At 37.2% G+C, this 54,303-nt stretch overlaps 2 protein-coding genes across 3 annotated transcripts; both read left to right on the top strand.

Moving 5' to 3' along the window:
• Window positions 1–451: 451 nt before the first annotated feature.
• Window positions 452–15,333, top strand: LOC121952270 (adapter molecule crk-like). The gene is made up of 3 exons (XM_042498841.2): window positions 452–2,104; window positions 4,990–5,594; window positions 9,246–15,333. Exons 1-3 carry the CDS (start codon window positions 1,885–1,887, stop codon window positions 9,378–9,380), a joined length of 960 nt encoding a protein of 319 aa, XP_042354775.1. The 5' UTR covers window positions 452–1,884; the 3' UTR covers window positions 9,381–15,333.
• Window positions 15,334–17,117: 1,784 nt separating this feature from the next.
• Window positions 17,118–37,003, top strand: LOC121952304 (14-3-3 protein epsilon). Of its 2 annotated transcripts, XM_042498886.2 has the most exons (7): window positions 17,118–17,342; window positions 24,184–24,383; window positions 26,715–26,821; window positions 28,780–28,986; window positions 29,773–29,909; window positions 30,280–30,331; window positions 35,856–37,003. In XM_042498886.2, exons 1-6 carry the CDS (start codon window positions 17,279–17,281, stop codon window positions 30,285–30,287), a joined length of 723 nt encoding a protein of 240 aa, XP_042354820.1. In that variant the 5' UTR covers window positions 17,118–17,278; the 3' UTR covers window positions 30,288–30,331; window positions 35,856–37,003. The 2 variants fall into 2 exon arrangements, with proteins under 2 accessions (XP_042354820.1, XP_042354819.1); XM_042498885.2 differs by lacking the exon at window positions 30,280–30,331 and having other exon boundaries at window positions 17,120–17,342.
• Window positions 37,004–54,303: the final 17,300 nt, after the last annotated feature.

Below are 54,303 nucleotides of genomic sequence, written 5' to 3'. Positions count from 1 at the left end.
GATACGTTACTGTTTTTATAAGGGGGCCACATGCATATTTTACATATTTAGGGATACATTTATGCATATTCCTCAAAATTGTATCAAACTACTGTACTTTTTTCCAGGTAAATAATGAAATGTAATGTTCTGTAAAGTTACACCCCAAACTGGAAATGTCTCTCTTCATGAAAGAAATGCGGAATGAGAGATATTAACATGTTTTTGCAATGATCATCCATAATCAAACCATAACCTGTCAGTTAAGTTTTATCAAATATCCAGGGGCCCACATTAAAAACACACTCTAATGGAGAAGCCATGATGAAAATCTTGAAAGGACTGATTTTATTTGTTTTTTCTTTTTTACGTTTTTGGTCATAATGGCAAAAAAAAATGTTCGGAAAAATGTAGGATTTCCTGTAGATTGTGTCAGAAATAGCTTTATTATATGGAACCTCTTTCTTTATAACACTGTCAGTGCCATCTACTGGTAGAACAAATATAGTGCAGGCTACTGACAGAAGTAAAAATATTATTAGGGGGAAACATTTCAGGTGCAAATCTTTCAGTATTACATAGCAGTAGTGTTTTTTTAAACTGTGCGTTTCACAATCTCTCTTCTCTTCTTTGAGTTCAAAACCTCGTGCATTTTTGATTTTGTTTGTGACGTTGCAATGTATGATTTGCTATAAAGCAAAAAAAAAAATGCTTTATACTCATAAAATGCATTTGTTAGCTGTTTAAAAAAGCTAATCAAGAGCAAAATCTGCAGAATAGCTTAATTGTGACGCGTTTAGGGCTTCCAATAGTTAACCCTTTGAAACCTGGAGCGACATCGTTTAAGCTGCTTTCAGATGCCATCGGTGTGGTTTCTTTCAAAAACAACGGGAGAAAAGTCAACGAGCAAATTTGGAAAGTAGTAGATTTAGAAAGTTTAAAAGGGAAAGGGAAAAAAGAAAAAAAGCTAGAAAAAAACAAAAACGATCATAATTACATATTTAAAATTATGTGACAAAATATTATCTAAGCACTTCTCCCCAACTTTGCATGTTTTTTTTTTTTTAATCTTTTGGTTTCTTTGTTTGTTTTGTGTTTATTGTTGTATTTCCTCTGTGTTTATTGTTTGCATATTTCATTATTTGTGTCAGTGTATTTCGTAAAGCACTTTTACTTCTGTAAAAGGTGCTATATCAAATAGTTGCATTAATAACAATAATAATAATAATATTAACAACAACAACAATAATACATTTCAGGTAATCTTCTTGTACTTTTAACTAATTTCTGGCTATTTTTTGGGTCATTTCTTGAATCGTTGCTCAGTGTCTTCCTCCCATGTTTTTGAAAGAAATCAAGCCAATTTGCTCAGGTTTCAAGGGGTTAAAACATTACCTGCGAACAATTCAAATGGCTGCATTGAGCTACCACGTTGTTCTGAGTCATTCCGTGCCTTTGCGATATTTGCTGTTTGTAAACTAAATAAATAAAAGCAGCTGCAGTGTAAAGTCCCGTAATCTATAAGAAGTCTTTGAGTCGTATCTATAATGTTTTTAAAGGGGCGTGAATGCAGCGCTTCCCATTGACCAGGCATCCCTTCCGGTAGATGAGGTCAACTTTTCCCTAGATCCGCCATTTCAGTCCCGGAGTTTCTTGTTGCACATTAGTTTTGAATTTTATTTTTTGTCATTTTAACATTTTAGCAGTTGAGTATTGAGTATAGCGGTGCGACAGAAGTTTCCCCAACTTAAACACATTAACAATACTCGTGGAAGTTGCCGAAATTGTGGTATTAAACGGGTTTTTTTTCGGGGGAAGCGTTAGTCTACCAAAGTTTTTGTATGAGTTGCGGATAGGGAGAGGCGAAGGGGAAAGGCCTCAAGCCTCGGACGGGATTTCACAGCCATGGCCGGTAATTTTGATGCCGAAGACCGCTCTAGCTGGTACTGGGGCAAGTTAAGCCGCCAGGAAGCAGTTTCTTTTTTACAGGGACAGAGACATGGCGTTTTCCTGGTGAGAGACTCAATAACCAGCCCTGGTGACTACGTGCTGTCCGTCTCAGAGAACTCCAAAGTGTCCCATTATATAATCAACAGCATCAGCAACAACCGGCAATCTGGCACAGGTAATGTTTCATTATTTATCACCTAGCTAGATATTTGACTCACCCTGATATGCACGTCCATCCTGTGTTAATATTGCAATGTGTATTTTCATTTTAGTAGTGAATTGCTTTGATTTAGCCCCGTTACGCGCCACTCTCTCGTCAAGCCACGCCAAACCCCCACTAATAATTGTCCAATTTTAAAATTTAATAGTAAAGCTGAGGGTATACTTGAAAATAATCATAGGTTTGTATATATGTGCTATGTTTTCCGGAGGCACTCTCAAATTCGGCATATATGTGGTACAAAAATATTCACTCTTTTGAACAAAAATGAAACTTTTACATGTGGTTTACTCTGCTCGCTGCCGCCCACCGCGGTGTATTTTGGACCGTGTAGCTAACTGCTAAGCTACATGGGTAGAGCAGAAGAGTGAAGTGTTAAAACTTTTGACTGATATTATAAGTGATTTATGGGATTAGCCCTCGTTTATCACATGTCAAAGTTTAACCTTGATAATTCAAAAGGAACCACAGGTGACGCAAATGTTGTTCACATTATAAATAAGCAGCGTGAAGTTAAGTTGGTTACTTTTCAAATGGAGTTTGGTGTTACTTTACGACTAGCAAGCTAGTTAGCTCTGAACAACCAACCAGATTTTACTGATATTATTTATCACTTTTTCTTGACTGAGAGTTGAGCATAGGGGTATTGGGGGTTGAGGTGGTGTTTTGCCCTCGTGTAGGCAGCTGGACGGTAGCTCAGTGGCCAGCGGTGGTGAGGTGGGCTGGGCTGCTGCAGGGCTTGAATGGAACTGGGCAGGCTGGGCTGTCACAACTGGAGATGACTGGTCAGATTGGCGTTTCTGGAATGTCTGTGATCCTGCCCTGTTGCTCATACATAGCCCTGCTTCCAGGTCTGCTGCTGTGCTTGTACCTCTTTATGGCTGGTGCTGAAATCTTGTCCTTTCCGGGCATCCCTGGTGTTGGGGTCATTTTTTATCTCTGTCACCCTGTGGTAAATCATCTATTGTGAGTGGAAAGTTGGGGCTGTGCTTGAAGCTGAGGAAAATATGGTGCCACATTTAGACCGAAACAAGCATGATGTGATGTGCACACCACTGACATTGAGTTAACTTTTTGAAGAGAGTACGAGTGTAAGTGTCTTTCATATCAAATTTGACTCATTGGACATCCTGGCTAAAAGTATCACCTCAAAAAATGTAAAATGCATCTCAAAATGATGTAGGCCAGTGACACTCAACCTGCTTTGCTTTGGGGGACACTTTTGCAAAATGACAGGAGGCCAGAGGGTGTTTCTAGGATTTTAGGGCATTTCTCAGATTTGAGAACATTTCTAGGATTTTTGGAAATTATTTGGATTTTAGGACATTTCTCGGATTTTTGGATGTTTCTAGGATTTAAGGACGTTACCACAATTTTAGGACATTTCTCAGACTTTAGGATGAACAAGCTCTATTGTGATTCTTTTTTTAATCACTCTTGCACCTTGTGTATACTAAATTTACAAAAACAGTTCCCAGTGTAAATCATTTTATTTTTATTGTGAATTAGAAAATGGTTGAGGTTCCACCCTGCACCCTATTGGGGGCCAGATTTGGCCCGAGGGCCATAAGTTGAGCACCATCCATGTAGGCTAATGTCACCCAATTTTCTTACATATTTCATAAAGCTACGTGGTGGATTTGTCAACCTGCAGATAATTTGTTATGTTGTCTCTACCGAGATTTCACAGTCACATTTTCCAGACCTGAAAAAGTCATGGAACTATTTCTAACAAATCATTGAAAGTTTTGGAAAAGTTGTGGAATTTGTTTTGTTAAATAACATTTCTACAGTATTTTTTGTAGATAACCCTCCATGCAATGTAACATACCAGAAATGTTATTTTCTGTAGCTGTCGATGTGATGTTGCTCTCAAACGCATCGATGTGTGACAACATTTTGTTTACCATCACATACGTTTCTATGTTCTCCTCATGCATCTCATCTCTAACTTAATGTATTCCAGACAGCCAAAATTATATTTGGCTATAGTTTAAATCTGATATGTTTGAAAAAACACAGAAGGAATGGGGCAAGACTTTTTAGAATATATTTTTTTCAGAATATATTTGCATCATGTTATTAATCATGCACTTAAACCTCTGAATTACCCACAGCCAGACACTGAGGTTATTGTTGTTGTTTTTTAAATAAATGCATCGTTTCAATTACCTGGAACATTTACTATAAAGTGCTAGAAAATTACATTAGTCCCATCTGGGACTATATTCTGCAGGCTAATCATTCCCATGATCTCATAGTCTCTCCAAACACAGACTTTTGAGGGAATATTTCATTTTCTTGCTTACGGTGTGAATACAAAGTCAGAGCAAGCTGGTCCGTGCTGCCAGTAATATTGGCTCCTGTCGAGAAATGTTGGTATTTATCACAGGAAGGAGGAAAAATTGATACAGCATATTATAGCGATATATTTGCATGGGAATATTTTATCAATACAGGGACACCAAGTATCAATGTTTTTTAAATAAAAGATAATGAAATAAAATGAATTGCTTTTTCAGTCCACTATTTACATTTTGCTGCAATAAAAATGGTTGAATTGAGATGAACAGATGGAAAACAGATGGTGACAGTTTTCCTTTAGGGACATCATTTGCAGTTGAAAAAAAGGTAATAAATGACAATATATGTTGTTGCAATACTCAGTGTATCACAAAATGTTTAAAATTGCGATATTATTGAATCACGACTTAAGTATTGTGATAACATTGAATTGTTGGGCCTCTGGTAATTCCCACCCTGAGTATATATTTGATTTTTGACGTATTTGTTTCCGTTTTACCTTCAACAAACTAACAAAGTCACCTTTCTTCTGCCAGGTTTGGCTCCGCCTCGGTTTCGGATCGGGGATCAGGAGTTTGAGGCGCTGCCGTCCCTGCTGGAGTTTTATAAAATCCACTACCTGGACACCACCACCCTCATAGAGCCCATAAACAAAGCCAGGCACGCAGGATTGATCAGCTCCTCCTCTGTCGGCGCCCCGCAGCAGCCCGAGGAGGCCGAGTTTGTACGAGCGCTATTTGACTTCCCTGGCAACGATGAGGAGGACCTCCCCTTCCGCAAGGGCGACATCCTGCGGGTCCTGGAGAAGCCCGAGGAGCAGTGGTGGAACGCTGCCAACCAAGATGGCCGAGCCGGGATGATCCCTGTACCCTACGTGGAGAAGTACCGGCCTGCCTCGCCCACTGCTGCCGGCCTGGGTCCCCCTGCTGCGGGGACTGGACAGGGGGGGCAAGTTGGAGGGGTAGTGGGCAGCACAGACGGAACAGGGGCCCCTCAGGCGAACCCTCCGGGGGACCCAGGCCAGTACGCTCAGCCTGTGGTCAATGCTCAGCTTCCTAACCTACAAAACGGGCCCGTGTATGCCCGAGCCATTCAGAAGAGGGTGCCCAACGCCTACGACAAGACAGCGCTCGCTCTGGAGGTAACAGCTCCATCTAGGGATGCACAGTATTACATTTCTGTAAATGTTGGATTTGCATGTGTTTTCTGATAAAGATAAATACACATTTGTTTTTCCAGCTAACTGCAGAAAACATCGAGTCTCTCCTGTAGTGGCATTAACATATTATTACGCCTACTCTTCGCGTGAGTTCCTGCTGGTGGCAAATGCAGACATAAAATACGATGCTTTTTAAAAATGTACAAATCCACTGGGCAAAACAAGAAAGTTACTTTTATCAATCTTATATGTAAAACATGCCAGATTTATTCTTGCATAACACATTTTAAACAAAACTGTAAAATTCATTCAAGATTTAAGATTCAAGAGGGTTTATTGTCATTCCAAAACATGAGGTTCATTGAAAGGGAACGAAACTGAGTACTGACGTCCCGGAAAGCAGCAAAAAATAGGACACTAAAATCTACAACCAGCAGACACAACAGATGAATACAACAAAATAAAACAATAGTCTAAGATTAATAAAACCACAGTGCAAAAATAAAAAAAAACAGTACAAATTTTAAAGTGCAAATGCATTAATAAATATAAGTATAAATATTCAAGTATTATCCGAGCGGGCTTTTATGACGCTCTCACAGAGACAAACTGGACAACAGCCAAAACCACGGTGAATGTGACCTATTTCAACTAACTGAAGTTGCGTAATTAAAGCTTCAGCATATCTACCTGTCATATCAGCAGAAATGTAAATTACAGACCCATGCAGATATTTCGTTTTAAAGTCATGATCTGCTGATACTGACGACGTGATGATATTATCGTACGTCCCAAACTCCATCCACCACTCAGTTTCTCCAAGGCTGTCCCTCTATTCACTGCTAACCTCTTACGGCTCTCTGTTTTCTGTTTGTGGCTCTCAGCTGAGGCAGTGTAGATTGTCCTGATTGTTAATGGCTTACTCATGCATGTGTGCATACACACAAAGTATCTTTACAAATGCTGGCTGACAGCGCGCATGAAGACATTCACGGTGGAGATGGCACTATAGAAAAGACAGACACAGATCCTTTACAGTCGCCTGTCTTTATGTACACATGGTGGCCCAGCGGATTCATGTGAGTGTTACAGTGGATGTTCATCATCACTGCAGGCATGCTGTGGTTAGTTATTTTTGTTTTTACAACAAATAAGTAAACATCATTTGCTCAGATTAGTAAACAAAATGCAAACAATAATGGAGGTTAACAAAGACAATTTATCCAGTTGTCCTCCATGGTGATCTGAGCTCTGTGTCTCCACCTCACACACACACACACTACTGACTGTTTTAAATCAAAAATATATTAGTCCATCTCCATCAACTCCATCAATTACAGCTGCTGAAGAAGAATTTTCATGCATCCTGAATGGCTCGTCATTAACCGCCATGTTTAAGTAATCTCAGCGGGTGAACTTCTGCTGACACGCTGGCTAGCTGGTAATGGGTCTGACACAGGGCGCCGTGGGAAAATTTGGTTACATCGGTGGTGGTGTTTCCATAAAGTGGGTCTGTGTTAAACTCGGTGAGAGCTGCAGAAGAGCAGATTAAAAAAAAACTGAATTCAGTAAACTAATTTGACTGCCACAACAAATGTAATCAGTCTACATACACACTACCAACTTTAAACACAGCCAACTCTTAAATTCCTCAGCTGTTTATCTGAGCCTTCTCAAGAAACACAGACGGCACCATTTTGTTTGAAATAACAAGAGAGGAAGACGCCTTGTGCTTCTGTGTGAGCCAGAGCAGACTGGATGACATTAAACTGTGTTTACGAACCTCGTCTGCTGTTAAAATAGGTCACAATGTGTTTGTGCAGCCTGTCGAAGTCTAGACCATTTGTCGGAAACACTGAGAGAAGTCGAGATGCATCACAGTGCTGTGCACCATACTCTCACTGTAGATAAGGACCAGCAATTATTCAGTAATTTACAACAGACTGTGTTATTTGGAAATTAAATCCTATTTAAAGTGCGCTGTCTGCAAAACAGTTTGTAACCGGGAATTACAACGTCCTGTGATTTTCATCTACTTGCTGTAATTGACTTCTTCTGAGGGTCTAACTCACCTTTTTTTTAGTTTCTAACATAAAAAATCATAATTAAACCACCACATCAGACAGACCACCAACCGATGTAAAAATGGGCACTTAAATTAGGACTGGACGGAAGAAGTTTAAAAGCAAATAAACAGCTGTAGCCTCCAGACGTCTGAATTAACAGCCAGATCTCTGACTTGTTCAGCAATTCAGACAATTGATATAGTGATATTGTGCTCATTATTAGTGCTCCTACATACCAACATTACTCAGCTACAAACATGAGAAATAGTGATAAAAAGTGGTGACCAAAGTCTGCAAAATTCCCTTTTTTGTCAACCGGCCAAATCGCTAGTGAACGCTCAAATGTATCCTGACGCTCAGTAAGAGTGGGAATCACAAGAAACCAATCAAATGATCACAATTGTTTTTTTTGTAAAAATATAGCATTATTGTGATATCCAGCAGGCGATTTGAGATGGGCTGCCATTCCTCTTGTTAGCAAAATGATCAAAATGCATCCCCTTTGTTAACCTGCCAAAATAAACCTGTACTGACCTCACCGCGCTCAGCTGCTACAGTTACATAATTCGAGGTAAAGTTGCACCATCAAAACTATGGTGTGTTTTGAAAGATAAGCATTACTAATCAGATGCTGTGGACACGCTGCTGCTGCAGAGCTGAATCAGCTGCTGGCGCTGCACAGAGCAGATCCATCCAGACAGGAAGTCACGAAAGAGTGCCGGTCAATTTCAAAATAAAACAACTAAAACAGACAAGAAAAGGAAACCATTTAACTACATGCATAGCACACTTACTCATGATAGAAGCACAAAAATCAAGGAAACGACCAAATCGACTAAATCTCCACAGGTCAACGAAATCGTGCTGGATAACTGGATAAAACGGAATTGAAGAATTAGTAATGTCACAGTAATGTTAAAGGTGTCCTAAAATCTTATGTCACTGTCGTAGTGCACTGATCTCTCGCTCGGTATCTCTCCCGTCCTGTTTGCAGTAGCGTCGCGCCATTTCAAGTGCTAGATTTATACACAGCTGTACAGGTTGTTGTAAGTCATTTAACAATTAATTTATCGGCATGTTTCTTTGACTGTGATGGAAAAAAATCGCCTCACTTCCTCAAACAGAAAGTGGCTGCCGTGAACAAACACACTGTCAGGCTGAATGAATGAAGTGGAGCAAAATGTAATTCAGTGTGATTATCAGGCTAAAGCGGCTGATGTGAAAGTAAACGTGAAGAACTGAACTTTTGGCAAGCTTGAAAACTACAGTTGCTGCATCATTCAAACAAGAAAATAAGTCTGCAAACTAGTTGTGTCACATTGTTTCTGTGTAGCGCTTTAACGAGGATTACTGTATGTGGTTTTGCTGCAGTTGCACAGATGAAGATGCGTCAGTCAGTGTTGTATCAGCTCTGTTCGTTCTGCAGGATTGATAGAAATTGAGTCAGATTGAGCTCGTATTGATACGTCCGACTCGCATAAACTGATCTTTCCTTTTAGTACGAAGCAGAGAGAGAATGTGTGTACTGTGCCTCTGCATTTATTTATCTATTTTTGTCATGTCACAGGTGGGAGACATGGTAAAAGTGACCAAGATCAACGTGAACGGCCAGTGGGAGGGTGAGTGCAAGGGCAAACGAGGCCACTTTCCCTTCACCCATGTTCGACTTTTGGAACAACACCATCCTGATGACGAGAGCTGAGAAACACACGCGCTCCGCATCACCTCGACAGTGTCCAGCACATCCCTTCTCTTTGGTCATTTCGCTACGCTCGGAATAAAAAAAGATTTATACAAGCACACAAGTACATGAACCTTTGAGCTCAGCCAATCGGGCGCTCCCGACTCTGCCAACACCAGACGTGTCGGGTCATCTTCAAGAGTTTACACTAAGGTCAGACTGATATCGGTTCGCCCATATTAGCTTTTTTTAAAGTCAGCATTACACACATTCCTCCTTGACTACTTCTCCAAAGGCTGCGATATTTCTCGTATTCAGATAGATAGCAGCATTTATTTGTTAACTATTTATTAATGTTACATTTTTATAAAAAAGCACACGTGTTTTGTTTCATGCAGAACTTCATGGGAAGCTCAGTTATCGCAGATATCACAGATTTAGGTAAATTTATCCTTGCTTAGCTCCACGACTGAAAGCAGAGGTTTAACACAAACCTTTAGGAACGCAGCTGGGCTTTGGAGCTGATTTGGCAAAACGGCCAAACAGTGTTTTAACAATTTCAGGAGCCGCCAAAAAAAAAGATGTTTACTTACATTGTGAAAATGACGTTTGTAAATCAGCTAAGATTTTTTTGTTGTTGAGATACATCAACTTCCCAACATGAACCTATAAATAGCCCTTATTTGAATCCTGTCATATAAGTTTTAAAATTCAGTAATAGCCAAATGAAGAGTAATTATCAGCCGTTTTTCATTTGAGCAAGCCCGACACCGAGCGATTGGTAGGCGGGGCCAAAGGAAACACGAGTGTGTGTGCGCTCTATGGTCAGATAGATGTTGAGGATTCAAGTAATTTTGAACTTCTGTCGGCTTTATACGCCACTGAGCAGCTTTCATAGGAATGAACAGCGCCCCGCCTCCAGCGGCGTCTCCAGTTCTCTTTATATGTTCGTTGATAAACTAGCTGAGTCATGAAAAAAAATTGGACACAAACTCCAAAGCCGTTTTATGTATTTTTTGTACTATTTAGCAGGTTTAAAAGTGAGACACTGTTTTTTTTCAGGGGCTTTCACATCTAACCTGTTTGGTTTAAACAAACTGGCAAGCAAAAGCTGTTTATTGAACTCTGACATTAGGGTTGCAGTGACATACAGGTTTCAAGGTTTACTGAGGTATGAAAACTGACATATATCACACCGTGTGCATGGAGAATCTCACATTTTTGGTTATTTTCAAAAGGGAGACTTTTTACACATACTGTTTTTAAAAAACAGTTTCAGTTCTAGTAATAAAATGTTTAACCACAAAAGCCCTTCTGTTTTCATCCCTGTGAGGGTCATTATAACTGATGCTAATATTAATTCTGCAATACCATGGTATTTTCTGAGCTGGTATTGTACCATGAAAATCTAATAGCGCTGCAACCCTACTTACAAGAGACTCCTTAGGTTATGATTTCTGTCCTACTTTGAGTATTTTATCATTTCTTCATTAAAAAGTGAGTGAAACGTATGGACCACACAGTAACCATTCTGACTAATGTTAAAGCACAAGATGCATTTTTGTCCTGTTTTCTACATATTAGGTATTATTTATATAACACACAAAGTCCTAATAGTAATGCTTACAACCATGAGCTGCTGTTAGTTGTTGACATTTCCCTTTGTGGGTCCATGTAGCGCTGCTGACTCAGGTCAACAGTCACCAAACGATACAGTCAGTGAGCCTCCTGTCAGTCTACAACACTTCCTGTTTACAGCTTTTTGCTTGTTTGCAGGAAGTCAATGTCAACAGGAAGTTAGGCGTTGATCAACAACCAGTGGACGCTGTGACTCGATGTAGCATCTCAATAAAAGCTGCTAACACTAAAATAATTTAGTTCTGAATGGAATAAAAAAGCATTAGGAGACATTCAATGAATATTAATGGAAACTGGTTTTCGTTTGAATTGTGGCAGAATGTCTGTTTCGATCATTTTAAATCAAAATCACAACCGATATCAGTCGAACCCTAGTTTACACACCTCCAGTCCAGTTTTGAAGTCTGCAGAGTCATCCCCCTCTTCCCTTCCTGTGTCAGCTGTGTGTCCCACCCACTGCATTTCATTCACACACTGAAGGGAAAAAATCGATTGCACACAGGAGACAAAACACTCTGCTTCTCTGGCAGAATCATGAATCAGTGAGTTTTTGTAGTGCCAGACTGTGAACCTCAGAGCGAAACGAGCAAAGACTTTTCCCGATGACTCTGTCGTATGGAGAAGACGACTGCACCAACTCATTACATCCCACACTACAAACCAAGTCCTCTTTTTTGTGCTAAAAGTGGAAAATATTATGATAGAATTGACTATATATATACACACACACACACACCTTACATGCTAAATACTGTAAACATTTGTTTTCCTTATATTTGATTTTCTTTTACTTTTTTGTTACCAGAGACTTTACACTTATTATTGTACGTTCCTCTTTTGAAACACTATTCAGCGCCAACATGGATGACTTCAAACGCAGCTGTGTGAAAGAACAAAATAAGCACCCTTTCAAGGAGGAAGGAAAGCTCCCCTGAGGCTGTTTTAGAAGATGAGAGGAAAAAGGTTGAGGGATTTTATTTTTGTCTTCCAGCAGGGTTTTTATGACATTGTTATTCAAAGATGCTTTTAAGATAAAATTCACTTCAAAACACTAAATGCTACTGCATTTTTATGTATAACTGGTAAAACAAATGCCACTTTATGTCATTTGCTGCACCATGATTGACACTTGCTGTAGGTTTATGGTTGTTCATCAGCTTTTTCCATGTTGGATACACTATATTATTACACATAAAGCTTTTTTTTGTAACACATAGGCCTACTGAGCATCACGTCAGTATGAAAATAAACCCTGAAATGTTTTGTACTTCAGGATTTTTTCTCTCCTTTGCTAAATTTAATATTCCAACATCCGGTTTCAGAATATGCCGTAAGACCTTTTCCTCAAAAGCAGGCAGAGCAAACACCAGCTCAGGATGTCCCCTTAACACTACTCGTGTTGTTACTTTGGGTAACCTAGTAAACACAAACAAGTAAATGCAAATTGTGCTGTAAACAGCGATGAGACTGTTTCAACGCTGTCAACAGTGACGATAACGCTGTTTTTTTGAAAGGTACACTATGCAGGATTGATGGTTACTGTTTGTAAACACGCCCATGAAAGTGAAAAGACAAGCAGCCAACCCCAGATTTACTCTTATTTCACCTTGCCATGTTGGCGTTAATCGGTGTGGTGTCTGCTGCGTGTAATCTGACACCTGGTCGCCGTCCTTGTTTATAAAGCCCCGACCTCACCTGGGTAATGTGGGGATACGTGTCCAGAAATAATCCAGAGTACAGAAAATAAAAAAATACAGGCAGAGAACAGAGACTCTGCAGAGAAGTGATGATTAAGTGGGATTGCTTCTGTACAAATCTAAAGTATTTTTCTCTGTCTTTTTTTTAAAATCCTGCAAAGTATACCTTTAACAAAAAAGTAAACATCCTGTGGTCATAGTCTTATTACTTATGTATTATAGCAAACTCAGATTGGGCTGTACCTTTATCGTATCAGCTTTCCCATGATGCTTAACTGCAACGAATGCTTCTTGGTAATGGTAAACTCAAGTAGGAACATGGTGAAACCTCAGCTGTTGTTTTTGTCAGTCACCAGGGAGGATCTGCAGAGTCCTCTCTCCCTTGTGTTTTGTATCAGAAAAGATGAGTTTTGAGCAGGAATTTACTGGCCTGAAGCCTCTACGGCTCGATCAGTCAGTCAGTGTTGTTTTTATTATGTTAAAATGAGCAAGATACTTTCCAAAGCTCTCAATAAATACATTTTTTCCACATAGCTCATTCAACAAAGCCCTGGGGTCAGATGTATAAACCATGCCTATGCACAAAAAACATTCACCGGTCGACAAAAAAGTGAATTTTGCAGACTTTGGTCACCACTTTTTATCACTACTTCTCATGTGTCACTTGCTAAACATAACTGTAGTTGAGACTTCATGCTAACAGGGTGTGTGTATGTATATTGATGCATATATGTATATACAGCATATGCACGGTTTTGTTTTTTTTACAGACACTGAGTGTGACAGCAGAAATGTATCATAAGCTGAGAGACAGAATCTAATGTGCAGCACAATTTTAGGTTAGAAACTAGTTTCACATTGTGTGAATGACTTTTGCAGTCTAAACACCTGCTGTATCTGTATAATATATGCAAGCAAATGCACATTTAATCATTTATGATGTGCTCCATGTGCTGTACGTTGCCCCAAATGTATTTTGGAGATCTTTTTTAAAGCTATTAATATTTGGTTATTTTGCTGTTCCTTTTCAGTGTCTGTGGAGGAGAAAATAGATGTGTTGATTCGTGAACTGTTGAAGGTGCAGCTGTGTCAAGTTTTAGCAAAATGAGAGAAGAAATCAGGCTATAAAACAGATGTAAGAAGAGTGCAGATGCATATTTCTGCATTTGTATGAGCACAAAATTTTTCCCTCCGAAATCTTATGCATCTGACCCCAGATATCCTGAAATGCAGTCAGAGTTTACAGCGTGTTTATAAATTGTGAAAATGTCCCTCCATTTCTTGTTATTGAGACTCAAATTTAAGGAAATTATTTTTTGTATACTACGTTAATGCCATATTTTTGTTATCATGACATGTTTATTAAAAATTTTGAGCCACAGTTGTGGATCATTTACAGCCCTGTCTACTTTAATAAACACATGCATTTTTAAGGCCCTACATCCCACATTTTGTTTTTTTTGTTTGTTAAGGTGAGGCAAAAATGCTGAATCTAAAGACTTTCAGTGATTGATGTGCTGATAAAAAGTCGGCTATGTGTAATGACATTATTCACTCCTAGCAAGGAGTGCCTGTGAGGAGAGTGCAAGGGTATATTAGGTGACCGATTAACACTAAATTACTTTTTGTGTCAACAATCCAATAATTATGAAATGTGCTGCTGCAGTTTTGGTGTGTTAGTGATTTTGGGGGAAGAGTTGGTGTGAGATGTATCCCATTACACAGCATCAGGTCACATTTTGTTTTAGGAAATTAAAATTATGTTGTGTCATTTGTATGGATAAACTTTTGTTTAAAAAAAATGCCTAAATTGAAAATGCAAAATGTGATTTCATTTGCCAAGTGGAGTTACTTTTTGTATCATTTTACATCAATCGGATATAAAAAGAAGTGCTTTAATGGAGATTGTCATCACATTTCCCCGCGTGGTGTCATCTCCTGATTGAATGGAAAGAAGTGATTGTGTTTCGCTGACTGGCCTGTCAGTTATGCAGTGGTACCAATTGTGTTTATGTTTTTTTTTAAAAATCCTTTTCTCTATTTGCTGTAATGCCTTAATGCAAAGTCTTATCGGGTATTGCATTTAGATGCATGGAACTGAAGTCTGCCTTTGAGAGAAATCTCGTTCATAATCATGACGTTTATTGTAACTCAGCTGTGACCCAGCAGTTAATCAGAGATCAATGGATTCTTACAAAACCTTTTTTTTTATTTAAAGAAGATACCACTGATGGCCCTACGATGTGCACCTTATCTCCTCTACAGCTCAAGAAAAAAACACATCAAGTCTCATCATGATAATAATGTTTAATTGCGCTTTTTGTTTTCTTTTTTACCATGATCGTATATTTTTACTGTTGTGCCACTTCACCTTGCCTTTAAAGAGGACTGCAACAAGCAAAAATAGGATTTTTTAAAAGAGATGTACAATGTGTCAAAGTGTTACGAAAATACGTTATTTGAAGTTAAAATTTACTTCTTTTTTTATTTTCTGTAGCATGTAATGTGTTAATATATCTAGTCAATAAAATATGCCAAATTGTCAGTTGGGGCTTAATATTACTGTCTCCAAATAGTTTTCCACAAAATTAAAAACAACATTGTAGTTAAAGGCAGAAATAAAGATGTCTTCGGGTCAACATTGTGGTTGAATACTTCTGCTTTCCAGTGTGATTGTATACTGAACACCATTTCCAGATGACTCATATTATCTACACGACTTAGGGACTGGTCATTATTTATTTATGATGGGGGGATGTTTTTTATTTTGGCTTTGGGTAGGGGCATACACATTTAAATGGTTGTATTTTTTTATTGTCTGCCTTTAAAAACATTTTTTGAAAAGAAAACATGTCTTGCAAACCTGTATAGGGCATGTTTTCTTTAATATATCTATCAAAGTCAAAAACTGTAAAAACACAAATTATAGGAGTTTCACATTTTTGTAGATCCGTGAACATATGTGCAACAAATGCCTGTCAAAACATAAATAACAAAAAAATAACCAAGTATCCACATCTAGCCCTAAAATGCTGTTATTTGGAAAGAGGTTCGTGTATTTTCCACCAGCACAGGGGAGGCTCAAGGAAAAATATTTGTAGACTTGGGGTGGGTAAAAAAAAATGTACAAAAAACGAAGACACATCCTAGCCACCCCTGTCCTCTAAAAAGTTAAGAACAGCTCCTTATTAGATATAGTTAAAAAAAAATTGTTTTTTTTAACTCCAGGATTTTGTATTCAGGTTTTTACTTATAACCCTATGAAATGTGGGGCGACATCACTTTCCATGTGCTGCTTTCAGGTGCCATTCACAAGTATTTAAACATTTAAACCCTGAGCATAGGCTACTGGTTTCATTTCTTTCAGAAACATGGGGGAAAGGCAGCAAGCAACTTGATATAAATGTTTCACAAATTATAAGAAATTTGTAGAATTAGACATTTATTTTTAAAAAAAAAAGCTAAAATGTCAAGGGAAAAAGAGAAAAAAGCTAGGGGAAAACTACAATTAGCGTAATTACATGTTTAAAATTATGTAACAAGAGGATTACATGATTATGCATTTTATATACTCTGTTTTTATGCATATTTTTTCAATAATGTCAGCAGGCTATATTTTATTTATTTAGTTTTTATGTTATGCATTCTGTGCACTAAATTTTTATCCTTATTTTATCTTACATTTACTAGTATCATCAAGTGGATTTATCCATTTGAAGATGCATTCTATGTATTCTATTATGATTTTATTTTATTTTTACGTGCAGGTTTTATTATGCCTTTTTGTCTCTTAGTTATGATGTGAAGCACTTGGTGCATTTAATTTCTTTCTTGCAAAGCACACTGGGCTGCAATTCTTGTATGACAGGTGCTATACAAATAAAGTTTATTATTATTATTATGAGCATTTTTTTTAAAACGTGCATGTCTTTTTTATACAAATTTTCAGGTAATTTCTTGTACTTTTTTCAATTTTGTTCTTGCTTTTTTTTTTTGTAATTTCTTCTTTCGTTGCTCATCGCCTTCTTCCACAGTTTTTGAAAGAAGAGGCCGATTTTTTTAAGGTTTCAAAGGGTTAACTTCCAAACACCAGGGGGAACATTTTGAAAATCTATCAACGATTTTACTGCAGAGGGAGCATTGTGCATTTTTCGCCATTTGGGCGGCTCAAGGACAAACAGGTAAAGAACAGTCCCTCATAAACCATAGTCCAAAAAAATCTTATTTGTGCTTTGAATGTATGCCGAATTAAAGAGTTGCTCCAATTTTATAAAAATATCGACTCATGGGAATGTTAAATGAATTTAAAACCGCTTCACGCTGGATTTGCCGTTGTTTGACTGACTTTGTTGGGGTAATCTGGGAAAGTGGTTTATTTCGGGATTTGGCAGGAGGGAGTGGGCGTGGACGAAGACTGCTGCGTGGGTTTCCCGGATGGAGTAACGCCGCCATCTTTCCTCCAGTGCTACCGGTGGTTCTTCAGTTCAGCGGAGCGACGGTGCCGTTGCTGATCCACCACCAGGAATCGCCGAGCAGCCGATAATCCTCCCTTTCCACTGGGACGCCACGAGCAGCCCCACCACCATGGCGGATAGAGAGAACTTAGTATACCAGGCAAAACTTGCCGAACAAGCGGAGAGATACGACGGTAAGTGTCCGCATTAACAACGGTCATCGCAGAAAGCCCGGTCCCTCTCCCCCGCCCTGCCTCCCTGCGCAGGGGGGCTCGGAGACGCAGGTAAAGCAGTTCACATGGATTTGTTGGGTGAGAGACAAAATGGCGGAGATTTCGTCAAACCGAATGAATAACCGAATGCTTTAATCGATAGTTTTTGACTCGCAAAGGAGAAACGCGTTTGGTTGTCGGAAAAGCGCGTTTAGTCGTAACTGGTTAACGTTAGCTCGCGTTAGCCGCTGAGCTAAGCTAGTCCCCCTACTAGCGTTAGTTAGCTAACTAAATTGCTAACTAGCTAGCTAGCCTTTCTTCAGCCCTGACACGCGTCACGCCAAACTCCATTCAGAAATACGATGTGGCAAACGTACACACCCTAGCAAACATGACTTTGGGTTTGTGATTTTGGAGGATTAGCTAGCAGAGTCAGGATCAATCCGATACAAGGAGCAGTGGACAAATACATCCGATAATTGTGCCAGAGTTCATGCTAACGAACCGCCCCCACCGGGTGTTTTTGGAGATAGTTGCAGCCTGACAAAGCAGTTGTAGTCATAATGTGATTTAACTTATGCGTATCGTGTTGGCTGCAAGTGGAATTTAAGAGAAACATTACTTCGTAACAACTTGTTGTTATGTACACTACTTATTGCTATTACTAAATTACTAATACTAATTTCTGTGTACTCAGGGACTGTTCATTACTTAAGATGGTGGGAGGGAGTGGTGCGAAAAGGGGGAGGCATGTCAAATATATTTTTAAGCTCAGGGGAGGATCTTATTTTGTATTCTGGCGTAGGTGAGGGTAATTAAAATTTTAATGCTTATGTTTTGTATTTGCTTTCTAAGGAAAAATCTTTCAAATGTGTAGACATCATGATTTCTTTAGATAATTAAATCACCTATCAAAGTCCAAATCTGTTAAAACAGAAATCATCATTAGATTTTCGAAGGTCCATTGACACATCAGTTGCCTCTGTTAAAAAAACTTGATATTTCATCAAAATCATTGTATTCTGTCTCATTACAAGTTTTTTTTTAAAAAAATAAAACCGTTTGCACCAGCTAATCAGTGTGCACTACAAGAGTTAAAAAAAAAAAAATAAAAACAAGGCCGTTGCACCCAGATCAAAGGGACTCTTATAGCCTCTGGAAATGTGGCTTGAAATAGTAAGAATGCATATATTATATCAAAGTTGAGTGTCTCATTAAGTATCTACAAAAATAAGGGGGAAATTAAATGTTCCCATCAATTAGAAAACTAAGTTCAAAACAGCTCCTTTTGAGAATAATAGCATTTCTGCAGACTGTGTGGGCGTGGCAGATCACATTTTGATTGACACCTCCTTAAAACCACCCTTTGTCAACAGTCTTCTGACACAGTCCTGACTCGGAACTTTAAAATTATCAAAATAATACATTTCAATCTGTCACAAGGTGGTCAGTTTACAAAATGTCTTATTATTTATATTACCTTAGCATACAGCTAGCATAACTTAGCACGAGCTGAGATGCACCCATTTGTTATAAATACTATGAATGCAGTGATAAATAATGGTGCTGTAGAGTAAGCTAACGCTAGTGCCAAATTAGTTATTAATTATTATTTTCTTTCCTTCCCATTACTCACCGGTGTTGATCTGTGTAACGTTGGTAAAAGCCAGGTAACATGTACAAACACTGTGTGCAGCGCATATAATGTTACGTTAGTTTAAAACCCGCCAGAATGACATTGCCACATTTGGCAACATTACATCTACTGAGGGTACTGAGGGATTTCAATTTGGCATGTTAAATTAGTATCAACTGACACATTTGAATTTTTGATTGGTTTTATCCATATCATGTGATATGGATTGGCGAGAATCTCGCTCAAATCAACCCAGCTTCAGGAAACTGAAAACACTAAAATGACAGTATTTCGAATTTGGATTGAGGCTAAAGTGTGGTGATTTTTTAAATGCTTTTTATTATGCATATAAGACCCTAAATTGCATATTAAGAAAGTTTTTTGGTGATTTGGCCTTAAATTGGTGTCTTCATTTGGAGTTGGTTGTCAGTCATATTTAACAGTATTTTCTAGCCAGACTTTTAAAGTCTGAATTTGTGTTGTGGCAGAAAAAGTCACGTAGATGAAGTGGACAGGACTTAAAACATTAAAAGTCTGAAATGTGAAGTTAGTTTTGTGTTGGTTGTAATTAACTTCAGTGAGGCCAGCACTCACTGTCATGCAGCTGTATGGTGGTGTGGGTTAATTTATTGAGAGGTGTAGCACCAATAGTGAACAGAAGAAGGAGGAGAAGAGAGTGTTGCTACTATGTGATTTGTGGTTGAAAAAACAATTTCAGCCATGGGTTCACATAGATGTATCTTTTCTTTGCCATTATGTGATTGGAAGTCTGTCTGTAAATTTACCATAATGTTATGCAGTGAATGCTGCCATAGCCGATGATCAGCATGCTCTTCCTTGGCTCTGTAGTAAGTTAAATTATCTTTTCTATGAGCAGTATAGAAGTACTAGAATTTTGTGTCTGTAAAATAGAAAAAAAACATTGAATGAAATCAGACACCACACCCTGAAAAAAACCTTTTTCGGAAAAGCAGAGAGTGAATGCTTGTTGCATTAGCTGCTGATGTGAGCTGCTGTTTGATTCTTGTCACGGACTTTCTGGTCTGACTTCTGGGACAGACGATGGTCGATCAGTGGTCAATATATGCATTTTTACAATATTTTGAATGATCAGAATTGAGAAGTTGGGCGAATAAAGCAGGAATGTGCACAGCTGCTCGCCGCAGCATATCTTTTCTTGACCAACATGGCCCTGCAAGACACTGACCACGTTGCGTTGCATCAGTTTATGCCCATAGCACACACACCACACATGTATACAAGTAGGTTACTGGAGGTCAATATCTGTCAGATTTAATATCGGAGTGATCTGTGCACATTTTCTCTGTTTATATTTTTGCACTGCAATGTACCGAAATGATTAAAAGATTTAATTATAATTCTGTCAGTCAATAGTCAGTCAATTGACTGACTATTTCTTTTAACACTAACAGTCAGTAAGCTGCCTGTGTAATGTAGGTAGTTAGCTCGTCTGCCCCCATTATCGGAGAAAACGTAACTTTTGTCAGCTTTAGAGAGGGCTCTGCTCCGCCTGAGAGTCTGTCCAACATTATCCACAGTGACTGCTTTCCATTTGCTGCAGCCTCTCCCCATTCATTTTGATGTATAGCAGCACTGGCAGTTTAAAAAAAAGTTGTGTGAATTGTCAGGTGTGTGTTGTTTAACTGTCCGTCTCGGACTTTAGTTGTCACAGCTTCACCTGTCTTACAGAAATGTCCCCACCACAGGAAAAAAAAATCTCCAAAGCAGCTGGACTATTCTTATTTTTGTCATTGTTATTGATCATAAACCCCCAGTATGGTCCTGTTGTGCTATAAAGCCATAAAACTCTTACACCTAATGCCCACTAGATGTGGCTGCATTGTGTTGAAGCTGTGCTGCAGCTGCTTTTCGATGTGTCAGTGTCCAACCAGATGTGTCAGGCTGTGCTCTGCTTTGCACCTGGTCTACTTTTAAATGTTTTTCATCACTCATGTGTCTTGGCAATGAAGACACATTTATAATTAGTTTTATGGGTCAATGATAAACAAACACTGTGCTATTTTTAAAGGTGTTTCTATTTCCTGGATTGCAGAGAGAGAACATGTTGTTTGAATTTGTCTCTTTTTGATGTTTTGAGTGGACATTGGCACCACAGTGATGCAGCTGAAAAGTAACTCACTTATCAGTGTGTACGTTGCCATCCACATTTGTGTGTGCATTTTCAGTTTACACAAAAAAAGCTGAGTTATAATGACAGCTATTAAGAAAAGTCATAATATCTCAGTCAAATGTTGATGCTTGGCTGATGTGGACACGTTTTGATAAATAGAACATAAAGACAGTTTTTTTCAACATTGCAGTACACTTTCTACATCCTTGAATGTAGAAAAAGGACCAAAGTCTTGCTTAAAAAATAAGGATAAAGTGATAAGCTGGAGATCTTTGTTGCATTAAATGTCTATTTTTTATTCCCTGAAGTGGAAATATTGCAGGTTGTTCATGCATCAAAGGGGACAAATTTAATCCTTAAAATAACACAATTGCCATCTTAGCTTTGTAACACTTAAATAATTGTTTCACTGTTACTGGTGCTGAATTAATATATAGTGAGAGATTGAAGAGGACTGCTTTTTATTGCATAGACTACATGTTGTTGTTTTTTTTAATCAACGTTTTCAGTCTCGTTCTATGTTGTCCAAAGAAGGCCTAATGAAGGCCGGTTTGTCAGCTAGTAGGTCGAGCAGTGATTGTGATGGGTTCAATAGATCTGTGGAGCTTGTAATGCTGCGAAAATGCTTTTAAAAGGCACAGAGAGGTCATTGAGTGTATTTGAGTGCAGGCTGGGCTGGAGGGTAAAGTGATCAAAGCAGCATAGTGCTCCTCCTGGCTTGAAACCATCGAGTATCGGGTTTCGCCAGCATGCTGCGTAGAACCCTGCTATTGGCTTCAACAGATAACACCCTGTCTGTGAAGTTAAAAGCCGAGCGATTGGCACACTGCTCTTACCTCCAGGGTAGCATGGAAGGCGTGACTTTTCTGCAGCTTGAGTCACAGTTTTATTTGAACCACTATATTCTTGTTTCAGCAGCGTACCGCACATGATGCTACTTCATGAGATATCATGTTGCATTTTCACATTCAGCATAGTAGTATAATGTTTCATATGTTCTCAGGTTTATCTAGAAATGTCATAAAATATATTACCAACAATTGCAGTTTTGATGTTTATTTTCCCCTCTGTGCCTCTTGAGTGGCTCCTTGTTATTTGGTTGAAGAGGCCCCATGTTGTGTTTGTATTTTATTAATCCCCAGGGAAACAGCTTGTTGTGCTAATTAGTAGCTCATTCAGAGTGAAGTGTCAGATTGTTTTCAGTGCCATTTCACCCCCGGATTCTGTATTCATTTTTTCACACATCCTACTGAATCACCTTGAGGACGTGAGATGTAGAAGTGCAGGAAAGACATCACATTATTCTAGCTCAGCCCTCTGCTTCGTTGTCCTGGCTCCATTCCCCGTATCCCATCATAGGTGTCCATAGGTGGTGAATCTCTGCATTCGAAGAGTTTATACCTGGGCAGTGTCCCAGGCACTCCATTAATGAAACACTGAGGATGACAGAAACCTTTCAAGGCTCTACACTGTGGTTTTAACTCTTTGTTAATAGAAGGAGGATGTGCTTATTTTCAATTAAGAAAATTGAGTTATGTGCCCCAAAATGCCAATATTTATAATGGAGGAGAGGGTTTTTAATACTCTCCCAAATTACAAAACATGTTTTCACATTTACCTTTAAGTGGTATTCAGCCATGCAGATAGTTTTTTGGTCTTATTTGCTGCGTTTGAGGTTAATGCCTTGGAAGAGCTCTACAATGCAATAGATATTAATGAATATTTTTTTCTTTTGATGCTGAAAACCCAAAAAATACGTTAAAGATTCAATGGGAACATTTCTTTCCAGACACAATGTTCCTGTAACTCTGGGTGATCCAGAGTACACTGTCAGCAGTTTTAATCGGGGCTATTTATTCAGTAGAAAGAAGCTTCAATGAAAAAATGTCAACTAATATAAATGCAAATACCCAAAAAACAGAAATTCAGCATTTTAAAAAAAATGTATTCATTGTTTCATTTAAAATCTAATCAGTTGCAGTAAACCAAAACAATAGAAAATATGTCCAACAATTAGTTACTCAAATGTGTGTAGTTAAAAGTTACATTGTTCGTGCATAAGTAACCCTTAAAGGTGCCCTATGGAGTTTTACTTTTATATAACCAAAGGTGTTTTCCTTCAGTATTACTCTCCAAAAACACTGTGTTGAAGTTTATCTAATCCATTGAGTGCATTTCTCATAAGCAAAGCTGATGTTTTAAGTATTTTAAATCCAGCATTGTTTACATCCGTGTTCTCGAGTCTGCAGTCTGCTTCTTCACCATCTTTGTTGGAGCATTACTGCACATCTAGGCACATTAGCTAACCTGCAGATCAATCAAATAGTGTTTGAGAAGTAAGCAGGAACCCTCCACAAACCTGTTTAAATCAGCATATTTAAGAATTAATACCAACATCTTTATCATAATGGAACCAGTCCATGTTTCAGCCTAAGCAGATGCAAAGTAGATAAAAGGCTTCATCAAGCCGTCTTGTATCTGCTCTCTGCTGGGGCTCAGTAGGATCCAAAGGTAGTTAAAAAGGTACATAAGGTCAAAGGTGGAGAATGGTGTCACCTGTCAGAGGCCTCAGTCGATTTATGACAGCACAGACCCACTGCATGGCCTAATGTTTGGTCAAAACACCATTTGACACTAGCACTGGGCTGCCATAGGAATGCCCAGCCAACGTTTGGCAAATTTCACCATATTTATTAATACATTTGCAATATAATAGATCTGTGATAAACAAAAAAAAAGCTAATAATATTGGACATACCACAGACTCAGTAACTATTAAACTAACTTGACCAGACAAACTCCTAAATGTGAAATCTAAATAAAGTCTAGAAAATGCCATCTTGTTTTCCTGTGATGAAATAGTGTGTTTATGGAGGGGAGAAAACCCCTCAGAGTAGGCACATTTATGTTCTTACCCTGATGCTTTGCAACATCAACAACATTTGCTGTCACACAGTGTTCAGGTTAATGTTACTGTTGGTGCAGAGGGACTTGAGAAGCCCACGCCTCATGTCATTTGTGTCTGTGTCTTTCAGAAATGGTAGAGTCGATGAAGAAAGTGGCCAGCATGGACGTGGAGCTGACGGTGGAGGAGAGGAACCTGCTGTCTGTAGCATATAAGAATGTGATCGGTGCCAGAAGAGCTTCCTGGAGGATAATCAGCAGCCTGGAACAGAAAGAAGAAAACAAAGGCGGAGAGGACAAACTAAAGATGATCCGCGAATACAGGAAAACGGTGAGTATCACTGTCCTGAACGTACATTTGCCAGCTGGTTACTCTCAGTTGTAAGCTTTGTGAGATTGTATCGTTTGAAGTTTTCTGAGCTTTAAAGTTTTGATCATGAAAATTGTGATGTCTATGCAACATTTTGATAAGGGTCGGCCGATATTGTTTTTTAAGATACTGATTAGTAGCACTGAATAAGACTGATAACCAATATTTGGAGCCGATATGCATTTACAGTTAAAATGACAATATTTCTGTCGAAATTTAAAATTTGGAATATAACAAACTCCAACACAGAACTTTGTTTAAATGCCTTTAGCAAATGTTTAATCAAAACTAAAACTGTAAACATCATATATAATAATTTCACAGCAACTGTTTTTATAAAGTCAAGTGAAAATTTATAATAAACATAAAAAATAGCTCCCTGTGGTTTTGCAGAGTAAAACTTCCTCTCATGCTGACAGTTTCTTTGCATGTATTGCAGACTGCCACCCCTGGTGTTGGCTGAGTGTAATACTCGCACCTTTTCATTTATTAATTTTATTAGTAATCACTGAAATAAAATGCTGATATAGACAAGACCCCTCATTTTGACATGTTTCTTAAATTGAAGACATTCATAAGTAATTTAAAGCCAAATAGTTAAAAACTTGAAAACCTTGACAGGCAGCAGTCCATTTTCTGCCCATTTTGCACTTGCCAGGCAGAAGTATTGGTGAAACAAATCACACCGCTCAGCTGCAATCTCTCTGTGCTGATGTCTGCAATTTATCCCAATAAAGCATTAACAGTCCCCTGTGAATTTTGCTGCAACACACTGACTTAGTTTCAATTAGCTGCTGGTGGGAAACTGGAGCAAAAGTTTTCATTGTTATCTCTGTTGTATTCACAGATTCTCTTCAAATAATTCATAGAGCAAATTTCTCTAACGCTCACAAAGTCCTGAATGGGACTAAATAATGAAAATACAAACTCTTAAGTGGAACTTAATGTTGCCGCCTACCTTTTCTTATGTCATGGAGATAAGTGTAGTTGGTGCACTCTCAGATAATCTAATTACCATATCTAGAAGGCAAGTTGCCAGAGATGCTTCTCCCCTTTTGGCAGGGCTCTTTAAGCTCTCCTTCACTGACCTCTCCACTCTGAGAGGAAATGTTGAGATTTCACAGTCCAGTAACACTTGTCTGAGTGAAATAATGAGGTAGGCTGCAGCCATGAATCAACTTGAAATCACTTTTTTTTTCCTTTTTCATTTCTGCTGCAAAGCAACTCCCTGTCACTGGCGGCACCACTGAGTGCAGTGCAGCACAGTAACCGTCCACTCATTTAATGAGGGGGAATACATTTTTATATGACTTAATGTACGGTGATGGATTTTACCCAAACTCCACTGTGTGAGAATTGTGTTTTTGTCACTTTACTCAAACCACACATTGATGATATCGCTGAGAATTTCATCTGAATACATGTGTTATGTTCTTTATTTCAATATCTGTTTGATATGTGACTTTTTGCATTAAATAGCAGACCTCTGATACAGGGGGAATTCATGAGGACCACTGACTGTTAATATTTCACTGTCACTGACCCTCTTGGCCTTTATATTGTATTTCTTCTGTCTACTCTGTTTTGCACAAGTTCTCTTCAATTCTGCCAGTATATATAAAATTCAGACTCATCTAAAATGCCATCCACGCATTGATACTGGAAATGCATTATACTGACTGAAATGGCAGTCTAATATTTTCTGTATTTAAATAGCTGAACAAGTGTACCTTTCTTAACTGCTCATTTAGAGGTGAAAACAAAGGAGTTACCAACTACATTACTTACAAAACTCACTCGCCGCTAACTTGTACCAGCAAAGGCAGTATCCAGAGGAAGAGCTGTTTTATTTACAAGGACACGCTGCCATATAGTGATGTTAAAAATGTCAGATTTAGATGTCTGACATTGACCCTGAAACAGAGTCACACTGTCCGCTTTACTCTGACAAATGCTTCCACGGGGACTGGCCCAAAAGCTGCCCTGTGTATCTCTGTGTTGTTTTTGTGGCAGAAGACAGACTTCTGTACTCTGTACTGGAAATACAAAACGAAGAATTATTGATGCTTTTTAAATGAGTTGCTGCAATTCGCAACTTACAGACATAAATTAATTTTCAATTTTGAAATATCAAATCTGAGCTTATTTTGCATTAAAACTTATATTAATTGCATTAGCTTTGTGTAGCTGAATTTCCACTGTTAATAATCAAAGTACATTTTGTTACGCTTTTGTGTGACCACACACACCATTGACAGCAGTGTTTGTGTGTGTTTTTGTTTTGGTCTGCAGGTCGAGAAAGAGCTGAAATCAATCTGCAATGATATTCTGGATGTACTGGACAAGCACCTCATCTTAGCTGCAACCACGGGAGAATCTAAGGTTTTCTACTACAAAATGTATGTTATCTTATAAATGTGTGTGTATTTCTGTTTATTTTACCAATTTACGCATTAAGGTTAGGCACACTTGCAGTTTGATTTAGCGAAGGAATCAGGCAAAGGAGTGATATAATTTTTTTCCTGTTTTACTCTCTAGTAGCACTAACATTACTAAAGCAAACAAACGCTGAACATGAACACGATTTTCTAGGTTATTTCCCTGAATATACAAAAGGAGAATCAGAACACCGATTGCTGCACACATCTGTTTCACAGTAATGTTTGCATACTTTAATGGTCCAGTGTGCAGGATTTAGGGGGATGTATTGGCAGAAATGGAATATAATATCCATAGTACGGCTGGGTGAAAAATCTATTTTATTGATTAATTAGAACTTGTGGTTTAGGACATTTTTTAGAATAAAAATCTATATTGTCTCTTTAACTTTCTCCACCGCTGTCTTTGGGCTTCAACTGCAAAACTGCAATATGCAATACTGACTTAAAGCCAGATATCTTTCAGTTTGTCTTTGTTCATTTATTGCTAAAATTTAAAGCAAAACTTGTTTTGAGTAATTTCTTCCTCATTTGTAGTTTGTTTTAAAAAACAAAACAAAAACAAAATCCATTAAAATTAAAAATCTATTTGGTGTGAAAAAATGAAAAATTATTTAAAAATATTTTTAGGCCATATGGCCCAGCCCTAATCCATAAGTATGCCCTGATTAGTTTATAATCACATGAAACTAAGAATCATTTTGTTTTTGTTACCTCAGAATGAACCATTTGTATTTGCATACAGAGCGGGTCCTCTTCCACAGAGTTCACCATGTTGTTTCTACGTTAGCCCAAAACACACGTACCAAACGCTGACGCTAGATAGGGCCTTTCCCGTTTCTCCAGATTCTGTAGTTCTCCTCCCTCGGCACGCATTAGAAGTAGATGCTTTTAAATCCTACACACTTGTCCTTAATTCTTGTTTTTGTTTGAAGTCCGGCTGTTAGACATTAACCAAAAAGCAGAGTTGTTGTGTTTTTTGTCATTGCATTACTGTTTTTAATTAGCTGTTGTGTAGTCATGTCTTGTGTGTACATTTATACCAAAGTATTTTGTTGAATGTCAAAAATGTCTTGTTCAGTTTTAATCACAATATGCACTTACACCTACATTTGTCAATAATCTTATTTAGAGTGACACAGAGTCCCTTTTTCAAATATTCCACAAAATGATCCGTGAAAATTAGGTTTGGTGGCTGACGGAGGAATGCAAGCAGGCACCTTTTCTTCCTTACCTTTAAGTAGGCCCAGCAGAGTTTAGATGCATTTAGAGGCTCATTGTCCTTTTGGAAAATATAATTAAATATAATAAAAAGAATATTAAAGACATTTTCAATAAATAAATTAATGGTTGTACTCAACTTTAGAACAGATTAAACATTATCACATAAGAATATTTTACCCACCATTTTCTTTGCACTGCACTTCTTTTAACTGGAGTAGGATGATTTATTTCTCTCGGCTCAGTATGATTATGATGTTGGCTGTAGATGTTGATATGTCTCTTAAACTTTACATACAGGACTGCGCGTTCATGTTGCCTCAGTTGAAAATAGAAATGGGTTGAGAAAACAATACTAAATAATGTCAGAAAAAGATTCAAATATATTGAGGCTTCATTTTTGAAAGTTGAAAACTCAGCATTAATAATTATTGGAAAACAAACAATGCTTTATTATGGAACTCAGTATTAAACAATGTAAATATTCAATAGGCTTGTTCAGCATTACAGGTGTGTCTGTTGCAAGAGTTCATGCTCCAAACTGCACTGCACACATGTGCCGGACTGTTAGACGTTTGTTTATGAGTTTAATGCGACTTTAGTGATCTCTGCTCTGGAACCTGTTGTTATAATATGGGTTTGTAATGCACGTGTGTGTAAGCAGATATGCATCTGACTGTGTTTTTCCCTCTGCTTAGGAAGGGAGATTACCACAGGTACCTGGCAGAGTTTGCCACAGGCAACGACAGGAAGGAGGCAGCAGAGAACAGTTTGGTTGCGTACAAAGCTGCTAGCGACATCGCCTTGATCGAACTCGCTCCAACGCACCCCATTCGTCTGGGACTGGCCCTTAACTTTTCAGTTTTCTATTATGAAATCCTCAACTCGCCTGACCGTGCTTGCAAGTAAGTGATTGTTTTGTATTGTCTGTTTAACTGTTATTTTCAATTTAAAATGTTTAGATTTTTCTCTAGCTTAATTACCTATGTTATAGAGCATGTTTTAATATCTATTAAAAGGTGTCATTCTAGTATTTTTGGACATTAAAAGTGTTAGGGCATTAGAGAAAACCCCAAATCCAGGCACACGTCATGTATGGCTTAAAACTAAGATTTAAAGGGCGAAGAAATTGTGTCACACTTACCTGACAAACTTGTCATGATTGCACTGCATCCTCGGGCCTTTTTTTCTGCCGAACCTTTTGGCCTGTTGTAGCATTATTGTTTTGGTTTTATGGCCCACACATTCACAGTCAGAAACACCAAAAATAAAATTAAAAAAAACTCTTGATAAAGCATATTCATTTTCTTGCTCATATTGACAAGACAAAGTAATTCAGTGGAAGGTGGACACAGTAAAGCTTCTCTAAAGCAAACAAATAAGACATATTGTATTTATTAGCCAGTCAGAAACTTGACGTTTGAGTGTTTTTCTGTCCTGTAGATGCCAAAACTCCATCTATCCAGTAATTGAGTAAATTAAATCCACATTACAACAAATTGTCTTCCCTTCTGCTGTGGCTCAAAATCCCACATATTGAGTCCCCGCTGTCAGACACTGTTGGTTATTCTCAGAAACATTGCACTTTGCAAACAGTAGATTGTGAATTTCCATAAATGCAATTAAATTCACCAGTTTACTGTTATGTGTGTGTTTGTAACGGTGTTGTCCTGCATCTTCTCTGCTGACAGGTTGGCAAAGGACGCATTTGACAACGCCATTGCAGAACTGGATACGCTGAGCGAGGAAAGCTATAAGGACTCAACACTTATCATGCAGTTGCTACGTGACAACTTGACACTATGGACCTCAGACGTTCAGGGAGATGGTGAGTGAGCCGTTTTGTTCGTCTCGCGGTACTAGCTATAGATTCATGAATATACGGCATCGACGAGTAATATCTCTGAGTTACTTTTTGGGTGATACTAGTGATGCTTTTGTCCGTACTAGTACCATCAGCTCTTGCTTTTTAACAAATCTCCCAACTGTCTTTTGGCTGCGTCTTCTGAGAGACTTTTGTTTAGGTTTAGGCTGATACCATATCCAGAAAACTGTCAAAAACTGCCGAACCTCTTTTTCTCTAACCTTTACCCTCATTACATTGGCTTGTCTGAAATCAGACGCCCTCTCCCTCGTTTCTGTGTCAGGCTCAGTACTCACACGCTGCTCTAACTTCTCATCTCTTGGTTCTTCTCTAGATTCTTAAGGACAGCCCTCTTCCTTCACTCTTCCATTATAGAAGTGTATTTTGTAAGTCATTCCTCCTGGCCGTCTTTGGCTTTTCCACCTCCAGCTCTCTGTCTCACAGCCCCGACATCCCTCACTAACTTGCTCACATTTACAAAGTCCAGCTTTCTTGAATGTTTTGAGGTGAGAGGTGATGATAGCCTCTTCATCCCTGTTTGTCCACAGCTCTGAAGGATTACGGAGCTACAATACCTTTTAGTGTGTTCTTTTCGTTTTTCACCTGCTGTCCACCTTTTTCTGAAGTGTAACTTGAGAGCTGTGTGTGCACGTGTGTGTTGTAGTGTCTCAGGGTGTCCGCAAGTCAGAAAAGCTCTAAGCCATGCAAGGTTGCGTGGAAGTCCTGATTTCACTTTCTGCTAGCTGCTGCTCCAGTTTGGTATCAGGGTAGAAAACAAAACAAATCACACATGCTCAAGCAGAAAGTCCTTTATCAAGAAAATTAAATTTTATTATTAAACTCTGTTGATTCACCTCAAATGTAAAAAACTGGTCTTTTTGGTTTCATGAGATTTTGTGGGTGAGAAAATATGTCGTAATATACGGCCCACAGTATATTAACATATACTGTGTTGTTGTGCAGCACTTTGATGTGTAAGATGTGACTGTTGGTCTTTGTGGTAGACTATTTTCCCACCTCTCTTCCACTGTGATTGGATGGCGGGTAAAGAGTGACTGAGCGTTTTACCCAAAGTTGAACATTTTAAAGCAGAATAAAAAACGCAAAAACGCAGCACTCAGTGCAAAATCGACACTTGATGCCTTGTTTTGTAAAAAAAAAAAAACCCAAAACAAACAGTGCTGACCTCAGCAGAAAAAACATTTTCTTTTCAATGAGTTGAGGCGAAGCCGTCTCTGCAGCTGCACTCGTCTCTGTTTCCTCGTGTTGTTGGTCTTTCATGTTGGCCGGTGTTCTTCTTCCTCTTCGTGTGGAAAATAATGGCCGACCAGGACACTTGCAGGCGCACATGCTACCCCATCAGGTCCACAATTTTGGCATCAACTTGGCACCAAAGAATCGGTTCTTGTGACATAAACCTAAACTTGGTGAAATGTCAAGGACAGATTCAAATCCGGATTAAAACAGAAGCCAATGTGAACGGGTTTTGCAGAGTGCTGTGTCTAATGTGTTTTTGCACAAAATATCAGTCTGTAATGTTGGTGGTAATGGTTTTGGGGTACTGGGGAAATGATGTTTGGTAAAGGCCATTAATAATAGAAGTACTATATATAATGAATGCATAAAATGCCCCCCAAAAAAAAAATAGTCTTTAAATGTATGATTTTTATATATGAGAAATTTTTAGCTTAAAGCCATAGGCTTCTAAAAAACAGGAAAACATAAGCAAACACATCAGCTTATTTTTCTACCACATGGGGAATAAAGTCGTGATTCTTTAACTATAGACTGAAATAACTTGCGGACACCCTTCGGCTCCACCATTGCATGTCAGTATGACTGAACACAGCCCACAGGGGCGTTAAAGCAGATCCTGCCTGAATGAGGCAGAGTTTGGAAACCTGTGAACACAGCTTATTGAAGTGTGATATAACAGATAAACTGTAGAAACCGCATGAGAGGCTGCTGCTCCATCTCCTGTGGCTTTCTCACATCCCAGTTAGCTATGGCGCTAATGAGCACTGTTACGGTTTCTATTTTAATCATGATGGATTCTTGAGCCTTTGTTATTTGTGCCTCTTAATTCTTCATTACACGGATGGCTGTGCTGTCTCTATGGTAACCTTTCTAAGCAACCAGTTGCACAGGTTCACAAGGCATTTTACCCCCTTAGTGCATCTGATCATGGCTTGTTTTGAAGACACTGTGAACTAATTCTTGCTCACTAAACTGCATGTGGACGTAATTAGTGGTAAACATTAGAGTATAACTCAAAATGTTGTTTTTCTGCATGATTGACCGACTTATCCACTGATCAACACATTTTTGATCTGGTCCCAATCATTTCGAAAAAGAAAGACCGTATTTCGTTAATTTTAACTCACCAGAATTTCATTTCACCTCTTTTAAATACACATAAATCATTAAATAACAACACAGATTTTTTTTCTCATATTGCTCTCCTTTACTCTCTCTGAGTAAAGGAACTGCATAGGGTTGGTTTGTGCCAAACCACAGTACATTAGCTGGAAGAGATGGTAATATCTGGTTAATGTTTGAAGTGTTTGAATGTTTGAGTATAAATACTTCATAGCAATGATGACATTTTATTTTGGCAGTTGATCAAGACTAGGGATGGGTATCGAGAAGCAGTATTAATTGGTACCGGTACATGATCGTGTCAGTATTAAGTACCGAGGTTCAAAGACAAACGGTGCTACAAACTGTGTTTGTGATACAAACTGCATAATTAACTCTAACCTGACTGTAACTGTAATAGCTGGAAACCTGCTCATCTTTTCTTTATCTGTATCTGATAGAAATCTTAAGGATTTTAGACGTCTCTTCAGTTGGTCAGATAAACAAGAAACTTTAAAATGTCATACTGGGCTTTAGTAATATTGTAATTGTGAAAAATCTGAACCCTATTTTATATGGCAAACAATCAATAAAGAATGGCAGATTAATTGCTAATAAAAATAATTCTTAGCTGTTGACTGATTTTTAAGTAGTCAAATTCAGCATTTATGATAAATATTGCTTATTGTCCCTTTTAAAAATAAATCTAATTTGAAACCTAAAAAAGTATAAAGTTAAGTCAAAGCAGAAATGATCTCTGAAAGTTTTAATTGACGACTAAAACAGACTGAGTCCAAACTTGAGATTCTGTTGTATTATTGGAAAAGTATTTTCTCACTTTAGAACGATGGGTCATGATATAAGGAACCAAAGGTCATGATATGTCGGGCTCTGCTGCTTCAAATGTTACCGTGCTTTCTACCCAACTGTTGCAAGTCCCTGTTTATTTATTATTCATTTATCCCTGTAACTCAGAAACGTATAATATGATTAACTGAAGTAAAAAGTCATTGTGTAGCATGTGGAAATAACGAATAATAATATTAATAACAAAAAAATAGTTGTACAACATGTTAGAAAAAAAGGTCATAGTGTAGTGTGACAAAAAAGTTATAATATAACACGGCAAAAAATCTGTACAATATGTTGAAAAATGTCAGTATAATATATTGGGGGAAAAAATTAAAAAGTCATAGAATAGCATGGCAATAAAAAATAAATAAAGTTCAACTATATGTCAAAAAAGTCAGTACGATATATTGAAAAAACCTTTTAAAAAGTTATATTATATATTATAGTAAAAGTCATTGTGTAGTATGTTTAACAAATGTCACTGTATTGCATGTAGAAAAAAGGACAAAAAAAGTCATAGTGTCATTTTTAAAAAAGTATGTAGAAAAAAAGTGGCATGTTGGGGAAAAAAATGGAATAGCATATTAAAAAAACAGAAACCCAAAATTTATTGTTTATTATGTTCATAGAAATCAAAGTATAGGATGGTAAAAAAGGTCAGGGTAGCATGTGGAAAAAAAACAAAAAACAAAAACATGATAGGATTCCAAAAAAACAAAGTACAATATGTCCAAAACAAGTCATGGTATAGTAAGTCAAAAAAATAAAATATAATATGTCATTAAAAAGTCAGTGTAGCATTTCTAAAACACTAATAAAAGTCATTGTCCAGTATGTTGAAAAAAAATAGTAAATTATGTTGACGAAAGTGTAAAAAAACACCCCAAACCAAAACAACAAAAACCCAAATAAGTCTTTGTATAGTATGACAAAAAAGTCATAGTATTATATGACGAAAAAAGTCATATTATAGTATGCCCCAAAAAAAGTTAGAGTATGTAGAAAAAACTGAAGGAAGTCATAGTATAGTATGTCAGATAGCCATAGTTTAGTATCTTGTAAATAGCTATAGTATAGGATGTTGAAAAAAGTCATAGTATAGTATGTCTAAAAAACTAAAAATAAAGAAAAATAATAATCATATTATAATATTCTGGAAAAACAAATAGTATAGTATGTCAGAAAAATTAGAAAAATAAGTTGTAGTATAATATGTTGAAAAAAAGTCATAGTATAATAATAATAATAATAATAATAATAATAATAATAATAATAATAATAATGATAGCTTTATTTATATAGCACCTTTAAAAACAGAGTTTACAAAGTGCATCACATAAAAGCAAATCTATAAAAAAAGGTTTTAAGAAGTGATTTAAAAAAGTAAAGTATATTGAAACAACTAAAAAAGGTCGTAGTATAATATAGTGACTAAAATGTCATAGTATAGAATGTTGACAAAACTAGGGAAAAAAAGTATAATATGTTAAAAAAATTTGAGGATAGTATGTAAACATTTTTTTTTAAAAAAGTCAGAGTATAGTATGTCGATAAAAAGTCATAGAATATTATGTCAAAATAAAGTCACAGTATAGTATGTCAAAAAAGAATGAAAAGGTCATGGTATAATGTGTCGAAAAAACTGAAAAAGTCAAATGAAGTATGTAGAAATACTAATAAAAGTATTGTAAAAAATGTAATGTAAATGTAAAAATGAATTAAATTAAAAAAAAAAAAAGTATGTAAGTCATAGTTGAGTATTTCCCCCAAAAAATCATGATATAGTGTGTAGGAAAAAGTAAGAAAAAATAAGTCAGTATAATATTTTTAAGAAGAGTCACCGTATAGCATGTCGAGAAAAAGTCACAGTATAGTATGTCAAAAAAAGATTGTAGTATATTGTGTTGAAAAAGTCAAAGTATAGTAGTTGAAAAAAACTGAAAAAAGTCAGTCAAATGAAGTATGTAGACATACTAATAAAAGTATGTTTAAAAAAGAAGTAATAATGTAAATGTAAAAATAAAAAAGTATGTAAGTCATAGTTGAGTATTTCCCAAAAAAGTCATGATATAGTAAGAAAAACGGAAAAAAAAGTCGGTATAATATTTTTAAAAAAGAGTCATAATATAGCATGTGGGAAAAAAGTCAGCGTATAGTATTTCAAGAAAAAGTTTTAGTATAGTATGTCGAACAAAAAGTCACAGTATAGTATGTCAAAAATACTGCAAAAAGGTTGTAGTATATTACGTAGAAAAAGTCGAAGTAGTTGAAAAAAATTGGAAAATAAAGTCTATTATATGTTGAAAAAAAGTCAGTAGAGAATGTTAGAAAAAAATGACAAAAGTTATAGAATAGCATATTGAAAAAAAGCACAGTATACTATGTCAAATAAAAGGAAAATCGGTCATAGTATAATATGTTGTTAAAAAAAAATCATAGTTCTGAAAATGTCATAATATACCATCACAGAAAAAGATAACTAATAGTAAAGTGTACCATAAAAAATGTATACTCATATAGTACGTGGAAAAAATATGAATCCATGCGTTTGACCGCAGAAATACAAAATGCTCTCCGTCATCACACACAGCAGAGCTGAGCGTCTGCTGGCTGATCTGCAGCCGCATTTAGCTGCCGTTTGACAATGTTTCGTGGCCTGTTTAGAGATTACATTGATTTATATTTCTCTGATTATCTCAGGTGAAGAACAGAACAAAGAAGCACTGCAAGATGCGGAGGAAGAGACCCAGTGAGACTGAACAATACAAGACAAACCCTCTTCTTCCTCCTCCTCCTCCTCCTCCTCCCTCGTTTCTCTCCTCCCAGCACTAGCTTCTGTCCCCGGCCACAATTTTCAACTGGGTTTATACTGCAGCCCACACTCTTTCTACCTTTCCCTCCATTTGTACCATCTGTCTCACCCTTTCTCCTCATATGCATGTCATGTCCCGGTCCCGCCCAGGGCCCGCTCGGCTCTCCGTTTCCACTTCCCAGGAGTTTTACCTTATTTTTTAATGACTCATTTTGCAAGCCTGTACCCTTTAAAGATCATGTCCTCTTTTACGGTTTTTATTTTGCTTTACTTTGCTCTATCATCTGTTGCCAAGTACGCTTGCCTGTATTTGTAACACACGTGCAAGAGTTTATTTAAAGACAATATTTTGCTGTTCAACTTTTTTTTTTCCCTGTATTTGTGTGTTTATGAACAATTTATCGTCCATGCTTTTGTTAGTCAGTTTCGAAACATTTCAGTTTGCAAATTGAGGAAAAAATGCGGCGATAGAACATTTAAAAGGGATGTGTGAAAGCGTTTAGGAAGAACTAAGTGCCCTCTTTACTTTGTGGTTACCAAACCTGCTTTTTCAGCACATCAATAGGTTTTTTTTTTTTAATGACAAACAGCAGAATAACCCCCCCCCCCAGCATCACTCTGACCTCTATCCTTGTCCACTCTCGGACCAAGTAATGTGCTGTGAGGCTGTAGCGCTTTTGCTAATGGCAGATAGTTCGGTAATGGCTTTTTAGCAGACAAAACGTGCGTGGGAGGGGAATGCTCAACACTCTTGATTGTAATATAATGCAGTTTTGCATTGGCACCGTATTAAAAAAAAAAAAAAAGTTTGGGAGATAGAGGCCTGCTGTATCTTGACTCCCCCGACTCTTTCAGGTTTCCTTGTCTCAATTCTGTCTCTCTCCTACTCCTCTCATTTCCTCTCTTCCTTCTGTTCGGTATGTGTAACGTGAATCTGATTTGTACTACTGGATATTCTCACCGGAGCCACAAGTACCATCTGTATTCTTACTGAAACACAGCATGGAATTAACATTAAACTTCAAATTGAAAAATGTTAATGTGTGAAATGTTCTCTTTTTGTAGTGTTTTCACACATTTTTAATCTGACTATTACTTAATAGATGATGGTGCAGTCCAACTTAAGAAATGACTGAATAATAATAATAATAATAATTTCTACAGCACCTTTAAAAGCAGATGTTTACAAAGTGCTTTAAAAAACAAAGCGAATGCAGCAACTCGGGCAACAATAAAATAAACATAGACATTCAAACTAAGAGGCAAGAACAGAAAGTGTATGCAAAAAAACAACAGTACAGCACGAACAGGAATAAAAGTGTTAGGGCCAGCGGTTAAAAAACTAAATTAATCAATTTAAGAAAATTAAAGAGTAAAACCAACAGAGGAGAATAATGATAGAGGGTTTCTGAGTGATGCCTGACAGAAGGGAGCTGCAGTAATCTAGACGGGAGAAGACGGCGGTTTCTGTGCTATGTAGGGCTCTAAAACCTGACTGAAATTTCTCAAAGATGTTATTTTGATTCATAAAATCTAAAATATGGGTTGAAACTACTTTCTCTAAAACTTTAGAGAGGTTTGGTTTCTTTGAAAGGGGTTGGACCACAGCATGTTTTAATGCAGATGGAAATTGAAAACTACTTAAAAGTGAACGATGATCGATTAATGATCGATAAAATCGAACTGTGTCTAAAACTTCTTTGAGAAATTGAGATGGTATGTTGTCAAGGCTGCATGTAGTTGGATTCGTACGAGTTAAAATATCCAATTAAATGGGCATTGAAATAGGGTTAAAATTGCTAAAATGTTAATCAGTGTATGAGTGTGGTTGTAAAACATGGTCGGGGGGATGATCTGTTGCCTAATGTCACTAACTTTATTCTTTTTTCTTTTTTTTTAATGACTCAAGTTTCCTGTGAGGCATCGGTAAAAAGGCGAGGGGAGGGGTTGGTGACAGTCTGAAATTTTAAGGTAGACTTTTGTTTGATAAAATCGGGTTAGAATAAAACGACGCCTGTGCGTCTTTAATTGCTTTTTGATAATTTTTCATGGCATCTTTCCAAATCTCATAATTTACGCTGAAAGTCATAGCATGTCTGTCGTGACCTGGCTCAGTCAGTCACAACAAAACCTTCTTTAATGTTGAAACAATACTTTATTAAAGCAGTTAGACCAAATTTAATAGCAAAATAAATAATAAAATATTAGCACACTATGGTGGAAAAATACAGAAAAAAATGTTTTTTGGCAATTTGAATACTATGATGTTTTTTTGTTTGTTTTTTTGACATGCTGTGCTATGACATGTTTTGTGATTTTTGCACGCCATGGCATACAACGTCTTTTTTTTTTTTTTTTTTTATTGATTTTTTCATCAACATACTACACTATGTTGTTTTTTCTCATTTTTGGACGTTCTACCAGACTATATCGGTTTTGGTGATTTTTGGACGACATACCACTTTGACAATTTTGGGTGATTTTTTGACACCATACAATACTACGACATTTTTGTGATTTTTGAACAGGAAATGACCCTCAATAAATAGGAAGTGACTCTTAGTGAACAGGAAGTGACTTTCTCTGAACAGGAAATGACTCTCCCTTAGAAGGACTTGAACAGGAAGTGACTCTCACTGAATTGGAAGTGACTCATACTAAACAGGAAGTGACTTTCACTGAACAGGAAATGACTCACTGGACAGACAGTAACCCTGACTGAACAGGAAGTGACTCTCACTTGACAGGACACGGCGCTGTGAGCTCGACCAGCAGTACCAATCTTGGGACTGTGGCCCACAGCACCATGTCTGGTCGCAGATCTCTGCTGGAAAATGAGCCGCCTACCCAGGTCCGCTTTCATCCTCCACCCCACCCCATTGGATGCTGGTTTTCTATTAAAGGGCTCTGCAGATCCCCCCTCCCTAAGGAAGTGGATCCGCAGTTGGTTCCCTCTTGGAGTCTATTAACATGCCTCCAGCCTAGTTCTTTCCACCAGCTCCGCCAGTTTCCTCAACACTTGATTGTGCCGCCACCTGAGCCGGCCCTGTGTCAGTGCAGCCTTGCACCCTGCGAGCATGTGTTGGAGGGAGGCGTGACAGAGGTCACAGGCCTGCTCCGTGCCCAGCCACTGGTGGAGGGCAGAGTGTCGTATGTAACCATGATGAGAAAGCTAAGCCGGGGTTGTGGCATTCTCCAAACTCTGCCCAGCTGATTGCCCAACCCGTGACACCTTCCCCTTCCCCCCATAACTGGCTGGCGTACATCTGGGATAGGCCCTCTGACAGTTGGTTTGATGTCATCCCAGAGGGCTTTCAGACCCTCCTTCCCTCTCTCCTCTGCGTTCCTCCAGTGCCTGCTGAACCGCCTTCTCCTTGCCATGAAAAAAACCTTAATTTGGCATGTTAAAAAAAATGACCAAAAATGCAAGGCTATAGTGAGGCAAAAATGTCAAATTTTAACATGTCCCAAAAACAGCTGAAAACACCTGAAAACAGCTTAGATTAGCCTACTGTGACACGCCATAGCAAAGAAAGTTGTAAAACGTCCCAAAACACCAAAATTTGGCGTATCGAAAAAAATGACCAAAAATGCAACGCTTTAATGAAGCAAGAATGTCAACATTTGTAATCTCCCAAAAACAGCTCAGAACAACATTATTTAGCATGTAGAAAAATGACCAAAAAGGCAAGGCTATAGTAAGGCAAAAATGTCAAATTTGACATCTCCCAAAAACAGTTCAAAACAACCTTAAACAGCTTAGATTAGCCTGCCAAAACATGCCATAGCAAAGAAAGTTGCAATAACGCGCCAAAACACCAGAATGTAGCATGTCGAAAAAAAAAGACCAAAGAGGCAAGGCGGGAGTAAGGCAAAAATGTCAAAATTTGACATCTCCCAAAAACAGCTCCAAACAACCTTAAACAACTTAAATTATCTTGCCGAAAAAATGCCATAGCAAAGAAAGTTGCAAAAATGCGCCAAAACACCATAGTTTAGCATGTTGAAAAAATGACCAAAAGGCAAGGCTATAGTAAGGCAAAAATGTCAAAATTTGACATGTCCCAAAAACAGCAGAAAACACCTGGAAATACCTTAGATTAGCCTGCCAAGACACACCATAGCAAAGAAAGTTGCAAAAACACGCCAAAACACCATAATTTAGCATGTCGAAAAAAAGAGATCAAAAAGGCAAGGCTATAGTAAGGCAAAAATGTCAAAATTTGACATCTCCCAAAAACAGCAGAAAACACCTGGAAATACCTTAGATTAGCCTGCCAAAACATGCCATAGCAAAGAAAGTTGCAAAAACACGCCAAAACACCATAATTTAACATGTCGAAAAAAAATGACAAAAAAGGCAAGGCTATAGTAAGGCAAAAATGTCAAAATTTGACATCTCCCAAAAACAGCAGAAAACAACCTTAAACAGCTTAGATTAGCCTGCCAAAACATGCCATAGCAAAGAAAGTTGCAAAACGCGCCAAAACACCACAATTTAGCATGTCGAAAAAATGACCAAAAAGGCAAGGCTATAGTAAGGCAAAAATGTCAAAATTTGACATCTCCCAAAAACAGCAGAAAACACCTGGAAATACCTTAGATTAGCCTGCCAAGACACGCCATAGCAAAGAAAGTTGCAAAAATGTGCCAAAACACCAGAATTTAGCATGTTGAAAAAACTGACCAAAAAGGCAAGGCTATAGTAAGGCAAAAATGTCAAAATTTGACATCTCCCAAAAACAGCAGAAAACACCTGGAAATACCTTAGATTACTCTGCCAAAACATGCCATAGCAAAGAAAGTTGCAAAAACGCGCCAAAACACCAGAATTTAGCATGTCGAAAAAAATGACCAAAAAGGCAAGGCTATAGTAAGGCAAGGCTATAGTAAGGCAAAAATGTCAAAATTTTACATCTCCCAAAAACAGCTCAAAACAACCTTAAACAGCTTAAATTAGCCTGCCAAAACATAACATAGCAAAGAAAGTTGCAAAATGTGCCAAAACACCAGAATTTAGCATGTCGGAAAAAAAATGACCAAAAAGGCAAGGCTATAGTAAGGCAAAAATGTCAAAATTTGACATCTCCCAAAAACAGCAGAAAACACCTGGAAATACCTTAGATTAGCCTGCCAAAACATGCCATAGCAAAGAAAGTTGCAAAAACATGCCAAAACACCATAATTTAACATGTCGAAAAAAAATGACCAAAAAGGCAAGGCTATAGTAAGGCAAAAATGTCAAAATTTGACATCTCCCAAAAACAGCTCAAAACAACCTTAAACAACTTAAATTAGCCTGCCAAAACATGCCATAGCAAAGAAAGTTGCAAAAATGCACCAAAACACCAGAATTTAGCATGTTGAAAAAAATGACCAAAAAGGCAAGGCTATAGTAAGGCAAAAATGTCAAAATTTGACATCTCCCAAAAACAGCAGAAAACACCTGGAAATACCTTAGATTAGCCTGCCAAAACATGCCATAGCAAAGAAAGTTGCAAAAATGCACCAAAACACCAGAATTTAGCATGTCGAAAAAATGACCAAAAAGGCAAGGCTATAGTAAGGCAAAAATGTCAAAATTTGACATCTCCCAAAAACAGCTCAAAACAACCTTAAACAGCTTAAATTAGCCTGCCAAAACATGCCATAGCAAAGAAAGTTGCAAAAATGCGTAAAACACCAGAATTTAGCATGTCGAAAAAAATGACCAAAAAGGCAAGGCTATAGTAAGGCAAAAATGTCAAAATTTGACATCTCCCAAAAACAGCAGAAAACACCTGGAAATACCTTAGATTAGCCTGCCAAAACATGCCATAGCAAAGAAAGTTGCAAAAATGCGCCAAAACAACATAATTTAGCATGTCGAAAAAAAAATGACCAAAAAGGCAAGGCTATAGTAAGGCAAAAATGTCAAAATTTGACATCTCCCAAAAACAGCAGAAAACATCTGGAATTACCTTAGATTAGCCTGCCAAGACACACCATAGCAAAGAAAGTTGCAAAAACACGCCCAAAACACCATAATTTAACATGTCGAAAAAAAATGACAAAAAAGGCAAGGCTATAGTAAGGCAAAAATGTCAAAATTTGACATCTCCCAAAAACAGCTCAAAACAACCTTAAACAACTTAAATTAGCCTGCCAAAACATGCCATAGCAAAGAAAGTTGCAAAATGCGCCAAAAACACCAGAATTTAGCATGTCGGAAAAAAATGACCAAAAGGCAAGGCTATAGTAAGGCAAAATGTCAAAATTTGACATCTCCCAAAAACAGCTGAAAACAACCTTAAACAACTTAAATTAGCCTGCCAAAACATGCCATAGCAAAGAAAGTTGCAAAAATGCACCAAAACACCAGAATTTAGCATGTCGAAAAAAATGACCAAAAAGGCAAGGCTATAGTAAGGCAAAAATGTCAAAATTTGACATCTCCCAAAAACAGCTCAAAACAACCTTAAACAGCTTAAATTAGCCTGCCAAAACATGCCATAGCAAAGAAAGTTGCAAAAATGCGCCAAAACACCATAATTTAGCATGTCGAAAAAAAAATGACCAAAAAGGCAAGGCTATAGTAAGGCAAAAATGTCAAAATTTGACATCTCCCAAAAACAGCTCAAAACAACCTTAAACAACTTAAATTAGCCTGCCAAAACATGCCATAGCAAAGAAAGTTGCAAAAATGCGCCAAAACACCAGAATTTAGCATGTCGGAAAAAAAATGACCAAAAAGGCAAGGCTATAGTAAGGCAAAAATGTCAAAATTTGACATCTCCCAAAAACAGCAGAAAACACCTGGAAATACCTTAGATTAGCCTGCCAAAACATGCCATAGCAAAGAAAGTTGCAAAATGCGTAAAACAACATAATTTAGCATGTCGAAAAAAAATGACCAAAAAGGCAAGGCTATAGTAAGGCAAAATGTCAAAATTTGACATCTCCCAAAAACAGCAGAAAACATCTGGAATTACCTTAGATTAGCCTGCCAAGACACACCATAGCAAAGAAAGTTGCAAAAACACGCCAAAAACACCATAATTAAACATGTCGAAAAAAAATGACAAAAAAGGCAAGGCTATAGTAAGGCAAAAATGTCAAAATTTGACATCTCCCAAAAACAGCTCAAAACAACCTTAAACAGCTTAAATTAGCCTGCCAAAACATGCCATAGCAAAGAAAGTTGCAAAAATGCACCAAAACACCAGAATTTAGCATGTCGAAAAAAAATGACCAAAAAGGCAAGGCTATAGTAAGGCAAAAATGTCAAAATTTGACATCTCCCAAAAACAGCTCAAAACAACCTTAAACAACTTAAATTAGCCTGCCAAAACATGCCATAGCAAAGAAAGTTGCAAAAATGCGCCAAAACACCAGAATTTAGCATGTCGGAAAAAAAATGACCAAAAAGGCAAGGCTATAGTAAGGCAAAAATGTCAAAATTTGACATCTCCCAAAAACAGCTCAAAACACCTGGAAATACCTTAGATTAGCCTGCCAAAACATGCCATAGCAAAGAAAGTTGCAAAATGCACCAAAACAACATAATTTAGCATGTCGAAAAAAATGACCAAAAGGCAAGGCTATAGTAAGGCAAAAATGTCAAAATTTGACATCTCCCAAAAACAGCAGAAAACATCTGGAATTACCTTAGATTAGCCTGCCAAGACACACCATAGCAAAGAAAGTTGCAAAAACAAACCCAAAACACCATAATTTAACATGTCGAAAAAAAATGACCAAAAAGGCAAGGCTATAGTAAGGCAAAAATGTCAAAATTTGACATCTCCCAAAAACAGCTCAAAACAACCTTAAACAACTTAAATTAGCCTGCCAAAACATGCCATAGCAAAGAAAGTTGCAAAAATGCGCCAAAACACCAGAATTTAGCATGTCGGAAAAAAAATGACCAAAAAGGCAAGGCTATAGTAAGGCAAAAATGTCAAAATTTGACATCTCCCAAAAAACAGCTCAAAACAACCTTAAACAGCTTAAATTAGCCTGCCAAAACATGCCATAGCAAAGAAAGTTGCAAAATGCTTAAAAACACCATAATTTAGCATGTCGAAAAAAAAATGACCAAAAGGCAAGGCTATAGTAAGGCAAAAATGTCAAAATTTGACATCTCCCAAAAACAGCTCAAAACAACCTTAAACAGCTTAAATTAGCCTGCCAAAACATGCCATAGCAAAGAAAGTTGCAAAAATGCACCAAAAACACCAGAATTTAGCATGTCGAAAAAAATGACCAAAAGGCAAGGCTATAGTAAGGCAAAAATGTCAAAATTTGACATCTCCCAAAAACAGCTCAAAACAACCTTAAACAACTTAAATTAGCCTGCCAAAACATGCCATAGCAAAGAAAGTTGCAAAAATGCGCCAAAACACCATAATTTAGCATGTCGGAAAAAAAATGACCAAAAAGGCAAGGCTATAGTAAGGCAAAAATGTCAAAATTTGACATCTCCCAAAAACAGCTCAAAACAACCTTAAACAGCTTAAATTAGCCTGCCAAAACATGCCATAGCAAAGAAAGTTGCAAAAATGCACCAAAACACCAGAATTTAGCATGTCGGAAAAAAATGACCAAAAGGCAAGGCTATAGTAAAGGCAAAATGTCAAAATTTGACATCTCCCAAAAACAGCAGAAAACACCTGGAAATACCTTAGATTAGCCTGCCAAAACATGCCATAGCAAAGAAAGTTGCAAAAATGCGCCAAAACACCAGAATTTAGCATGTCGAAAAAAATGACCAAAAAGGCAAGGCTATAGTAAAGGCAAAAATGTCAAAATTTGACATCTCCCAAAAACAGCAGAAAACATCTGGAATTACCTTAGATTAGCCTGCCAAAACATGCCATAGCAAAGAAAGTTGCAAAAACACGCCCAAAACACCATAATTTAACATGTCGAAAAAAAATGACAAAAAAGGCAAGGCTATAGTAAGGCAAAAATGTCAAAATTTGACATCTCCCAAAAACAGCTCAAAACAACCTTAAACAACTTAAATTAGCCTGCCAAAACATGCCATAGCAAAGAAAGTTGCAAAATGCTAAAACACAAGAATTTAGCATGTCGAAAAAAATGACCAAAAAGGCAAGGCTATAGTAAGGCAAAAATGTCAAAATTTGACATCTCCCAAAAACAGCTCAAAACAACCTTAAACAACTTAAATTAGCCTGCCAAAACATGCCATAGCAAAGAAAGTTGCAAAAATGCGCCAAAACACCAGAATTTAGCATGTCGGAAAAAAAATGACCAAAAAGGCAAGGCTATAGTAAGGCAAAAATGTCAAAATTTGACATCTCCCAAAAACAGCTCAAAACAACCTTAAACAGCTTAAATTAGCCTGCCAAAACATGCCATAGCAAAGAAAGTTGCAAAAATGCACCAAAACACCAGAATTTAGCATGTCGAAAAAAATGACCAAAAAGGCAAGGCTATAGTAAGGCAAAAATGTCAAAATTTGACATCTCCCAAAAACAGCTCAAAACAACCTTAAACAGCTTAAATTAGCCTGCCAAAACATGCCATAGCAAAGAAAGTTGCAAAAATGCACCAAAACACCAGAATTTAGCATGTCGAAAAAAATGACCAAAAAGGCAAGGCTATAGTAAGGCAAAAATGTCAAAATTTGACATCTCCCAAAAACAGCTCAAAACAACCTTAAACAGCTTAAATTAGCCTGCCAAAACATGCCATAGCAAAGAAAGTTGCAAAATGCACCAAAACACCAGAATTTAGCATGTCGAAAAAAATGACCAAAAAGGCAAGGCTATAGTAAGGCAAAAATGTCAAAATTTGACATCTCCCAAAAACAGCAGAAAACACCTGGAAATACCTTAGATTAGCCTGCCAAAACATGCCATAGCAAAGAAAGTTGCAAAAATGCGCCAAAACAACATAATTTAGCATGTCGAAAAAAAAATGACCAAAAAGGCAAGGCTATAGTAAGGCAAAAATGTCAAAATTTGACATCTCCCAAAAACAGCAGAAAACATCTGGAATTACCTTAGATTAGCCTGCCAAGACACACCATAGCAAAGAAAGTTGCAAAAACACGCCCAAAACACCATAATTTAACATGTCGAAAAAAAATGACAAAAAAGGCAAGGCTATAGTAAGGCAAAAATGTCAAAATTTGACATCTCCCAAAAACAGCTCAAAACAACCTTAAACAACTTAAATTAGCCTGCCAAAACATGCCATAGCAAAGAAAGTTGCAAAAATGCGCCAAAACACCAGAATTTAGCATGTCGGAAAAAATGACCAAAAAGGCAAGGCTATAGTAAAGGCAAAAATGTCAAAATTTGACATCTCCCAAAAACAGCTCAAAACAACCTTAAACAACTTAAATTAGCCTGCCAAAACATGCCATAGCAAAGAAAGTTGCAAAAATGCGCCAAAACACCATAATTTAGCATGTCGGAAAAAAAATGACCAAAAAGGCAAGGCTATAGTAAGGCAAAAATGTCAAAATTTGACATCTCCCAAAAACAGCTCAAAACAACCTTAAACAGCTTAAATTAGCCTGCCAAAACATGCCATAGCAAAGAAAGTTGCAAAAATGCACCAAAACACCAGAATTTAGCATGTCGAAAAAAATGACCAAAAAGGCAAGGCTATAGTAAGGCAAAAATGTCAAAATTTGACATCTCCCAAAAACAGCTCAAAACAACCTTAAACAACTTAAATTAGCCTGCCAAAACATGCCATAGCAAAGAAAGTTGCAAAAATGCGCCAAAACACCATAATTTAGCATGTCGAAAAAAAAATGACCAAAAAGGCAAGGCTATAGTAAGGCAAAATGTCAAAATTTGACATCTCCCAAAAAACAGCTCAAAACAACCTTAAACAGCTTAAAGAAGCCCGCCAAAACATGCCATAGCAAAGAAAGTTGCAAAAATGCACCAAAACACCAGAATTTAGCATGTCGAAAAAAATGACCAAAAAGGCAAGGCTATAGTAAGGCAAAATGTCAAAATTTGACATCTCCCAAAAACAGCTCAAAACAACCTTAAACAACTTAAATTAGCCTGCCAAAACATGCCATAGCAAAGAAAGTTGCAAAAATGCGCCAAAACACCAGAATTTAGCATGTCGAAAAAAAAAATGACAAAAAAGCCAAGGCTATAGAAAGGAAAAAAGGTCAAAATTTGACATCACCCAAAACAGCTCAAAACAACCTTAAACAGCTTAGATTAGCCTGCCAAAACATGCCATAGCAAAGAAAGTTGCAAAATGCACCAAAACACCATAATTTAGCATGTCGAAAAAAATGACCAAAAAGGCAAGGCTATAGTAAGGCAAAATGTCAAAATTTGACATCTCCCAAAAACAGCTCAAAACAACCTTAAACAACTTAAATTAGCCTGCCAAAACATGCCATAGCAAAGAAAGTTGCAAAATGCCAAAACACCATAATTTAGCATGTCGGAAAAAAAATGACCAAAAAGGCAAGGCTATAGTAAGGCAAAAATGTCAAAATTTGACATCTCCCAAAAACAGCACAAAACAACTGAATTACCTTAAATTAGCCTGCCAAGACATGCCATAGCAAAGAAAGTTGCAAAAATCGCCAAAACACCATAATTTAACATGTCGAAAAAAAATGACAAAAAAGGCAAGGCTATAGTAAAGGCAAAAATGTCAAAATTTGACATCTCCCAAAAACAGCTCAAAACAACCTTAAACAACTTAAATTAGCCTGCCAAAACATGCCATAGCAAAGAAAGTTGCAAAAATGCGCCAAAACACCATAATTTAGCATGTCGAAAAAAAAATGACCAAAAAGACAAGGCTATAGTAAGACAAAATGTCAAAATTTGACATCTCCCAAAAACAACTCAAAACAACCTTAAACAACAAATTAGCCTGCCAAAACATGCCATAGCAAAGAAAGTTGCAAAAATGCGCCAAAACACCATAATTTAGCATGTCGAAAAAAATGACCAAAAAGGCAAGGCTATAGTAAAGGCAAAAATGTCAAAATTTGACATCTCCCAAAAACAGCTCAAAACAACCTTAAACAACTTAAATTAGCCTGCCAAAACATGCCATAGCAAAGAAAGTTGCAAAATGCGCCAAAACACCAGAATTTAGCATGTCGAAAAAAATGACCAAAAGGCAAGGCTATAGTAAGGCAAAAATGTCAAAATTTGACATCTCCCAAAAACAGCTCAAAACAACCTTAAACAACTTAAATTAGCCTGCCAAAACATGCCATAGCAAAGAAAGTTGCAAAAATGCGCCAAAACACCATAATTTAGCATGTCGAAAAAAAAATGACCAAAAAGGCAAGGCTATAGTAAAGGCAAAATGTCAAAATTTGACATCTCCCAAAACAGCTCAAAACCAACTTAAACAACTTAAATTAGCCTGCCAAAACATGCCATAGCAAAGAAAGTTGCAAAAATGCACCAAAACACCAGAATTTAGCATGTCGAAAAAAATAACCAAAAAGGCAAGACTATAGAAAAGCAAAAATGTCAAAATTTGACATCTCCCAAAAACAGCTCAAAACAACCTTAAACAACTTAAATTAGCCTGCCAAAACATGCCATAGCAAAGAAAGTTGCAAAAATGCGCCAAAACACCATAATTTAGCATGTCGGCAAAAAAAAGACCAAAAAGGCAAGGCTATAGTAAAGGCAAAAATGTCAAAATTTGACATCTCCCAAAAACAGCTCAAAACAACCTTAAACAACTTAAATTAGCCTGCCAAAACATGCCATAGCAAAGAAAGTTGCAAAAATGCGCCAAACACCAGAATTTAGCATGTCGAAAAAAATGACCAAAAAGGCAAGGCTATAGTAAGGCAAAAATGTCAAAATTTGACATCTCCCAAAAACAGCTCAAAACAACCTTAAACAACTTAAATTAGCCTGCCAAAACATGCCATAGCAAAGAAAGTTGCAAAAATGCGCCAAAACACCATAATTTAGCATGTCGAAAAAAAAATGACCAAAAAGGCAAAGCTATAGTAAGGCAAAAATGTCAAAATTTGACATCTCCCAAAAAACAGCTCAAAACAACCTTAAACAACTTAAATTAGCCTGCCAAAACATGCCATAGCAAAGAAAGTTGCAAAAATGCGCCAAAACACCATAATTTAGCATGTCGAAAAAAAAATGACCAAAAAGGCAAGGCTATAGTAAGGCAAAAATGTCAAAATTTGACATCTCCCAAAAACAGCTCAAAACAACCTTAAACAGCTTAAATTAGCCTGCCAAAACATGCCATAGCAAAGAAAGTTGCAAAATGCGTAAAACACCAGAATTTAGCATGTCGAAAAAAATGACCAAAAAGGCAAGGCTATAGTAAGGCAAAAATGTCAAAATTTGACATCTCCCAAAACAGCTCAAAACAACCTTAAACAACTTAAATTAGCCTGCCAAAACATGCCATAGCAAAGAAAGTTGCAAAATGCGCCAAAACACCATAATTTAGCATGTCGGAAAAAAAATGACCAAAAAGGCAAGGCTATAGTAAGGCAAAAATGTCAAAATTTGACATCTCCCAAAAACAGCTCAAAACAACCTTAAACAGCTTAAATTAGCCTGCCAAAACATGCCATAGCAAAGAAAGTTGCAAAAATGCGCCAAAAACACCATAATTTAGCATGTCGAAAAAAATGACCAAAAAGGCAAGGCTATAGTAAGGCAAAATGTCAAAATTTGACATCTCCCAAAAACAGCTCAAAACAACCTTAAACAACTTAAATTAGCCTGCCAAAACATGCCATAGCAAAGAAAGTTGCAAAAATGCGCCAAAACACCATAATTTAGCATGTCGGAAAAAAAATGACCAAAAAGGCAAGGCTATAGTAAGGCAAAAATGTCAAAATTTGACATCTCCCAAAAACAGCTCAAAACAACCTTAAACAGCTTAAATTAGCCTGCCAAAACATGCCATAGCAAAGAAAGTTGCAAAAATGCGCCAAAACACCAGAATTTAGCATGTCGCAAAAAAAATGAACAAAAAGACAAGGCTATAGAAAGGCAAAAATGTCAAAATTTGACATCTCCCAAAAACAGCTCAAAACAACCTTAAACAGCTTAAATTAGCCTGCCAAAACATGCCATAGCAAAGAAAGTTGCAAAATGCGCCAAAAAACACCATAATTTAGCATGTCGGAAAAAAATGACCAAAAAGGCAAGGCTATAGTAAGGCAAAATGTCAAAATTTGACATCTCCCAAAAACAGCTCAAAAACAACCTTAAACAGCTTAAATTAGCCTGCCAAAACATGCCATAGCAAAGAAAGTTGCAAAAATGCACCAAAACACCAGAATTTAGCATGTCGAAAAAAATGACCAAAAAGGCAAGACTATAGAAAAGCAAAAATGTCAAAATTTGACATCTCCCAAAAAACAGCTCAAAACAACCTTAAACAACTTAAATTAGCCTGCCAAAACATGCCATAGCAAAGAAAGTTGCAAAAATGCGCCAAAACACCATAATTTAGCATGTCGGAAAAAAAATGACCAAAAAGGCAAGGCTATAGTAAGGCAAAAATGTCAAAATTTGACATCTCCCAAAAACAGCAGAAAACATCTGGAATTACCTTAGATTAGCCTGCCAAAACATGCCATAGCAAAGAAAGTTGCAAAAATGCGCCAAAACACCAGAATTTAGCATGTCGAAAAAATGACAAAAAGGCAAGGCTATAGTAAGGCAAAAATGTCAAAATTTGACATCTCCCAAAAACAGCTCAAAACAACCTTAAACAACTTAAATTAGCCTGCCAAAACATGCCATAGCAAAGAAAGTTGCAAAAATGCGCCAAAACACCATAATTTAGCATGTCGGAAAAAAAATGACCAAAAAGGCAAGGCTATAGTAAGGCAAAAATGTCAAAATTTGACATCTCCCAAAAACAGCTCAAAACAACCTTAAACAACTTAAATTAGCCTGCCAAAACATGCCATAGCAAAGAAAGTTGCAAAAATGCGCAAAACACCATAATTTAGCATGTCGGAAAAAAATGACCAAAAAGGCAAGGCTATAGTAAAGGCAAAAATGTCAAAATTTGACATCTCCCAAAAACAGCTCAAAACAACCTTAAACAACTTAAATTAGCCTGCCAAAACATGCCATAGCAAAGAAAGTTGCAAAAATGCGCCAAAACACCATAATTTAGCATGTCGGAAAAAAATGACAAAACGGGCAAGGCTATAGTAAGGCAAAAATGTCAAAATTTGACATCTCCCAAAAACAGCTCAAAACAACCTTAAACAACTTAAATTAGCCTGCCAAAACATGCCATAGCAAAGAAAGTTGCAAAAATGCACCAAAACACCAGAATTTAGCATGTCGAAAAAACATGACCAAAAAGGCAAGGCTATAGTAAGGCAAAAATGTCAAAATTTGACATCTCCCAAAAACAGCTCAAAACAACCTTAAACAGCTTAAATTAGCCTGCCAAAACATGCCATAGCAAAGAAAGTTGCAAAAATGCACCAAAACACCAGAATTTAGCATGTCGAAAAAAATGACCAAAAAGGCAAGGCTATAGTAAGGCAAAAATGTCAAAATTTGACATCTCCCAAAAAACAGCTCAAAACAACCTTAAACAACTTAAATTAGCCTGCCAAAACATGCCATAGCAAAGAAAGTTGCAAAATGCGCCAAAAACACCATAATTTAGCATGTCGAAAAAAATGACCGAAAAGGCAAGGCTATAGTAAGGCAAAAATGTCAAAATTTGACATCTCCCAAAACAGCTCAAAACAACCTTAAACAGCTTAAATTAGCCTGCCAAAACATGCCATAGCAAAGAAAGTTGCAAAATGCACCAAAACACCAGAATTTAGCATGTCGAAAAAATGACCAAAAAGGCAAGGCTATAGTAAGGCAAAATGTCAAAATTTGACATCTCCCAAAAACAGCTCAAAACAACCTTAAACAGCTTAAATTAGCCTGCCAAAACATGCCATAGCAAAGAAAGTTGCAAAATGCGCCAAAACACCATAATTTAGCATGTCGAAAAAATGACCAAAAAGGCAAGGCTATAGTAAGGCAAAATGTCAAAATTTGACATCTCCCAAAAACAGCTCAAAACAACCTTAAACAACTTAAATTAGCCTGCCAAAACATGCCATAGCAAAGAAAGTTGCAAAATGCACCAAAACACCATAATTTAGCATGTCGAAAAAAATGACCAAAAAGGCAAGGCTATAGTAAAGGCAAAATGTCAAAATTTGACATCTCCCAAAAACAGCTCAAAACAACCTTAAACAGCTTAAATTAGCCTGCCAAAACATGCCATAGCAAAGAAAGTTGCAAAAATGTAAAACACCAGAATTTAGCATGTCGAAAAAAATGACCAAAAGGCAAGGCTATAGTAAGGCAAAAATGTCAAAATTTGACATCTCCCAAAAACAGCTCAAAACAACCTTAAACAACTTAAATTAGCCTGCCAAAACATGCCATAGCAAAGAACGTTGCAAAAATGCGCCAAAACACCATAATTTAGCATGTCGGAAAAAAAATGACCAAAAAGGCAAGGCTATAGTAAGGCAAAAATGTCAAAATTTGACATCTCCCAAAAACAGCTCAAAACAACCTTAAACAGCTTAAATTAGCCTGCCAAAACATGCCATAGCAAAGAAAGTTGCAAAAATGCGCCAAAACACCATAATTTAGCATGTCGAAAAAAATGACCAAAAAGGCAAGGCTATAGTAAGGCAAAAATGTCAAAATTTGACATCTCCCAAAAACAGCTCAAAACAACCTTAAACAACTTAAATTAGCCTGCCAAAACATGCCATAGCAAAGAAAGTTGCAAAATGCGCCAAAAACACCATAATTTAGCATGTCGAAAAAAATGACCAAAAAGGCAAGGCTATAGTAAGGCAAAAATGTCAAAATTTGACATCTCCCAAAAACAGCTCAAAACAACCTTAAACAGCTTAAATTAGCCTGCCAAAACATGCCATAGCAAAGAAAGTTGCAAAAACACGCCAAAACACCAGAATTTAACATGTCGAAAAAAAATGACAAAACGGGAAGGGCTATAGTAAGGCAAAAATGTCAAAATTTGACATCTCCCAAAAACAGCTCAAAACAACCTTAAACAACTTAAATTAGCCTGCCAAAACATGCCATAGCAAAAAAAGTTGCAAAAATGCGTAAAACACCAGAATTTAGCATGTCGGAAAAAAAATGACCAAAAAGGCAAGGCTATAGTAAGGCAAAAATGTCAAAATTTGACATCTCCCAAAAACAGCAGAAAACATCTGGAATTACCTTAGATTAGCCTGCCAAGACACACCATAGCAAAGAAAGTTGCAAAACACGCCAAAAACACCATAATTTAGCATGTCGAAAAAAAAATGACCAAAAAGGCAAGGCTATAGTAAGGCAAAAATGTCAAAATTTGACATCTCCCAAAAACAGCTCAAAACAACCTTAAACAGCTTAAATTAGCCTGCCAAAACATGCCATAGCAAAGAAAGTTGCAAAAATGCGCCAAAACACCAGAATTTAGCATGTCGGAAAAAAAATGACCAAAAAGGCAAGGCTATAGTAAGGCAAAAATGTCAAAATTTGACATCTCCCAAAAACAGCTCAAAACAACCTTAAACAACTTAAATTAGCCTGCCAAAACATGCCATAGCAAAGAAAGTTGCAAAAATGCGTAAAACACCATAATTTAGCATGTCGGGAAAAAAATGACCAAAAAGGCAAGGCTATAGTAAGGCAAAAATGTCAAAATTTGACATCTCCCAAAAACAGCTCAAAACAACCTTAAACAACTTAAATTAGCCTGCCAAAACATGCCATAGCAAAGAAAGTTGCAAAAATGCGCCAAAACACCAGAATTTAGCATGTCGGAAAAAAAATGACCAAAAAGGCAAGGCTATAGTAAGGCAAAAATGTCAAAATTTGACATCTCCCCAAAACAGCTCAAAACAACCTTAAACAGCTTAAATTAGCCTGCCAAAACATGCCATAGCAAAGAAAGTTGCAAAATGCGTAAAACACCAGAATTTAGCATGTCGAAAAAATGACCAAGAAGGCAAGGCTATAGTAAGGCAAAAATGTCAAAATTTGACATCTCCCAAAAACAGCTCAAAACAACCTTAAACAACTTAAATTAGCCTGCCAAAACATGCCATAGCAAAGAAAGTTGCAAAAATGCGCCAAAACACCATAATTTAGCATGTCGAAAAAATGACCAAAAAGGCAAGGCTATAGTAAGGCAAAAATGTCAAAATTTGACATCTCCAAAAACAGCTCAAAACAACCTTAAACAGCTTAAATTAGCCTGCCAAAACATGCCATAGCAAAGAAAGTTGCAAAATGCACCAAAACACCAGAATTTAGCATGTCGAAA

This window comes from Plectropomus leopardus, chromosome 15, assembly GCF_026936395.1.
Source record: "Plectropomus leopardus strain MGB_pleo_1.0 chromosome 15, ASM2693639v1, whole genome shotgun sequence".
Taxonomy (NCBI): Eukaryota; Metazoa; Chordata; class Actinopteri; order Perciformes; family Serranidae; genus Plectropomus; species Plectropomus leopardus.
Note: the sequence above shows the minus strand (reverse complement) of the source record. Positions and strands in the feature narration are given on the sequence as shown.

What these genes read in the sequence shown, in the direction of transcription:
- LOC121952270 (XM_042498841.2), top strand. Translation starts at nt 1,885, where the DNA reads ATGGCCGGTAATTTTGATGCCGAAGACCGCTCTAGCTGGTACTGGGGC. An exon ending in CAACCGGCAATCTGGCACAG is followed by an intron (nt 2,105 to 4,989) that starts GTAATGTTTCAT and finishes TTCTTCTGCCAG; the next exon opens with GTTTGGCTCCGCCTCGGTTT. An exon ending in AGACAGCGCTCGCTCTGGAG is followed by an intron (nt 5,595 to 9,245) that starts GTAACAGCTCCA and finishes GTCATGTCACAG; the next exon opens with GTGGGAGACATGGTAAAAGT.
- LOC121952304 (XM_042498885.2), top strand. Translation starts at nt 17,279, where the DNA reads ATGGCGGATAGAGAGAACTTAGTATACCAGGCAAAACTTGCCGAACAA. An exon ending in AAGGTTTTCTACTACAAAAT is followed by an intron (nt 26,822 to 28,779) that starts GTATGTTATCTT and finishes CCCTCTGCTTAG; the next exon opens with GAAGGGAGATTACCACAGGT. An exon ending in CTCAGACGTTCAGGGAGATG is followed by an intron (nt 29,910 to 35,855) that starts GTGAGTGAGCCG and finishes TGATTATCTCAG; the next exon opens with GTGAAGAACAGAACAAAGAA.